At 35.4% G+C, this 72,089-nt stretch overlaps 4 protein-coding genes and 1 pseudogene across 4 annotated transcripts; all 5 read left to right on the forward strand.

Annotated features, from left to right (window-relative positions):
* Nucleotides 1–7,737: 7,737 nt before the first annotated feature.
* LOC134378970 (olfactory receptor 10C1-like) lies at nucleotides 7,738–8,703 on the forward strand. The gene has a single exon (XM_063098251.1). The coding sequence runs from the start codon at nucleotides 7,741–7,743 to the stop codon at nucleotides 8,701–8,703; it is 963 nt and encodes a 320-aa protein (XP_062954321.1). The 5' UTR covers nucleotides 7,738–7,740.
* A 27,412-nt stretch (nucleotides 8,704–36,115) lies between these two features.
* LOC134378769 (olfactory receptor 2G3-like) lies at nucleotides 36,116–37,051 on the forward strand. Its single transcript, XM_063098079.1, has one exon. The coding sequence runs from the start codon at nucleotides 36,116–36,118 to the stop codon at nucleotides 37,049–37,051; it is 936 nt and encodes a 311-aa protein (XP_062954149.1).
* A 13,392-nt stretch (nucleotides 37,052–50,443) lies between these two features.
* On the forward strand, nucleotides 50,444–51,379 carry LOC134378510 (olfactory receptor 2G3-like). The gene has a single exon (XM_063097694.1). It carries the CDS (start codon nucleotides 50,444–50,446, stop codon nucleotides 51,377–51,379), a length of 936 nt encoding a protein of 311 aa, XP_062953764.1.
* A 1,118-nt stretch (nucleotides 51,380–52,497) lies between these two features.
* Nucleotides 52,498–56,376, forward strand: LOC134378971 (centromere protein V-like; annotated as a pseudogene).
* A 12,563-nt stretch (nucleotides 56,377–68,939) lies between these two features.
* Nucleotides 68,940–70,007, forward strand: LOC134378972 (olfactory receptor 2B6-like). Its single transcript, XM_063098253.1, has one exon. The coding sequence runs from the start codon at nucleotides 68,940–68,942 to the stop codon at nucleotides 70,005–70,007; it is 1,068 nt and encodes a 355-aa protein (XP_062954323.1).
* Nucleotides 70,008–72,089: the final 2,082 nt, after the last annotated feature.

Consider the following 72,089-nt stretch of genomic DNA (forward strand, 5'->3'; position numbering starts at 1 on the left):
AAGCATTACACCATCTGACTTAAATTATACCAGAAAGTGATAGTAACCAAAACATCATACTACTGGTGTGAAAATGGATACATGGAGTAATCGAATTGAATAGAAAACCCAGATATCAATCCACGTACTTATAGACAACTAGTCTTTGACAAAGGCAGTAAGAACATATGTCAGAGAAAGGAGAGCCTCTTCAGTAAAAGGTGCTGAATAAGTTGGACATCCATGTATAGAAGAATGAAAGTAGATCCTTACCTTTCACATCATACCAAGATCAACTCAAAATGGATTAAAGACTTAAATTTAAGACCTGATATAAAACTACTAAAAGAAAACCTAGGGGAAACACTTAAGGAAACAGGTTTGGGCAAAAACTTTATGAATATGATCCCCAAAGCACAGGCAACAACAGGAAAAATAGACAAATGGGATTATGTCAAACTAAAAAAGCTTCTGCACAGCAACAGAATTAATTAACAGAGTGAAATGACAACCTAGAGAGTGAGAGAAAATATTCACAAACTATGAATCTGACAAGGGATTAATATCCAGTGTATGCAAAGAACTTAAACAACATAACAGTGAAAAGAAAAGTAAACCAATTAAAAAATGGGCAACAGTGCTGAATAGATATTTCTCAAAGGAAGATATACAAATGGCCAACATTCATATGAAAAAATCCCAACACCATTCAGCACAGGGAAATTCAAATCAAAACCACGTTGAGATATCATCTCACCCCCGTTTGACTATTCTTAATAAGACAGAGAATAACAAATGCTGGTGAGGATGCCGAGAAAATGGAACCCATCTACACAGTTGGTGGAAATGTAAGTTAGTGCAGCCATTAAGGAAAACAGTATGGAGATTCTTCAAAGAACCACAGATAGAACTGCCATACAATCCAGCAAACCTACTCCTGGGTATATACCCAAAGGAAAGGAAATCATCATGTTAAAGGGATACCAGCACTCCCCTGTTTATCACAGCCCTATTTACAATTGCCAAGAGTTGGAACCAACCATGTCCATTGACAGAAGATGTAGATATCCCTTCAACTTGTTGATTTCCTTTCCTCTGAGTATATACCCAGAGTGGGATTGCTGAATCATATGGTAGTTCTATCTGTAGTTTGAGAAACCTCCATACTTTTTCCATAATGGCTGTACTAATTTATAATCCCACCAACAATGCAAAAGAGTTACCTTTCTCTGAATCCTCACAAGCATTTCTTATTCTCTGTCTATCTGATGATAGTCTAACTGTGGTGACATAATATCTTAATGTGGTTTTGATTTGTCAAACTCACGTGTAACTACATAGTTATTACAATTTATTAATTTGAGTTTTATAATAATCAATAATTATTAACTTCATCAGTATAATATGACATGAAAGTTACTTTTGTAGTTTTCGTAACTGTTTTTGATGACTATTCTGCCTACTTTGGGCAATTAATAAAGTCCGAATATTTTAATTTAATAGTTTAGAGTGTTCAAAAATTGTTTGCAATAATGCATTTCACTTGCATTCTTATCCTACTATGTTCATAGCCCATGATATCAATTACTGGTAATGTAATATGTTTACTACGTTTAGCTATTGATTCATCTACCTGTTTTTTTTTTTTCTTTTGGCTTCCTAAATATTAGCATTTGCCTGCAAATACAGAGTTGTCCACGACAACATCTTGAGAGAGAGAATCAAACTGCTTCGTGACACTCGAGTGAGAAGAAAATATAAATCTCCCAGTGCAAGGTGGCAAGATAAGTATTCAGAACAGGGAGGAGAATTTAAGTATAACTTATTCATATCTCACTGTCTTTCAGGAAAGAGAAAGTCTCAAATGAATCATTATGTCATCTACCCAGCCTTGTACACTTCTCTGTCTGTGAGTGCGTATGTGTAGCAGACAGCATTGCAAGGAGAGACGTGATATTTTCTCACGAGACGCACAACTTTCCTGCAATCATACATGGTCCCTGACTGCAACAAAGGTGTCTCAGTGCACAGTATAAGAGGTGAGGTTGAGCAGGTTCACATGTTCTGATCTGTGGGAAGTTATAAGGAGAGGGTGCAGAGAAAATCAAAGAGTGGCTCATTAGAAGCAAAAACTATCATCTACTTTTCCCCCGCAGATGTTATGACTAAAGGTATGTCACTTAACTGATGTCTAAAGAAAAGAGGGCTGTGGAAGACATCGAATTAAAGTGTGAAAATGCACAACCAATACCTAAAGAATTTTTCAGTTTTGGTCATTATTTTAATTACTTTTCACCTTTTCTGAAGAATATAACCATTTACTCAGTTTCCCAGAACCCTGTTATGAAATTGCTGTAACTTGTTCTAAATTAATTATTTCATAGAACATTGATATTTCTCTTCTTGTTGAGGAGTGAAAACTAGATTATCCTGTACATGGAAATTTAGTCAATGGATAAAACAATTTCTACTGTGTTATGTTATGGCATCACCCAGCTAAATACTGGGTCCTTGATGAAATGACTTATGGGGAAATTGTGGGCAGAAATTGTGGAAGGCCAATCCATAATCTTTTAATGATCAATTTTCATAAGTGTATGTACTATTGAAGTATTTTAGAAGTAAAGATTATATAATAATGAAGGTTAACATTTATTGAATGTTTCTTGTGTACCAGGCACTGCAGTAAGTGTTTCAGATACAATAGTAATAGTATATCACATGTTCTCCTTTGGCTGATAGGAAACAAAGAAACATTTCATTGTGAAAGTGGTGAAATAAGTGACTAAGCCAGTCAAGAAACATTCCTAATTATGTGGAACCAACCCAAAATGAATTGCTTGTGTTGAATTACTTCTGAAGCAGAACTATTTACAGTGTGTCTTGGATCTTGGGTCTGTGTAAGGTGGTGTGTGAAGCCAAGCCACTGAGCTATTCAAATTACTCAGCTCCCTCCTGTGTTTCTTTCATACATTCATTATCACTGAAACTCCATCCTTTGATTTAAACCTTCAGAAACTAGCCAGTGTTTAGAGACCACTTAATCTTTTGCAACATTTAATAAAAATCTATAGAATATAATTTATCCTTGGGTGTGAAAATCCTGTATCTTATTCCCTGAAGTTGATACGACATGCAAACAGAAAGGACATTGTTGGGAGGGAGTGGGGAGAGGGAGGAAGGAGGGAGGTTTCGGTAATTGGCCACAATAATCAATCACATTGTATATTGACAAAATAAAAAAATTTAAATTTAAATTTAAAAAAAAAGAAAATCCTGTATCTTCAGATTGTATCATAGTGCCTGTTTGAATGAGTGGATTACTGACTCTCAAGTAAGTTATTGTATATATTGAAAATAACAGGGATATTGCATGCAATGTCCTATGAATTCATTAACATGAGGCTTTAAAATACAGAAGGTTTTGCATTTTAAAGGCTCTTCCTTATTCTTTATTCATGGTTTGCCTCTACAATGTTGGCATTTTTTAATCAAAACAACTCAATGAGAAAGATACAAACGGTTTCATCATCCTACCTTTTCAAGAAAATGATGAAACAGAAACTTTAAGTAAAAGAAACATATCAGGTGAGAGGCAGAAGTAATATCCAAGCCAAATTGTTCTCCTGCCTGCTGATGCTTCTTTCTACAGGCCCCTGACAACCACCTTGAGCGTATTACTCTCCTTCCAGGGTTAATGAGGAAAACAAAACATTTTGGGTATGTATACAAAGCTGACTTCAGCAACCTCTAGGATCTCAGGGTCCTTAGACTAAGGTTAACAGAAGAGGAAGTCCTAAAAACAATAGAGACTGTAACTTAAAAAATCAGATTTTACCTGGTTCAACATTATTTCAAGTGACAGGGAAGGAGAAGAGGATTTTACATTTCATTTGTTGGTATTCTCACTTCCAGACAGCCCTATACATGCATTTTTATATGGTTTGTTACTTATTTCTCGACAGAATACCATTTCTTGTCCATTTATATATTTAGAAGTACTCAGAGACCTTTTCTATCTCTGAAACTCTACAGTTTTCAGTTGTCTCTAAACTTTGTGAGGTTTTAAAATGTACTTATCTTGGGTTGCACGTCTTTACTCATCCTGAAAGTCCTAAAAGTATCAAATGATTAAAAGCATCAAATGATTAAAAGCATGCATTAGGCTTTGTGCAGTTAGTCCTCATGTGTGTCCCATGCACCAGCAAGATCCTCCCACTCCCCAGCATCCACTGACCCTCATCCCCAGCACAGACATTGGCATTTGCTATGTACAATCTAAATGGGACAAAGGTGTTTATGAAAGAAAATCTTCAAAATGTCACCAGTTAAGAAAAGTTAGACATTTTCTTTTCTGGCTGGGTTTTTTCCCTAGGTTTCTCCATAGGTGTCACTGAGGAAACTGCAATTTTGCCCCAAGGCATGAGGATACAATGGGTAGGATGCACATCTGTAAATTTACCGGTCAAATAGGTGACAAACTCTCCACATCCACACCTTTCTATGCCATTGCATAAACTATTATTGAACATCCAGGATATTAAAGAAAATCTTTGGGGTTTTAAAAAGGTAAATAAGCTGTAGTCCCAGGTTCCTTTGCCTGAGTCTTAAGTGAATTTTGTTGCTACGTGGGAAATATACATATTAAAAGGAATTGAATGCAAAGAAAATGTTTATAATTGCTTTAATGCAAATGTAAATGCATTCTAATATACACAATGTGTAAGCAATTATTCCAATAGCCATATGCATTAAGGGGCCATGTAATCATGCAGAGTTACTGCTTTATATGTAACAGAGTTTTGAGTCAGTCAACTTATTCTCCATCCTAAATTTTTGAAACTTCTGCATATAGCAGTGAATACCCAATTTAAGAAATTAAATGATGTACAATACACCACTATCTTCCCCCAGGATATAACATTCCAGTGGCACTTTTATGTGCGTATGTACATATGTATATATATATGTATGTATATTTATACTTTTTGCTTTTTCTACAAATAGGAAAAACATGAACATGAAATAGCATGGAGGATAATGAATAGGGGGAATAATTAGGGATTGTGATGGAAAATTCCTAAGAGGGAGTTAAGATGTAGATAAGTATATTGTGACATTTTATGTACGTATGTGTACATGCACTTGTATACCTAATACTTATTGAGTAATCACTTTTCAAAGTGGTTATGGGAATTAAATCACCTAATCTTTATAGCAACCTCATAACAAAGGTACAATTGTCGTATCCTTTTTTAAATGAGAATATTGAAGAACAGAAAGTTTAAGAAAATGTTAACATTGACCGAGCATTAGGTGGCTGGACTAGCATTTGAACCCAGATAGGATATTTTCAGAATACTCATAACCACTATGCTTCTCAATATGTATTTGAACGTGTTTTTCTCTGAGGGTGTACAGATGTATGCATATATGTGAGCAAATATATTCTGTACATATGTTTTTGTGAATATGCCTAGTATGTTTGGTTATTGATAATAATTTGGAACCTATAAAAGGACATATATATATATATATATGGCTTCAAACATTACATATATATATACATATACGTATACATATATATATATATATATATACTGGCTTCAAACATTAGTGTGATATAAAAACCATGTGGTATTAAAAAAATGCAGTATAAACATGATCTCAGGTTACACTGATGAACAGATAGACTCCAGAAGAACCAAAGAGAAATCTCCTCATTCTCTGCACTTTTCAGGAAAACCACTATTTAGATTTTTGATTCATGACTTTTTGAAAAAAACAATCCAAATTGTAGTATACCCAAAGAATGAACAAGAAATATTTTGTCAGAAGCTGAGAATTATTAGACTGAGAGAAACATAACTGTCACAATTGATATTTTAGGGAGATCAAATTTAACTTCAGAAAATACAAAACACTCCAATGGGCAGAATACATAGGCAGTCAAAGTAAAGCTTTTGTTACATGAGCACTTATTACTTGATAAAGATGGCAGATGCAATGGTGTGTAAGCAAAAATAATTAAAAACATAAAATTCTGCTATCTGTGTTTGTGTCTTAGGCTACTCTCAGGAAGAAATCAGCAAGTAATTGTCACTGGGGTAGTGTAAGTGCTGTCATAGAAGTTATGGGATAACAGGATTACAGTGAAGGGGGCGTGTAACTGACTAGTATGGGGACAAAGGAGGGCAGGAGTCAGGGAGAGTCTCCAAAGAGGACATAAAGCAGTGTTAGAACTTGAAGATAGATAGTTCATTAGGTGGACAATCCAGCCCCCATGGGAAAATGAGCAGAAAGAAAAGAAAATATATGCAAGGCACATACTAAAAGATGCAAGTAGTTTGCTATGACTGTAACATGAGGTCTATTTGGGTAAGGAGTGAGATAAAAGTTACCAATTGTCAGTTACCGGATCCATAGATTTTCATAAATCATATACTCCCATGTTCATTGCAGTGCTATTTACAACAGCCAAGAGTTGGAACCAGCCTAAATGCCCATCATTGGATGCGTGGATAAGGAAAATGTAGTATATCCACACAATGGAATACTACTCCGCTATAAAACAAAAAAATGAAATACTACCATTCATAGCAACATGGATGGACTTAGAGAAAATTATATTAAGTGAAATAAGCCAGGCACAGAAAGAGAAATACTGCCCATTCTCATTTATTTGTGGGAGCTAAAATAAATAAATAAATAAATAAATAAATAAATAAATAAATAAATAAATAAATAAATAAACAAACATACAAACAAACAAACGCGAGTAAGGGGAAGGAGACACAGTAACCACAACAATACCTTGAACTTGTTAAGACAAGTGAACAGATATGATGTTGATGGGGAGGAGCGAGAGGGGTACAATAGAGGAACTGTTAAAGGGACACGAAAATCAACTACACTGTATATTGATGAATTATTAATTTTTTAAAATAAAGAAATAAAAATGAAATTTAAAATTTAACTTGCAGATAATGAATATTTTCACTTAGCAAGGAACACTCTGATGGAGAAAGGATGGCAGATGAGAAATATCAGGTACAGAATGACAATATTATCTGAGCAGTACAACACAGACGTGATGTGAACGGCTGTGCTACTGACTTCCCATGGCTGCTCCTTCTTGTCTTTCACATCTCAGCTCATCCTCCTCACTTTCAAGAACCCCCTCTGACCACCTAATCTAAATTGGATAGTCACCAGGATATATCCTCGTTTTAATTCTCTGCATTGCAGCAAATATTTCATTATTGAATTATTACTTAATTTGTTTTCCTCCATTAAACTATAAGTTCCATGAGGGGAGAAATAATTTTTGTTCACTGCTAGATGCCAAAACATACAAAGAAATTGCAAAGTACTCTAGGTTCAATACTTGTTGAATGAATGGGTGAAGTAAGAAAGTCAGTGGTAACAGAAATTGACAAAAGTGAAGAGATATGACAGTTTCTTCGAATGGTAGGATTTAAAAAAGGGATCCAGTGAGAAATAGGGCGAAATTAACATTTTTCTATTTTATGAGTGGTGGATAAATATGTTTTCAACAAATCAACTGATATGGTGAACATACAGTAGAATTTGGTTTGAAAAGGTAGGAGAATGAATGTAATTTCTAAACTTTTTGAATTTTAGAATTACAGATAAGAAATTTATTTCTCTGCCTTACTGAAGTTCTTTAATATAACAACTTATTTCTCTCCTTTGAAGGAATCTGTCTGGTGGTGACTTTGCTGTTCTCTTTTCCAGATCATGAGCCTCAATTGCTCCTTGTGGCAGGACAACAGCATGGCCGTCAAACGCTTTGCATTTGCCAGATTCTCTGAGGTCTCTGAACAGTGTTTCCTTTTATTCACCCTCATCCTACTCATGTTCTTAGCATCACTGATGGGCAATGCTCTCATAGCTCTTGCTATCTGGACCAACCCAGTCCTCCACACCCCCATGTACTTCTTCCTGACCAATTTGTCCCTCCTGGAGATTGGCTACACTTGCTCTGTCATACCCAAGATGCTACAGAGTCTTGTGAGTGAGTCACGAGGAATCTCTCGGGAGGATTGTGCCACACAGATGTTTTTCTTTTCATTTTTTGGTATCAGTGAGTGCTGCCTTTTGGCAGCCATGGCGTTTGACCGCTATATGGCCATCTGTTCCCCACTCCACTACGCAACACGAATGAGTCGAGGCGTGTGCATCCATTTGGCAATGATCTCTTGGGGAGTGGGAAGCATGGTAGGCTTGGGTCAGACCAATTACATTTTCTCCTTGGACTTCTGTGGCCCCTGTGAAATAGACCACTTCTTCTGTGACCTCCCACCCATCCTGGCACTCGCCTGTGGGGATACATCCCATAACGAGGCTGCGGTTTTTGTCGTGGCAATTCTTTGCATTTCCAGCCCATTTTTACTGATCATGGCATCCTATGGCAGAATTCTAGCTGCAGTGCTGGCCATGCCCTCACCTGAAGGCCGCCATAAGGCTCTTTCCACCTGTTCTTCTCACCTGCTCGTTGTTACACTCTTCTATGGCTCAGCTTCTGTCACCTACTTGAGGCCCAAGACCAGCCATTCACCAGGAACAGATAAACTCCTAGCCCTCTTTTATACAGTAGTGACACCCATGCTGAACCCCATCATCTATAGTTTACGGAACAAGGAAGTCAAGGCAGCTCTCTGGAGAACCCTGGGCAAGAAAAATGTTTTGACCATTGGATAATTACCAGAGGACCATACAAATCTGCTCTTTAGAAGTGAAGCATACACAACCCAAGAGTAAACAAAACAAAAACTGCATATTTCCACTTGTAAGGAACTTTAATAATAGTGATGGTAATTTTGGAGTCACCTCTGTACTCAGAGCTTCAGCTCTGATTGCTAATTTGTGAAAGGAAGTAGGCTACTAAAGAATTTAAGTAGGTGAGTCCAAGATTAGATGTATTTTCCAAAATGTTTTAGTCTAGGGTGAGAGTACAAATTACCAGGATATGTCTCAATAGCTCTAGGCACCTATGGAGACATTGCCTTGGATTTGAACATCTAGTTCTCCGAGAGGTGCTGTGTTAACATTTGTTTTATGAGAAATTAATAGCTACTGATATAGTAATTGTAATATGACAAACAGTGGACAACTGTGACTGCTTCTATGACTTAATTTGAGGTTATTGGCCAAATAGAGACTTTTAATCTGCTCTCAGAATGTGATATTTATACTCAGTGAATAATAGTGATACTCACTAATTACCAAGGTGTGTGTTTTGCTAGAAATCCCTATTTTACCAAAAACTGTCCAATTCATCCACTTAAACATAATACTTGAGGATTTTATTCCCATGTGTATATAATAATAATGGAAACAATGTTAACATGCAGAAATACCTGAATGGTTAACAATTATGCTACAATTATAGGCAGAAATTGTATGTAGGCATTAGAGATGATAACTTGCAGATCTATTTATTAATTTGGAAAGAAATGAATGATTTATTAAGCATTAAAGCAAATTCAAAACTATTGTGTAATATGACCAGTTTTCTGTTTTTCCACCCTGATTTGAACATTATGCAATGTATTTATGTATGGAAACATCACGTCATACCCCATAAATATTTACGATTTTTATGTGTCAGTTAATAAAATAAAATTTAAAAATATAACTTTATATTCCACATATGAGTGAGAACATGTGGTTTATCTCTTTGTGCCTGACTTATTTCACTTAACGTAATTTTCTCTGAGCTCATCCATGTTGCTGCAAATCACAGAATTTCATTCTTTTTTAATGGCTGAGTAATGTTGCATTTTCTTTATCCAATCATTGTTGGAGGACATTGAAGTTGTTTGCAACTCTTGGCTATTGTGACTAGATCCACCATAAAATGGGAATTTATGTGCCCCCTCAACTTGTTGATTTCCTTTCCTTTGGCTAAATACCCAGTAGTGAGATTGCTGGATTGCATGGTACTTCTGTGTGTAGTTGTCTGAGAAATCTCCATACTGTTTTCTATAGTGGCTGTACTAATTTACATTCCCACCATCAAAGTCTAAGAGTTCCCCTTTTTTTACAGCATTTGTTGTCTTCTGTCTTTTTGATAACAGCCATTCTAATTGGGGTGAGATGATACCTCACTGTGGTGTGGAAGCTAAAAAAGTTTATCTCATAGAAGTAGAGACTAGAATAGTGGTTATTGGAGAGGTGGAGGGAAGGGGAAAGGAAGAATGAGGAGAGGGTGGTCAGTTAATGCAAAATATTAGCAAGATGGGAAGAATGGGATCTAAGGTTCTACTGTCATATAGGGAGACTACAGTTAACAACAAAGTACTGAGTAATTTTTGAATAGCTAATCAGGATGGTGTTGACTGTTCCTAACTCGAAGAAGTGGCAAATGTTTGAGGTGATGGATATACGAAGCACCATGATATGATCATTATGCTCAATATGAATGTACCCAAATATGTTGTACTCCATAAATATATACAATTATTATGGTCAGTTAAGAAAAGTAAATTAAAAAGAGAAAAAAGAGAGAAATAGAGAACAGAATAGTGGTTACCAGAGGATGGAAAGGGAGGACGAGGAGGATGGAGAAGGTTGGTAGACCAGTACAAAGTCACAAAGGATAAGTTCTGGTGACCTAGGGTGACAATAGCTAATACCATTGTATTGTATATTTCAAGATAGCCAGAAAAGAGTATCTTGAGTGTTGAAAACACAAAGAAATGAAAAATGTTTAGGTGATAGATAGAGTAACTATTCTAATTAGATCATTATACAATATACATATGTATTGAAACAGCAAGCTGAACAATGAAATATATAAAATGAAAAAAAAAATTTTAATATAATTTTATAAATAAATTTGAAAGGATGAAAATAAAATGCTAACAGTAGTTTCTCTTGGGAGTCATATTATTGGTAATTTTTTGTTATCTCCATTTAATTTTTCTTAATTAATTAATTTTTATTTAACTTTATCAATATACAATGTAACTGATTTTCATGTCCCCTTACCAAAGCCTCCTTTCTCCCCTCCCACTTAACCCTCTCCCCATCAACATTGTGCCAGTTCACTTGTCTTAACAAGTTCAAGGATTGTGATTGCTGTGTCTTCTCCTCTCTCCCCATTTCTTTGTTTGTACATTTAATTATTTATTTTTAGCTCCCACAAATAAGTGAGAACATGCAGTATTTCTCTTTCTGGGCCTGGCTTATTTCACTTAATATAATTTTCTCTAAGTCTATCCATGTTGCTGCAAATGGCTTATTTCATTATTTTTTCATAGGAGAGTAGTATTCCATTGTGTAGATGTACCACATTTTCCATATCCACTCATCCAATGATGGACATTTCGGCTTGTTCTAACTCTTTGCTATTGGAAATAGTGCTGCAATAAACATTGGAGAACAGATATACCTTCGACTTGATGATTTCCATTCCTCTGGGTATATTCCCAGCAGTGGGATAGCTGGGTCATATGGTGGATCTATCTGCAATTGTTGAGGAACCTCCATACCATTTTCCATGGAGGCTGCACCATTTTGCAATCCCCCCAACAAGGTATGAGAGTTCTTTTTTCTCTGCAACCTCACCATCATTTATCATTCACAGTCTTTTGGATATTAGCCATCGTAACTGGGTTGAGATGGTATCTCAGTATGGTTTTGATTTGCATTTCCGGAATGCGAGTGATGTTGAGCATTTTTTCATGTGTCTGTTGGCCATTCATATATCTTCCTTTGAGAAATGCCTATTTAGCTCTTTTGCCCATTTTTTAATTAGGTTGCTTCTTTTTTTGTTGTAAAGTTGTTTGAATTCCTTGTATATTCTGGATATTAATCCTTTCTCAGATGTATATTTTGGAAATATTTTCTCCCACTCTATTGGTGGTCTTTTAACTCTGTTAATTGTTCCTTTTGATGTGCAGAAACTTTTTAGTTTGATATAATCCCATTTGTTTATTTTTCCTTTGGTTGCCCATGCTTTTGGGGTCGTATTCATGAAGTCTGTGCCCAGCCCTACATCCTGAAGTGTTTCTCCTAGGTTTTCTTTAAGAAGTTTCAGTATTTCAGGGTGTATATTTAATTCTTTAATCCATTTTGAGTTGATTTTAGCATGTGGTGAGAGGTATGGGTCTAGTTTCATTCTCCTGCATATGGATATCCAGTTATCCCAGCAACATTTGCTGAAGAAGCAGTCTCTTCCCCAGTGTATAGGCTTGGTGACTTTGTCAAAGATCGTATGGCAGCAGGTGTGTGGGTTGATTTCTGGATTCTCTCTTCTATTCCACTGATCAGTGTGTCTGTTTTTATGCCAGTACCATGCTGTTTTGTTTATTATAGCTTTGTAGTATAGGTTAAAGTCAGTTAGTGTTATGCTTCCAGCTTTTCTTTTTTTTTTTGCTCAGAATTGCTTTGGCTATGTGTGGTCTTTTATTATTCCATATAAATATCTGGATTTTTTTTCCATTTCTGAGAAATATGTCATTGGAATTTTGATGGGGATTGCATTGAATTTGTATATCACCTTGAGTAGTATGGACATTTTCACAATGTTGATTCTTCCAATCCAATAGCATGAAATATCTTTCCATCTTCTTCTGCCTTCTTTAATTTCCCTCAGCAGTGGTTTATAGTTCTCATTATAGAGATTTTTCACATCCTTGGTTAACTCTACTCCTAAGTTTTTTATTTTTTTTGGTGGCTATTGTAAATGGGCAAGCTTTCTTGATTTCTCTTTCTGCATGTTCACTATTGAAGAATAAAAATGCTACTCATTTTTGTGTGTTGATTTTGTATCCTACAACTTTGCTGAAATGACTTATCAACTCCAAGAGTTTTTTTGTACAGGCTTTAGGCTGTTTGATATATAGGATCATGTCATCTGCAAACAGGGACAGTTTGACTTCATCTTTTCCAATCTGGATGCCCTTTTTTCCTTCTCTTCTCTGATTAGTCTGGCTAGCACTTCCAACACTATGTTGAGTAGGAGTGGTGAGAGTGGGCATCCTTGTCTAGTTCCTGTTCTTAAAGGAAAAGTTTTAGCTTTTCCCCATTCATGATGATATTGGCAGTGGGTTTATCATATATGGCTTTAATTATGTTGAGATACTTTCTATCTATTCCTAACTTGTAGAGAGTCTTTATCATGAGCAAGTGTTGAATTTTATCAAATGCTTTTTCAGCACCTATAGAGATGATCATATGGTCCTTGTGTTTGATTCTATTGACATGGTGTATCATATTTATTGATTTGCATATGTTGAACCAACCTAGCATACCTGGGATAAATTTCACTTGATTATGGTGTATAACTTTGCGTATGCATTGCTGTATTAGCTAGCATTTTATTGAGGATTTTTGTGTCTATATTCATCAAGGATATTGGCCTGTAGTTTTCTACTTTTTTTGTATCTTTACCTGGATTTGGTATCAGGGTGATGTTTGCTTCATAGAATGAGTTTGGGAGAATTGCCTGTGTTTCAATCTTTTGGAATAGTGTGTAGAGAATTGGTGTCAATTCCTCTTTGAATGTTTGGTAGAATTCTGCTGTGAATCCATCTGGTCCTGGGCATTTCTTTGTTTGGAGCCTTCTGACAACAGCTCCAATCTACTTTATTGTAATTGGTCTGTTCAGATTTTCTACAACTTCTTGGCTCAGTTTTGGTAGCTTGTGTGTGTCCAGAAATTTATCCATTTCCTCCAGATTTTCAAATTTGTTGCCTTATAGTTGTTTATAGTAATCTTGAATGATTCCTTGTATTTCAGAGATATGAGTTGTAACATCATCTTTTTCATTTCTAATTTTGTTATTTGGATCTTTTTTTTTTTTTTTTTCTGACTGGTAAGGGGACTGCAACCCTTAGCACAGTGTGGTCTGCACCTTGCTCAGCCAGTGAGTGCACCAGCCATCCCTATATAGGATCTGAACCTGCAGCCTCGGTGCTACCAGTGCCACACTCTCCCTAGTGAGCCGTGGAGCCGGCCCTTATATGGGTCTTTTCTCTTCTTTTTTTAGTTAGCTGTGCTAATGGTTCGTCAATTTTATGAATCTTTTCAAAAAGCCAACTTTTTGATTCATTGATCTTTTGTATCATTTTTTGTTTCAATTTCATTAAGTTCTACTCTGATCTTAATTATTTCTTTCTACCTCTTAACTTTGGGTATGGATTGTTTTTGTTGTTCTAGTGTTTTAAGGTGAAGTGTTTGGTTGTTTACTTGCCATCTTTCCATTCTTCTGTAAGCATTTAGCACCATAAATTTCCCAAATTAGTGCTTTTGCAGTATCCCACAGATTTTGGTATGAGGTGTCATTATTTTCAATAGTTTCAAGAAAAGTTTTTAATTTCCTCTTTCATTTCTTCTTGGACTCATATGTCATTAAGTAGAATGCTATTTAATTTCTATGTGTTTGTGTAGTTTGCAGAATTTCATTTGTTATTGATTTCCAATTTTAATCCATTGTGGTCTTAAAAAATACATGGAATAATTCCAATTGTTTTGAATTTGTTGAGACTTGATTTGTGACATAACATGTGGTCTATCCTGGAGAATGTCCCATATGCTGATGAGAAGAATGAATTTCTGAGGTTGTTTGAATGAAATGATCTGTAGATTTCTACCACATCCAATTGGTCCAACATGTTGTTTAGATCTTGTGATTCTCTGTTGATTTTTTGCCTAGATGATCTGTCTGATATTGAAAGTGGAGTTTTCAGGTCCTCTGGTATTATGGTATCAGTGTCTAGCTCCTTCTTTAGGTATAATAGTGTTTTCTTTATAAATCTAGCTGCTCCAATGTTGGGTGTATATATATTTCTGATTGTTATGTCTTCCTGTTGGGAAAGATCCTTTTATTATTATATAGTGGCCTTCTTTACCCCTTTTTATGGTTTTTGGTTTAAAGTCTATTTTATCTGATAATAAGAATAGCTACTCCAGCTCACTTTTTATTTCTATTTGCATGGTACAACTTTTCCCATCCTTTCACTCTGAGTCTACGTGTATCTTTACAAGTGAGGTGAATCTCTTGAAGGCAGCATAATGTTGGGTCCGTCTTTTTAATCCAGTCAGTCTGTGTCTCCTGAGTGGGGAATTTACTCCTTTTACATTAAGAGTTATAATTGAAAGGTGTTGATTTACTTACTACCTACCATCTTACTGATTTTTGTTTGGATGTTTTAAATATCTTTTTGTTCCTTTCTTTCTGATTTACTGTTTGTCTTCTGTGTTTGTTGGTTTCTTGGGATGGTAGATATACTTTTTTTTTTCTCTATATTGTTAGCATTTTAATTTAGTCAGGCTCCCTCAGCTCAGGTCTGGCTGGGGGGTCGAGTTGCACATTTCTTGTAAACAAGCTGTGTGTGGGTGGAATTAGTGTGCATGTGTGCCAATGTGTCTTTTTAGTTTTGTAGCTATTGCGTGTTTTGCAGTTCCTAAAGCAGGCTGGCAGCAGAGAGCAAATGTCTAAAAATAGAGCATGTTTACTCTACTGGCAGCTGCTCAGTATCAGTTTTTCTTTGGACTTTGCAAGTAGCAGTTGAGTTTCTGAGTTTCTCCTTTGCACTGCCTACCTCTTAGACATGTGTGCACTGAATAAAGACTATTCCTTCTTCAGCCAAGGCTCCAAGGACCTTTTTGCCAGTACCTAGCTCATAGACCTGTATGTGAAGGGTTCGAGAATGGGCTTGAGGGGTCTGTGAGCTCCAGACCCTAGCCGTAGCTCTACACTTGTTTGGATCTTGATATGAACAAATAAAAGATCAGAAACCATTTTTAAGACAGGAAAATCTAAACATGGGCTGATAGATAGGTTTTTTTTAAATAGTCCATTTTCAAAATTTAATCAAAATGTATTGATAGTACATATTTATGGGTTACAGAGTTATGTTTAAATACATGCCTACAAAATGTAGTGAGCAAATTCATCACTGCAAAATGTTATTGTTTCTTTGCGATGAGAACATTTATACACTTCTCTTTTAGCTATTTCACAACATGCAATAAATTATTGTTAATTATAGAGGCCTAGCACTACTGTACACCAACAGAACTTATTTTTCGTATCTAGCTGTAATTTTGTATCCACTAACCAAACTCACTATCCCCCTCCCTTTCCTACCTCTAGTAACCACACTTCTACTCTCCACTTCTAAAAATTCAACTTATTATTTTTATTTTTAGCTCCCATACATGAGTAAGTACATGTGGTATTTCACTTTCAATGCTTGGCTTCTTTCACTTAACGTAATTTTCTCTAAGCTCACCTGTGCTGCTGCAAATGGCAGAATTTTATTCTTTTTTATGGCTAAGTATTCCATTGTGTATATATACCACATTTTATTTTATTTTATTTTTTATTTTTTGAAAAATAATTGATTGTACATATCTGTGAGGTACAGCATTGAATATAAACACCTCTGTGCAATATGTGATGCCCAAATCAGGATAATTAATATATTCAGCCATACACATTGTAATCATTTTTTGTGACCCTTTACCAATTTCTCTCTAAGCTCTCTCTCCCTCCCCCTCCACCTTTCCCACCTCTGTTGGCCTCAGTTCTGTTCTCTTATTTTGAAAGTTCAGTGTATTATTGTGATTTTTCTACTTTTCTTTCTTTTTTTAGCTCCCACATATGACGTGGTATTTCTCTTTCTGTGCCATGTTTTATTTCACTGAACATAATTCTCACTACATTCACCCATGTTGCTGTGAAGAGCAGAATTTCATTCTTTTTTGTGGCAGAGTAGAAATCCGTATGTATATATAACACATTTTCCTTATCCAGTCATCTATTGATGGACATTTAGGTTGGTTCCAATTCTTGGCTATTGTGAATAGAGCTGGAGTAAACATGGCAATGCACGTATCCCATAAACGTGATGATTTCCATTCCTATTGGTATATACCCATCAATGGGATTGCTGGATCATATGTCAGTTCTATGTATAGTTGTTTGAGGAAACTCCATACTGTTTTCCATAATGGTTGCACTAATTTATGGTCCCATCAACAGTGTAGAAATGTTCCACTTTTTCTGCATCCTCACCAGCATTTGTTATTCTCCATCTTTTTAATAATGGCCAGTCTAACTGGGGTGAGATGATACTGCAATGTGGTTTGCATTTCCCTGTTGCTTAGTAATGTTGCACATTTTTTCATGTGTCTATTGGCGATTTGTATATCTTCTTTTGAGAAACACCTATTCAGCACCTTTGCCCATTTTTTAAACATGTTACTTGTTTTTTTCCTGTTGCTTGAGTTTCTTGTATATTTTTGCAAATATTTTCCCCCATTCTCTAGATTGTCTTTTCACTCTGTTAACTGTTTCTTTTGCTCTACAGACTTTTTAGTTTGATATAATTTCATTTGTTTATTTTGCCTTTTGTTGTCTGTGCTTTGAGGTCTTATTCATAAAGTCTTTGCCTAGTCCTGCTTGCTGAAGTGTTTCCCCTGTGTTTTCCTCCGGGAGTTTTATAGTTTCAAGTCTTATATTTAAGTCTTTAGTCCATTTCAAATTGATTTTGGTAAATATCAAGAGGTACGGGTCTAGCTTCATTCTTCTACATGGATATCCAATTTTCCCAGCACCATTTATTGAAGAGGCAGTCTTTCCCCCCATGTATGTTCTTGCTGTCTTTGTCAAAGATCAGTTGGCTATAAGTTTGTGAGTTGATTTCTGGGTTCTCTATTCTGTTCCACTTGTCCAAGTGTCTGTTTTATGCCAGTATCATGCTGTTTTGGTTACTATAGCTTTGTAGTATACTTTGAAATCAGGTAGTGTAACATTTCCATCTTTATTTTTTGGCTCAGGATTGGTTTGGCTATTCGGGGTCTTTCGTTATTCCATATGAATGTTAGAACTCTTTTTTCTATTGCTGTGAAGAATGTCATTGGTATTTAGATGGTGATTGCATTGAATTTGTAGACTGTTTTGGGTAGTATGGACATTTTCACAATGTTAATTCTTCCCATCCAAGAGCATGGAATATCTTTCCACTTTTTTGCATACTCTTTAGTTTCCCTCAGTAGGGATTTGTAGTTCTAGTTGTAGGGGTCTTTCATCTCCTTGATTAAATTTGATTGCTAGGTATTTTCTTTTCTTTCTTTTTTTTTTTTTTTTTTTTTTGGTGACTACTTTAAATGGGTTAGTTTTTAAAAATTATTTTTCTGCTAGTATGTTATTGGAGAATAAAAATGCTACTGATTTTGGGGTGTTGATTTTGTATCCTGAAACATTACTGAAATTGTTTATCAGCTTTAAGAGTTTTTGGCTAGAGTATTTAGGTTTTTCTATATATAGAATCATGTCACTTGCAAACAGGGATAGTTTGACTTCATCTTTTCCCATCTGGATATGCTATATTTCTTTCTCTTACCTTATTGCTCTAGCTAGCACTTCCAATACTATGTAAAATAGGAGTTGTAAGAATGGGCATCCTTGTCTTTTTTCTGTTTTGGTGGAAAATATGAAAGATTTTCCTTATTCCGGATAACACTGGCAGTGAGTTTGTCAAATATGGCTTTTATTGTGCTGCGATACTTTCTTTCTATATCTAATTTTCTGAGAGTCTTTATCATGAAGGGATGTTGCATTATGTCAAATGATTTTTCTGCACGTATTGAGATTATCATATGGTTTTTGTCCTTGATTTTCTTGATTTGGTGTATCACATTGATTGACTTGCAAATGTTGACCCATCCTTGCATCCTTGGGATGAATCCCACTTGGTCATGTTGCATAATTTTTTTGATGTTTTGCTCTGTTCTGTTTGCTAATGTTTTGTTGAGGATTTTTGTATTTATGTTCATTTACTTTCCTGTAGTTGTCTTTTTTGTTTTTGTATCTTTGCCTCATTTTGGTGTCAGAGTGATGCTGGTTTTCAAATTTGTTGGTGCATAGTTGCTTATAATAGTCTTCAATGATTCTTTGTGTTTCTGTGATATTGTTTTCTTTTTCATTTCTGATTTTTATTATTAGTATCAAATTATTAAATATAATATAAAATATAAAAATATTTATAATTATTATTTTATTATTATTATTTCTTTATTATTTATTGGGTCTTTTGTCTTCTTTTTAAAGTTATCCTAGTTAATTGTTTGTTTTGTTTATTTTCTCAAAAAAACAACTTTTTGTTTTCTTGGTCTTTCATATCACCTTTTCTGTCTCTATTTCATTTATTTCTTCTCTGATTTTAATTATTTCCTTCCTTCTACTCATTTTGGAATTGGATTACTCTTGTTTTTCTAGTTGTTTGAGGTGTAGCTTTAGGATGTTTTCTTCTCTGATGTGGTGAGTTTTTTTTTAACTACCCCATTCAACTTACTATATTCAGCTAAAGTTATCTACTTGTATTAAAGTGATTTCTCAGGATAAATCTCTGTTAAAAGCATTTACTTTTTACAAAACAACATTAATAAAATAATAACACATTGTAAGTGTGTCTAAGGAGGCTCTAGAATTAAATCAGTAAAGATCAGTTTAATATTGTGTAAATAAATATTATGAATTTATGGAAAACAGATGAATATTTTTAATTTTTAAAAAATTAACAAAATTGTTATGTATGTTATTAGAAAATAAAACTTTATGCTCAACATATAGAGAAAATTTTTTTAATTCTATAAAGTTGTAATATCCATAAGAATTAATACTGTATATTGACACAGAAACATTTCAATTATTTGTAGAGAAAATGTTTATTTGGGAGAAATTAAATATTCAGATTTAATGACCATACTTAAAATTGTGTTTGCTTATTTTGTTTTAGATTCCAGGCTTAGCGATAAAGGGTTTGCAATCAAAAGAGATTGAGAGTTACTCTATGCTGACAAGATATAAGAGAAATTCAGTCTCATGGCTCATCTCCCTTGGGGGCTTCCTCTGGGGGTGGGAGAGATCAGAAAAATCACTGAATGTACTTTATCCCAGATGCCCTCATTGAATGAACAAGAATCAACATCCCCCAAATAAAGCAAACTGTTGGATCATTGTGGTTTTCCAGTGAGCCTTTGTACTTTCATGTAAATAACAAACAGAATACCCACTGCCTGTACTACTATCTAATGAGATACTGGGAAAGCAATTGGAAGCATTCTCAGGTAAATTCAAACTTCTGCAGTTACAATCCAAGCTGTCCTCCATGAAGCAGAAGATTTACTTCAATGATGAGAAAATGAGTTTGTCATAACTGTGTCAGTCATGTCATTACTTAGTCACTTGAGCAATCACTCTAAGATTTGCCAAAGTATAATACATATGCATGTACCTACAAATATTCATTTATTTATAGAATCTTTATGAAGTAGCCAAAAAAAAGGAGACATACAACATTTCCAGAAAAGATCATAAAAAGGATTTAGAGTAGGTAACTTCAGGATGTCATTAAAATAATTTATTTTTTTAACTGCTTTTATTTAGATTAAGTTGTGCTCTTTATAAATGAAAGGAGAAGCCATAACTAGATGATAAATAAAAATCTCTGACATCTGGGGGATTGCATCAATATATTTCCCATTTCTGCTGGCATGTTTCTCTTGCCAGCAACTTTTTAAAAGCCCACTTAACTTCTTTGTTTCTCAAGGTGAAGATTTTTTAAAAAAAACCTCTCCAATGAAAATTTCTGATTTTCCCTCAATATTCTAACTAATCAGGTATTTTGAACAAAAAATAAAAAACCCTAAATGTTCTGATCTTCAAATAATTTTGGTTATTCCAAGCCCTTTATACTTTTTTTCAAGGTATAAATTAATTTGTTATTCAGGAGAAACCAACCCTACCAGCATGTAAATCTTGGACTTTCTGCCTTCAGAACTGTGACACAATAAATTTTTGTTGTTTAAGTCACTCGGTGGGTGGTATATTGTTATAGCAGTACTAGACTAATACAGATTTTGGTAACAAAAAGTGGGATGCTGTTGTAACAAATACCTAAAATTATGGAAATGCCTTTGGGACTGGGAAATAGGTAGAGGCTTAAAGAATTTTGAGTCACATGTTGGTAAAAGCCTAGATTGCCTTGAAGAGACTATTGGTGGAAACATAAAAGTTGATTCCGATGAGGTTTTAGACCTATCACTTGGGAATGCATTCTGTGTGATAAATTATAAAAATGTTGAGACACAAAAACTTCACCTTCAGGATAGCAGATGCTTTTGGGGACAATGTTAGAGAATGGGATTTGGTAGTGGTGCAATGAGGAATTTCACTGGATCTTTAATTCTTCACTTTCTAATAGGGATAATAAACCCCTTTGAGCCTTTTAGAACCAAAGCAATGATAATATTTATTGTATTTAGTGTTAGGCTCATGGGCTTTTGCTATTTTTGCATATGTAACATTTAATAACTTAGAGGAAAAAATAAATCATATTTTAAAATGTTTATTTTTCCATAAACTGTATGAAACTAAGTTTTATCATGATATATCACAAAGAAGGAATTAATCATATGTAGGATTAAGGAAAAGTCATTATTCTTTTGCCAGATTAGTAGATTTAAAAAGCATTTATTTCCACTTAAAAGTAGTAAATAGTCAGTATGTAGAATCTGGAAAATGAAGTAAAACGGGCAAAAATCCTTAGTTACATCTCACAGATATAAATAATTTGTATTTTTTTCTATCAGAGTAATGAATAGGTGATCTCTTTTCAGTGTCTCTCCCTCTCTCTCCTTCCTTCCCTCTCATGAGATAATGTTATATAATCCATTTTACATTTTGTATTCTGATTTTTGGAAACCACATGTCTAGTATTGTCTCAGGTTGAGTGTCCCCCTAAAAGTTAATCCCTACTGTAACTGTTAAGGGCAGGAAATCCTATTACAGTAATTGAAAAGTGGGGCCTTGAATAGGCGATTAGATTCTGAGGACAATGCCTAGTGAATGGATTAAAAGTGGTGGTCATGGGCATGGTTCTGAGGGCTTTAAAAGGAGAGTGCATGAGGAGCTCTCTGCTCTCTCTGCTTCATCCATCATGCAATGTGAGGGATCCTGTCACCTCCATCAAAACCCTTACCAGATGTGTTCCCCAGACTTCGAACATCCCAGTCTCAGAAACTGTAAGAAATAAATTTTGTTTTCTTTCAAATTTCCCAGTTCTAAGTATTTTGTTCTAAGCAATAGAAACGGCCTAACACAGGTATTTACTATTTTTCATTTGACTTTTATTAAACTTATTAAAATGGTGGCCCTTAATTACAACCTTAATGCAAAACCTCACCGCGTTTCAATTTCATATGCATTACTCCTACTTGGTATGGGTATGGTTTCAGGACTTAAAGCCAGGAACAGATAGGGCCAATCCTGGAACAGCTGTTTACTCCTTTTGAAATAAGAGACAACTCACCTACCATCAGTTTCCCCACCTGTAAAATGGTGATAATAATAATTTTCTCAGATGTTTGAAATTGAGTTAGATGAAATGATACAAGTAAATCATTTGGTATAGTTACTGACCTAACTCAAGGAAGATGAAGACGGTAGGGGTGATGGCTCTTTGACTCCTAGTATTGTTGTCACTAATTCATGGATTTATTTTTTTCTTTGAAACAATCCTTTATCATCATATTTTTTCTTTTTTCTAATTTTACCTTAAAAACGGATTTAAACTTTTAATTTATAATTTTCTATTGTCTTTACAATTACATTTAAAAAAATAATACTTAATGAAATATTTTCTAGAAATTATATATTTAAAGAATTGATTTGGGGGAAATGATAATCATTGAGACTTGCACACATTCGTGCATTTTGCCAACTTTTATGTTATGCATCAGATTTTCTTATAAAAGTTTAATGAAGGTACTTAAAAGGCATTTCTTGTTATTCAATAAAGAGAATCAATATTATAAAAATATGGTATTATTTAAAATACTGCAACTTTAAGACAGTTATAATTATATAGTGTGAATGTTCACTTCCACCTCATTTCCTGTGCCACTAAATACTTCACACTGTCTTTTTCCTGAAATATCCAGAATACTATGGCATTTTTATTCCAAATGATCTATAGAATTATGTCAGTTACACAAAAAATTATATTGGTATTTTGAAACTTCACATAAAAAGCAAACCCTCTTTTTATTTATGCCAGCTTTTAATTCTTACAGTTTCAAAATTATTATCACAATCAACCTAAACATTTGTTTTTATCTTTATTACAAGTTATTTATCTTTTAGTTACTACTATGAATGGAATTCTTTATTGCCATCACGAGGTTTTACGACCTTAGGAATAGAAATATTAGTTAGTCATATTCCTATGTATATGTGTGGCATATTAACACAATAATCATTGCAAAGATATTCTCTTATTTTATGTTGTGTTTCTATGCTTTGTTTTAATATTTATCCTTTATTCTTTATCAAAGTTTCATCCTCCTTCTCTCCGGAGCTTCCTAGTTCAAAGAGTTAAAATATGTATCCTTGGGTATGAATTCATACTCAAAAACATACATAGATATGTCTTTTTATTTTTATATGTACAAATTTAATTGTCATCTCAATCTCATTTTTTTTTATTTATAACTATATTTAAAAAAATAAATTATATGGGGAATAGTCAGTTACTTAATTTCTTCTGACTCTATTATAGTGTGTCAGTTTGTGTATTCACCAACTTCATTTTATCCATTATCATATCATGCGGTTCCATGTTACTGCAAAAAATCGGCACGGGGCATCATTCAAAGGAATCATGATAAATCTATTGTTGAGTTTCTCAAGGACATACAGGGGTATTTCAAAAAGTTCATAGAAGGATTTGTATTCAGTTTTAATTCTATTTTTACACAAACTTTTTGAAGTACCTTCAAACCACAGAGTCTATGCATTATTAAATCTTGGTTGATTTTCAGAAAGATTCAATCAGTTTACTTTCCAGCCAGAATTCTCATTTTCTTATATAATCACCGGCACTGGATATGTTACTTTCTAAAATATACCTTTAAGCAGTAGTTTTCTAAAAATTAATAAAAATGAGCACCTCTTCATTCACTTGCTAATTGGCTGATATTCATTCACTAATTTTTTTCCACAAGTTTCCTATATTTCACCTGTTAATTTTCAGGGCATCCTTATCTAAAAGACATTGATACCATGTAGGTTTAAATCTTTTACTTGCTTCTCCTGATCTGTTACCCATCTTCTCATTTTGTCAGTAGATTTTGTCATAGAAAAAAATCCTTGGATTTTATATAGTTAATCGCATTGAATTTTTTACATTTTATGTTTTGAAATTTTCATATCTTGTTTAAGAAAATTTTCCTCTTTCCAAGTACAAAGATAATCTGATACATTTCTTCCTGTTGCCTTTACATTTGTAATTTTCAGATGCAGTTTTTAACTTATGGAGACTATGAGGTGAGGATATAACTTAATTTTTTTCTCTATAATTAGCTAATATTCCTAAAAAACATATCTTAAAATATTTTGGTTTTGATTTGTGATGACCCTTTATCATATACCAATTCCCTAAATTTGTTTCGGATTTTCTAGTCTATCCTAGAAATACCCTAATGACTATTTTCTGGTCAGAAGGCTTTTCCTACACCAGCATCATTACTATGTGGCTTTGTGGTATGTATTAATATCTGGCAATCAAGTCCACCCTTTTATTTTGTTCAAAATTGATTTAGCTACATATGAATATTTATTATTCCATATCAATTTTGACATCAGCTTGATGAATTACTCAAAAATCCTACAAAGCAAATCTTATTGGAATTGAATTATATTTAGTGTAATAATTTATGTAACGAATTCACATCTTGAAAAAAGCTAGATTGTCCCATCCATAATTATATGATTACCAAAGCCATCTACTGAACTATTGTGGATTTTAAAATGTTCTTTTTAAGGTCTCTGCTTTATTTGTTATCCCAATTTGTATATGCTTGTGATTATTAATTACTATTGCAGATATATTTTGGGTTTTATTACATTTTCTAACTGCTACAGGATATTTGGCAAAATAAACCTCATTATTTCAAAACTATCATTATGATAATGATAAAGCTCACAAAATTGTTTAAAAATAAAAATACAGGCTAATTTTTCATATGTATCAACACAAATCATAATGAAAATATTTTATATGAAATCCAAGAAAAAATTAAAAGGACATGCATAGCAAAATGGAATTTATTTCAGAATCTATAGTGTTTTGATAGATCACTATTCCAATTGATAATAAGAGAAAAAATTTTCAGTAAGTAATTTTGATTAAAATTCAAAATATTTTACAGATTTTTAGAAACACTTGAGGACATAGTATGGAATTTGGGAAAAGTAATAAGGTAAAATGTTTATCTCAAAACATAACCTAATGTCATGTTTATTAGAGAAACACTAGAAAAAAAATCTCAGTGATGTCAGGAACAAATAAAGACTTCCCATTTTCACCAGTATTATTTGCTCCTGTTTTGAATTTACTACCAAGTACGATTTTATTTTTTTATATGCAAAACTATTTATCCATGACTTAAAGTATTACAGAGGCCAGACTAAATAAAATCAATGTTTACATTTTAATCTTTTAAATTCTTTTCTTATTTATTTATTAATTTTATTGTAACATAGTTTTATATATGTGAGGGGACAGAATTGAAATCATTACCTGTGTGCAATATGTGATGCTCAAATCAGGATAATTAGTATATTCAGCATTACACAATGTAATTATTTTTGTGGTCCTTAACTGATTCCTCCCTTACTCCTTCACTCCGCCTTTCCCACCTCTGGTAACCTAAGTTCTGTTCTCTCCTTCTGAAAGTTCAATGTATTATTGTGATTATTGTGTTTTTCGTTCTCTAATTTTCAATTTTTTTTTTTTTTTTTTTTTTTGGCTCCCATTTTGAGTGAGAACATGTGATATTTCTCTTTTGTGCCTGGCTTATTTCACTTAGCATGATTTTCTCTACGTTCACCCACATTGCTGCAAATAGGAATATTTCATTCTATTTTATGATAGAGTAGTATTCCAATGTGTAAATGTACCACATTTTCCTTATCCGGTCATCTGATGATGGACATTTCGGATGGTTCCAACACTTGGCTATTGTAAATAGAGTTGAGATAAACATGGGAATGCAGGTATCTGATGATTTACATTCCTTTGTGTAGATACCCAGCAGTGAGATAGCTGGATGATATGGCAATTCTACGTATAGTTGTTTGAGGAACCTCCACACCATTTTCCATAATGGCTACACAAATTTACAGTCACAGCGACAGTGTCGGAGGTTACCTTTCTTTGCATCTTCATCAGCATTTGTTATTCTCTTTCTTTTTGATAATATCCAGTCTAACTAGGGTGAAATGATATCTCAATGTGATTCGGCTTTACATTTCTCTGATGTATAGTGATGTTCAACATTTTTCCATGTGTCTGTTGGCCCTTTGTATGTATTCCTGTGAGAAATGCTTGTTCAGCTCCTTTGCCCATTTTTTAATCGGATTATTTGTTTTTTCACTGTTAAGTTGTTTGAGTTCCTTGTGTATTCTGGATATTAATCCCTGTCAGATGCATAGCTTGCAAATATTTTCTACCACTCTGTAGGTTGTCTTTTCATTCTGTTAGTTGTTTCTTTTGCTGTGCAGAAGCTTTTTAGTTTGATATAATCCCATTTGTTTATTTTTCCTTATGTGCTTTGGGGATCATAAAGTTTTTGCCCAAAACCTGTTTCCTGAAGTGTTTCCACTATGTTTTCTTTTAGGAGTTTTATTGTTTCTGGACTTATATTGGAGTCTTTAATGCATTTTGAGTTGATTTTGGTATATGGTGAGAGGTATAGGTCTAGTTTCATTTTTCTACCTGTGGATGTCCAGTTTTCCCAGCACCATTTATTGAAGAGGCAGTATTTTTCCCAATATTAGTTCTTGGTGCCTTTTTCAAAGATCAGTTGGTCATAAGTTTGTGGGTTGATTCCAGGGTTCTGTATTTGGTTCCATTTGTCCAAGTGTCTGTTTTTATGCCAGTACCATGCTGTTTTGGTTACTATAGGTTTGTAGTATAATTTGAAATCTGTCACCAACCAGTACCCTGAGGGGAGACAGTGGGAAATGAAGAGACATGCTTTATGGGATCAGGAGGACCTTTCAGGCTGCTAACCTGTAAGGCATCTTAGTTTATTTTAGGTTTCTTTTTATAAGCCAGTGAAAATAACAAATCATACTGATTAAGTCAATTATGTCTGGTACCAAGCTATTTATAGAACATTTTCAGCTACAATGGCACTTGAAGATTCATAGCTAACTACTTATCAACAAAATAAGAACACATGTTCTCATTTACAAAGCTTCCAGGTTCCTGGGTTCAATCAAATGTCAGACCTCAGAGGGAGAGAGAAGAGGGAACAGGGCAAAATGGGAAGCCAGCCTTGCTGGCTTATCCCCTAGCATAACAAGGACTTTGTCAGCTTGCTATTAAGTACCTCACAGAAATCAGGTAGTGTTATGCCTCTGGCTTTATTTTATTTTTTTGCTCAGGACTGCTTTGGCTATTCAAGGTCTTTTGTTGTTCCATATGAATGTTAGGATTCTTTTATTTTTCCTATTTCTGTGAAGAATGTCATTGGTAACTTGATGGGAATTGAATTGAATCTATAGATCACTTTGGTAGTATGGGCACTTTCACAATATTGATTCTTTCAATCCAAGAGCATAGAATGTCTTTCCATCTTTTTGTGTTCTCTTCAATTTCTTTCAACAGTGATTTGTAGTTCTCATTGTAGCAATCTTTCAACTCTTGGAAAAAAATTGATTCCTAGGTATATTTATCAACTGTAGCAGTTTGTTTGTTTGTCCTGTTTTGTTTTGCTTTGTTTTGTAGAATCTTCGGGCTTTTCTATATATAGGATCACATCACCTGCAATCAGGGACAATTTGATGTCTTTTCCAATTTGGATGCCCTTTATTTCTTCTCTTGCTTGAATGCTCAGGCTAGTGATTCCAATATTATGTTAATTAGTAGTGGTGAGAGTGGGCATCCTTGTCTTATTCCCATTCTTAAAAAAGCTGAAGGCTTTTCGCTATTCAGGATGATATTGGTGGTGGGTTTGTTTTATATGGCTTTTATTGTGTTGAGATACTTTCCTTCTATACAGAATTTGCTGAGAGTCTTTATTGCGAAGGGATGATGAATTTTGTCAAATGTTTTTTCTGCATTTACTGAGATAAAAATATGGTTTTTCTCCCTGATTTTTTGATATGGTGTATCACATTGTCTTACATATATTAAACCATCTTTGTACCCCTGTAATAATACTACTTGATCATGGTGTACAATTTTGGGGTGTGTTGCTGTATTCTATTTGCTAATACTTTATTGAGGATTTTTGAGTTTATGTTCATCAAAGATATTGGCCTATAGTTTTCTTTTTTTCTTGTATCTTTGTCTGGTTTTGATATCCTAGTGACATCGGCCTCATAGAATGAGTTTAGGAGAATGGCCTCTATTTCAATTTTTTGTAATAGTTTGAAGAGAATTGCTATTAATTCCTCTTTAAAGGTTTGGTAGAATTCAGCAGTAAAGCCACCTGGTCCTGGGCTTTTCTTTGTTGGAAGATTGATGATTACTGCTTCAATCTCATTACTTGTTATTGGTCTGTTCAGGTTTTCTATTTCTTCTTGATTCAGTCTTAATAATTTGTATGTGTCCAGAAATGTATCCATTTCCTCCAGGTTTTCGAATAAGTTGGCATATAGTTGTTTTTAATAGGCTGTAATGATTCTTTGAATTTCTGTTGTGTTGGTTGTAATGTCTCCTTTTCGTTCCTAATTTTTGTTATTTGGAACATCTATTTTCTTTTTTTCATTAGCTTAGCTAATGGTTTGTTTATTTTGTTAATCTTCTCTGAAAACCAACTTTTGTTTTATTGGTCTTTTGTATCATGTTTTGGGTTTCTATTTCATTAAATTCTGCTCTGATTTTATTTCTTTCTATCTACTAATTTTGGGATTGGATGGTTCTTTTTTTTTTTTCTAGTTCTTTGAGATTTAGCATTAGATTGCTTATTTGAAATCCTTCTATTCTTTTAATGTAATCATTTATTGCAAAAAACTTCCCTCTTAGTACTACTTTTGCAGTACCCCACAAGTTTTTGTACAATGTATCTTTATTTCCATTAGTTTTGACAAATTTATTGATTTCTTGCTCAATTTCTTCTTGACCCATATGTCATTCAGAAGCATGTTGTTTGATTTCCATGTGTTTGTATAGTTTTCAGAGTTTTGCTTGTTATTGATTTCTAGTTTTAATCACTGTGTTCTAAAAAAGATACTTGAAATAATTTCAATTTTTAGAAATTTGTTGTGGCTTGATTCGTGACCCAGCATGAGATCTATCTTGGAGAATGTTCCATGCACTGAAGAAAATAAATAAAGTATATTCTGTGGTTTTTGGATGAACTGTTCTGAGATAACTGCCAAATCCAATTGGTCTGAAGTGTGGTTTAAATTCTGTTTTTATTTGTTGATTTGTTGCCTAGATGATCTGAAAGAATGGTGTTCAGATCTCCAACTATTATCATATTGTGATCTATCTCTCCCTTTAGTTCTAATAGTGTTTGCTTTATATATCAGGATGCTCTGAATTTGGGTGCATATATATTTATGATTGTTATGTCTTCTTGCTGGATATATCCCTTTATCATTATACAATGGCCTTCTTTGTCTCTTTTTATAGTTTTTGGTTTAAAGTCTATTTCATCTGATATGAGTAGCTATTCCTGCTCATTTTTTATCTCCATTTGTGTGGTATATCTTTTTCCATCCCTTCACACTTAGTCTGTGTATGTCTTTATATGTACACTGAGTCTCTTGTAGACAACATATAGTTGGGTCTAGCTTTTTAATCCAATCAGCCAGTCTGTGTCTTTTGAGTAGGGGATTTAATCCATTTGTATTTAGGGCTGTTAGTTAAAGGTACTGTCTGACTTCTGGCATTTTATCAATATTCCTTCAGACATTTTAAATATCTTTGTTTCTTTCTTTCCCTTTTATTGTTTGCCTTCAGTGTTTGTTGGTTTTTTAGAGGTAGTAAGGTACAGCTTCCTTCTCTGTCTTGTTTGCATTTTTGTTCTACCAGTGGTTTTGTTCTTTCTTCTGTATTCATGGAAGCAATTATCACTTTTTGGATTCCCTTGAGGATTCCTGTAGGCCTGGTCATGTGGAGGTGAACTCTCTTAGCTTTTGTTTGTCTGGAAATACCCTATTTCTCCCTCATTTCTAGAGGATAGCCTTGCTGGGCATAATATTCTTGGCTGATAGTTTTGTTTTTTTTTTCTTTTAGTGCTTGCATATATTATACCATTCTCTTCTAGCCTGCAGAATTTCTCTTGAGAAGTCTGCTGTTAGTCTGATGGGGGCTCCCTTGTAGGTGACTTGAACTTTTCTCTTACTGTTTTTAGGATACTGTCTTTATCTTTGAGTTTTGCCAGTTTGACTATAATGTGCCTTAGAGAGGACATTTTTAGACTGAATTTGTTTGAGGATCTTTGAGCCTCCTGACTCTAAAAGCCCATATCTTTCCCTATACATGAGAAGTTTTCTGCTATTATTTCAATAAATATGTTCTCAATGCTTCTTTCTTTCTCTTCCATTTCAGGAGTACCCATGATGTTTGAATGCTTAAAGTTGTCTGATATCTCTCTTAGATTTTCTTCATTTTTAAAAATTATTTTTTCTTTCTTTTTTGTCCACCTGTTATTTTGAAGAGACTGTCTTCAAGATCAGAAATTCTTTCTTCAGCTTGCTCTTACCTGCTACTTAAGCTCTCGGTTGCATTTTATATTTCATTTAATAACTCCTTCAGTTCCATGAGTTCTGCTACATTCTTTTTTAAAGTATTAATATCTTTGTAAATTTCTTCATATCCTGGATAGTTTTGCTCAGTTCATTCATCTAACTACATCTTTTATCTCATTGAGTTTCCTTTAAAAATTTTTGCTTGGAATTCCTTTTCAGACATTTCAAAGGTTTCTTATTGTATGGGTTCTGGCTCTTGAGAGTTATTGTATTCCTTTGATGAACTCATATTGTCTTGTTTTTTCATACTTTTACTATCTTTATGTTGATGTCTGGTCAACTGGTAGAGCAGTTGCTTCTATTATTCTCCTTCCCTGGACTCCACTGGGACCCTCCTTGTGTCATGCAGTCAAGTGGTCAGTGGTCTGCCTGCATAGTGGCAATGGCTGATGCTATCGTAGCAGGCCACCCTTGCAGCAGCAGTGGTTGGGGAGGTGGTTTTGGCAGACTACCCACATGATAGCAGTGGCTACATTGTCAGAAGGCTGCTTGCTCAGTGATGGTGGCTGTCTGGTGGCTCATATGGTGGCAGTGATTGCAGCAATGGCAGTTGCAGCAGCTGCCTGCTTGACTGCAGGGTCCACAGTGGTGGCCTGCACAACTACAGTGCCTGCAGAAGCAGCGGGGTTACCTTGCAGTGGTGGCAGTGGTATAGGTGGCTATAACTGCCTTCCTGGTGTCTGTGGTGTACCTCGTGGGGGTAGCAGTGGTGCTGGTAGCTGCAACTGCCTCCCTCATGTCTGCATTGTTCACAGTGGCAGTGGGGTTACCTCATGGGGAGGGGAAGCAGAGGCACCAGCGGCTGTAACTGTCTCCCTCATGTCTGCAGTGTCTGTAGCAGCAATGGGGTTTCCTCATGGGGGCAGCAGCAGTGCCAGCAGCTGCAACTACCTGCCTTGTGTCTGTGGTGTCCTTGGTAACAGAGGGGTTACCTCATGGTGGTGGCGGCAATGCCAGTGGCTGCAATTGCCTCCCTCACCTCTGTGGTGTTCTTGGCAGTATTCTTGGCAGCAGTGGATTTATCTCATGGCAGTGATGGTAGTAGTGGCAGCTGCAGCCATCTCACTCATAAATGCAGTGTCCTTGGCAGCAGCGAGGTTACCTTGTGGCAGTGGTAATGGAGGCAGTGGTTGTAGACACCTCCCTCACATCTGCAGAATCCATGACTGCAGTGACAGGCAACCCACAGGACTACTGCTCTGCAGTGAGCATTGGTTCTGGGACCAGACAATGGCTCCAGTGACTGTGGTGGCAGTGGCAGTGGACCTGTATTGATCTTCTTCTCCAGGTACAATTTTAAAACAGTAATTGGATAAAAATTGTGAAATGTGGGCACATATATGTTTTAAAAATCATGGAAAATTAAAATATAGAAAAAGCAACAGTAATAAAAACAATATAAAATTTGGATGAATAGATGTGTTCAGTGGATATATCTCTGGGAGATATATCATTGGAAAATTCATAAACTTTGAAATAAAAATACGAATGTCTGAAATAGTATAATATGTCATACACTGGTATTTTAAATCAATGATGAAATAATACATTATTTAATAGAGCAAATGATGATCCACTAAAATAATGATAATATTAGATCTCTGACTCACCAGTTTAATGAAAATATACATAAAAAGTTTAAATATACAAAGATTTCACTGCAAACTATGAATCTTACTTGGAGAGTGGGAATAAAATATACGTAAATATTTGCATAAACTGGGGATTTGGAAGGTTTCCATAAGGCAAATTAAAGGACATGGTGATGTCTAATTATAACATGGCAGATTACACTACAAAAAAAAATCACTGAATTGTAATGAAAGTGGAGACTTGTGCACAAATGCTATGGGAAATAGATGGATTTTTTAAAACTTCATTAAATTCGCCAGTGAGGGGCCGGTTAGCTCAGCTGGTTAGAGCGTGGTGCTAATAAAACTTCATTAAATTTAACATGATGTCTGTGGCTTAAGACATATACAGTCCATATTAAATCTATCATAATATGTGCACATATTTAATTATAAAAAATATTTTATCAAACAGTTTTTAATTTATAGTCAAGTTATAAACAAATCTAGTGACCAATAACGTGTATTTTATTTAAATAATTTGATAACATTCTTATAAAGAAGTATTATTGAGGCACTGGTATTATGGTTAATAATTATTGACATTGAAAAAATGTTTAAATTTGTTAAAGAAAACTGGTTAAAAAAGAGAGAGAAGGCCCATTTACCCAATTATGTAGCTGATTTCTAATAGCAAAGACGTTGCTCTTTTTCTTTTCCTTCAGCTGCAGTATACAAAAACATACACTTGAAGGGCCTGGGTATGGGTGAGAAAATTTTTCTACGATGTTTTCTGCCTGGAGATACAGCAAATGTCCAATCGAGAAATGCCTTCCTTCCTGCTCTTCCCTAGAGAAAGTCCTGTATGGACACTGTCCAACTCCCTGCTAATTAGCAACTGGAGACACAGATCCCCAAGGTCTTGAGAGAATCTATATCCTATGTATTTCTCACCTATTCTCAGCTTATTTTCTCCAGGGACTATTGCTTAAGAAATATTTATTTTCACCTAACTCGTGGGTATTGGGCAGTGATATTCACTACAGGGGAGAAACTTTAATGTGCTAAAGTCATGTCTCCAGCAATCTTCTCTACATATGGACAAACATAAAAAGGAGAAGGAGGATGACCTAGAAGTTGTAAGTATTCTGTTTTAATGTCTCACATCACCATGTCTTCCTCCCTCTTGATTTGTCTCCAATCATGTTAGTCAGCATAGACTGAATCAGCTACTTCCCTCAGTGACTCACTTTGTCTCTCCTTTAGATTCGCTTTCAGGAGTCTTTCTGGAGGTCTGAAGTCTATGCATCTCTGTTAAATATAATCATTGTTCACACCACAAGAAGAATCAGAAAAATGTACAGGGGAAAAAGTTCTTCATCTTTTTGCCAAAAGAAAAGAGATCTTTCTATATATAATTCTTGCTTTTCTAAATAACATTTAATAGCCTTTGTTCCCATTTCAAATTTGGAAAAGTAGTTTGTGACAATTTTGTTTTGGGTTAAGATCATATACATACACACACACACACACACACAGATTTCTGATTACTCTCCTTCTTAGGTCCTGTTTAGGAACTGACCTTCAAGTCAGACTTGAACTGTGGAGAAGCAAATGCCTACACATCTCACCTCTAATTTATGAGCTGGTTCTCAGTAAATTGGAGAGAGTAGAGTTACTTTTCAACATGACCAGTATAGAAGGTAAAGTAAGAGGGACTAGAAGGCCCTCCTTGAAGGAGATCTTATAATCCAAATGTTTTATAAACATTTTAGAATATTGTAATGGAAAGATATGAGGAAAATAATTAAATGATTTTTATTTCATTTATGATTCTATTACACTGATAAGCAACTATACTAATGTTATTCTTCTATGTAAAATTAATTGGCTGGTTTGTGGTAACCATTTTACAATGTATACATCATGTTGTACATGGTAAATATATTCAATTTTTATTTGTAAATTATACCTCAATAAAGCTGGGAAAAAAAGAAAAATGGTACAATAAAATAAGGTAAAGCATAAAAGCACAGAGACAAGAAATAAACTCAACAACAATTAAATAGTCCAAAACGTTATTAGTTCAATGAATTTTATATCACTTTTGAGTCACTGTTATGATTTCAATAAACCTGCTACTTAATGAACTTTGCATTTAAACTCCTAAGAAAGTTAAAAATTTGTTTCTAAATTTGCTTCTGTATCCAATATCCTATCAAAGTATGTGATTTTGAGTTTTGGTACCAAATTAGAAAATTGGTAATTCTCAGATTTCTGCTTGTGGAGGTTAGAAAATAATAAATTCATACTTAGAAGGACATCACATTCTGAAAGAGTTCAAATTGCATCCTAAATTTTTTTTATGTGTGTACCTTGTGTTATTTTCTAGAGGTGATTGGAATAATTTATGTTTGCATTTGATGTGAGTATTTGTTAAAAAAAAAAAAAACCCTGAAATATGACTTCAGTGACTAAAACTATAACACATCAGTCTGGGATAAATTAGCATTTTACATTAAACAGCATTAGAAATATGCAGAATGTGAGGATCTATATAGCATGATATTCAGGTTTTCTGAGTAGAATTCTTTATTAACTCTACAAATTTAAACATTTAGCTCCAGAATTTAAAATTTTAAACTTTACCCCATTTAAGACACAATTACTTTTTGAAATAAAAGCATGCCTGAATAAAATGCCAACTTGAGCCTTCATTGTTCCTAAAAGCGGAAGATTCAATAAGATACTGTCTTAAGAGCAGAAAATTTGAGGGCAGGGATGAAAACATCATAAAAAATAATAAGAGGCATATAATACATCCATATTTTATAATCCAGACTGTTTTTAATTGAGTAGAAAAATGCAAAGTGAGCTGACAAAGATATACTTTGCCTTTTCATAATTTTATCAAATGCCAATAGCTTGCCTTTAAATGAGTGTGTGTAGGTGAGTTTTTAACTTATTTTTATCAAAAGCATTCTCTGGTTATCTGTATGGACAAATCTGTGCACATCTGAGTTGTGTGCCTGTTTGATTTTATATCCAAGTACCACAAATGTTATTTTTTCCCATCAGCTTTAAGAGATGAAATATTTGGGGGTGAATAATCATGAGTCAGTTGTGAAAGAAATTATGAAATTATTTAGCTTCCTTCTGTATTGAAACTCACCTGTGTCTGACCCTATATCACTATAATTTGATAATTAGTATTAAGAAACATTATCATAACCTGTCTTGTCTGTAAAACAGAAAAGACACAAAACATATTCCATTTGTTTTCCTGACACACTACCACACTGTTACTGATTATTTTTGCATTAAAATTTCTTGTAAAAGGAACAAAGTTCACTCAAAATCTGTTTTTGTGCTGTGTGTTTAAATTAGTTTCAACATTCTTATATTCTTTCCCTCCCACTTCTACTAAGAATTGTATAACCACTGAAATTGGAAGCCTTTCTTTTCTGCTTCAAGTAAACTATCTTTAATAATAATGATCAATAACTTGTGAAAAGAGATGGCAGCATGAAAAAAGGGAAAATAGGCCAAATGTTTATTGAGACAAAAAGTGATGACACAAAAGAATGCTTTTGTTTTTGTCTGCCTTTTTAATAATTACCTTTTTCCTTCTCAGAGAAACTTTACTAGTTAAAAAACCTTATCTGATAGTTTACTCTAAATATTGTAAGTAAATAACATTATTTCTCTAGATTGAATTCCCTATGTCCATTTTTCTGTTTTACTTAGAAGACTGATGGAACAAAACAATGAAACGTCTGGAGATGATTTTATTTTGCTTGGTTTCTCAGACCAGCCCCAGTTGGAGGTCATTCTTTTTGTGGTAGTTTTGATATCCTATCTTCTGACCCTGGTGGGCAACACAGCCATCATCATGGTCTCCTGCCTGGACTCCAAACTTCACACACCTATGTATTTCTTTCTCACGAATCTCTCCTTCCTTGACCTTTGCTTCAGTACCAGCATTGTCCCCCAGCTATTGTGGAACATGAAGGGACCAGCCAAGACCATCCCACACACTGGCTGTGCCATACAACTCTATGTGTCTCTCTCTGTGGGTTCCACAGAATGTGTTCTCCTTACAATCATGGCATTTGACCGCTATGTAGCTGTCTGCAGACCTCTCAATTACACTACTGTTATGCACACATCATTTTGCAAGGCCTTAGCAGGAATAGCCTGGCTAAGTGGAGTAGGAAACAGTCTCATCCAAGGCACCATCACCCTTCAGCTTCCTCGATGTGGGCATCGCCATCTCCACCACTTCCTGTGTGAGATGCCTGCCATGATCAATTTGGCATGTGTTGACATTCATGCGAATGAAGTTCAGCTTTTTATGGCCACGTTAGTTCTCCTCCTTCTTCCTATGGCATTAATATCGGTCTCCTATGGATTCATTGTGCAAGCCATGATAAAAATTAAATCAGTCCAAGCTTGGCACAAGGCCCTAAGTACCTGTGGTTCCCATCTATTGGTGGTGTCCCTCTTCTTTGGGACCAGCTCAGTCATATATATTCAACCAAAGAGATCCTATGGCCACAGCCAGGGAAAGTTCCTCACACTCTTTTATACTGTTGTGACTCCAACCCTCAACCCCCTCATATATACTCTAAGGAACAAGGATGTGAAAGGAGCCCTGAAGAGACTGCTGAGAAAAGAACAAAATTCCTAAGGAGAAATCAGAGAACAGTGGCTTCCCATGCTGGAAATTTATTTAAGGGACATATCATTAAATAACTGCTTCCAAGTGTGTATGTGTTGCTTACTTAGCTGTCTGGCTGTATTTACATATCGTATGGCTAACATTGTCTAGAAAAAGAACACATTTAGATCCAACTTCCATAGTTCCTGGAACCTCGTGTGCATGTGAGTTTTTTGTAGTAAAGGAATAGATCTGTGAATCTACTTAAAGTGCTACTGTGAAAAAAATTAAATATTTGGGTTTTTATTTAAATTTTTTATTTACTACTAGCATATTCATTCTTGCAAATTGTGATATTTCTTTAGGCCCTTTACCTGACCTATCACTTCCCAAACCCCTTACCTGCCTTCCCCCATCTCGAGTATCTTTAGGTTTGTTCTCTCCTTCTGAAAGTTCAATGTAATGTTGTGGTCTTTTCTTTCTTTCCTTCATTCCTTCCTTTTTCCCTCCCTCCTTTCCTCCCTGCCTCCCTCCCTTCCTTCCTAGTGAGAACATTCAGTATGTCTGTTTCTTTGTCTGGCTTATATCACCTAATATAATTTTCTCCATACTCATCCATGTTGCTGCAAATAGCAGGATTTCATTTTTTTATGGCTGAGTAGTATTCTACTATATATATATACACACACACACACACACACACACACACACACACACACACACACACACACACCACATTTTCCTTATCCAGTCTTCTATCAATGGACATTTAGGTTGGTTCCATATTTTGGTACTGTAAATAGAGCTGCGATGAACATGGGAGTGCAGGTATCCCTTCAACGTGATGATTTCCATTCTTTTGGATATATACCCAGTGGTGGGATTGCTAGGTCATATGGTAGTTCCATCTGCAGTTGTTTGAGAAAACTCTGTACTGTTTTCCATAATGGCTGTGCTAATTTACAGTCCCACCAACAGTGTAGAAGAGTTCCTCTTTTGCCGCATCCTTACCAGCATTTGCTATTACTGGTCTTTTTAATAATGTCCATTCTAACTGGGGTGAGATGATATCTCAATGTTGTTTTTATTTACATTTCTCTGATGACTAATGATTCTGAGCATTTTTTCCTGTACCTGTTGGCCATTTGTATGTTTTCCTTTGAAAAATGTCTATTCATCTCCTTTACCCATTTTTAAATTGGATTATGTGGGGTTTTTTAATGTATAGTTGAGTTCTTTGTATATTCTGGATTTTAACCCCTTGTTGGATGTATAGTTTGCAAATATTTTCTCTCATTCCATAGGTTGTCTTTCTGCTCTGCTCATTGTTTCCTTCGCTGTGCAGAAGCTTTTCAGTTTGATGTAATCCCATTTACTTTTGGTGGGGGCTTATTCATAAGATCTTTGCCCAGTCCTACTACAGGGAGTGTTTCCCCTATGTTTTCCTTTAGTAATTTTATGGTTTCAGGACTTATATTTAAGTCTTTAATCCATTTTTAGTTGATTTTGGTATATGGTGAGAGGTACAGGTCCAGTTTCATTTTTCTGCATATGAATGTCCATTTTTCACAGGACCACTTATTGAAGAGGCAGTATTTCCCCAATGCATGTTCTTGGTTCCTTTGTCAAAGATCAGTTGGCTGTAAGTTTGTGGGTTGATTCCTGGGTTTTCTATTCTGTTCCATTGATTTGAGTGTCTGTTTTTATGCCAGTACCACACTGTTTTGGTTACAATAACTTTGTAATATAATTTGAAGTCAGGTAGTGTTATGCCTCTGGCTTTATTTTTTTTTTTACTCAGGATTGCTTTGGCTATTCGGGGTCTTTTGTTGTTCCATATGAATGTTAGGATTGCTTTTTCTATTTCTGTGAAGAATGTCATTGGTATTTTTATGGGGATTGTGTTGAATCTGTAGATTGCTTTGAGTAGAATGGACATTTTCAAGATGTTGTTTCTTCCCATCCAAGAGCATGGTATGTCTTTCCACATTTTTGTGTCTTCTTTAATTTCTTTCATTATTGTTTTGCAGTTTCATTGTAGAGATCTTTCACCTCCTTGATTAAATTGATACCTAAGTGGTTGTGTTTTTTTTTTTTTTTGTGACTACTGTAAATGGGCTTGCTTTCTTGATTTCATTTTCTGCTACTTTGTTACTGGAGCATAAAAATGCTACAGATTTGTGGGTGCTGATCTTGTACCTTGCAACATTACTGAAATTGTTAATCAGCTCTAAGAGTTTTTTAGTTGGGTCTTTAGGTTTTTCTAAATGTAAGATCATGTCGTCTGCAAACACGAACAGTTTGGCTTCATCCTTTCCAGTCTGGATACCCTTTATTTCTTTCTTTTTACCTGATTGCTCTGGATAGTACTTCCAACACTATGTTAAATACAAGTGGTGAAGGTGGGCATCCTTTTGTTCCTGTTCTTAATATCATCCCATTCAGGATGACATTGGCAATTGGTTTGTCATAAATGGCTTTTATTATACTGAAATAATTTCCTTCTCTACCTAATTTGCTGAGAGTTAATCATGAAGGGATGTTGAATTTTGTCAAATGCCTTTTCAGCATCAATTGAGATAATCATATGGCTTTTGTCCTTGGTTTTGTTGATGTGGTGTATCACATTTATTGGCTTGTACATGTTAAACCAACTTTCCATACCTGGGATGAATCCCACTTGATCATGGTGTATAAATTTTTTGATGTGTTGCTATAATCTGACTGCTAGTATTTTTTGAGGACTTTTGCATCTATGTCCATCAAGGATATTGTCCTGTAGTTTTCTTTTATGGTTTTGGTATCAGGGTGATGCTGCCCTCATAGAGTGAGTTTAGGAGAAGGTTTCTGTTTCTATTTTTTGGAACAGTTTGAAGAGAAGTGGTATTAATTTTCTTTAAAGGTTTGATAGAATTCAGCTGTAAAACCATCTGGTCCTAGGCTTTTATTTGTTGGAAGACTGCTGATTACTACTTCAAACTCATTGCTTGTCTTTGGTCTGTTCAGGTTCTCTATTTCTTTTTGGTTCAGACTTGGTAGTTTGTATTTGTCCCCTGTAGTTTGAAACTTACCCATTTCCTCCAGGTTTTCATATTTGTTGGTGTACAGTTGTTTATAATAATCTCTGATGATTCTTCATATTTCTGTGGTATCAGTTGTAATGTCTCCCTTTTCATTTCTGATTTTTGTTATTTGGTTCTTTCCTCCTCCTCCTCTTCCTCCTCCTCTTCCTCCTCCTCCTCCTCTTCCTCCTCTTTCTCCTCTTCCTTCTCCTCTTCCTCCTCTTTCTCCTCCTCCTCCTCCTTCTTCTCCTCCTTCTCCTTCTTCCTAGCTAATCGTTTGTCTATTTTATTTATCTTCTCTGTAGTAGATTGAATTATGTACTCCCAAAACCCATGGAAGCTTGAATTGTGTCCCCCAAGGTTTATCTAATAGAAACTTAGACCCCACTGTGCCTGTTAAGAGGGTGGGAATTTTTATTAAGGTAATTGGAAGGTGGAGCCTTGAAGAGGTGATTGGATTGTAGGACTGTGCAGTAGTGAATGGATTAAAAATGGTGGTCAGGGGCATGGTTCTGAGGGCTTTAGAAGAAGAGGAGAGTTTGCCTGTCTCTCTCTCTCTGCTCTCTGCTTCCTGCATCTTGCAGTATGGGACCTCTCACCGTCTGGTGGGTCACTATCACCACCACCAGATGGACTTTGGACTTCCCAGCCTCAGAAACTGTAAGCAAATAAATTTCATTTTCTTTATAAATTATCCAGTTCCAAGTGTTTTGTTATAAGCAACACAAACGGACTAACACATTCTCAGAAAACCAACTTTTTGTTTCATTGATCTTTTGTATTGTTTTTGGGGTCTCTATTTCATTTAGTTCTGCTCAGTTCTTGATAATTTTTTCCATCTACTACATTTGGGATTGGATTGTTGTTTTTCTAGTTCTCTGAGGTGTAGTGTTCGGTCATTTATTTGAAGTCTTTCCATTCTTTTGATGTAAGTGTTTATCCCTCTTCTTACTGCCTTTCAGTATCCCATAGGTTTTGGAATGATGTATCTTTATTTTTGTTAGTTTCAAGAAATTTTTGATTTCCTGTTTAATTTCTTCTTGGACCCATAGGTCATTCAGGAGTCTGTTGTTCAGTTTTCCATGCACTTGAGTAGTTCCCAGAATTTTGCTTGTTATTGATTTCCAGTTTTTATCCATTGTGGTCTGAAAAGATAGTTGGAATGATTTCACTTTTTCTAATTTGGTAAGACTTGATTTGTGACCTAGTGTGTGGTCAATCCTAGATGAGAAGAGTATGTATTCTCTAGTTTTGGGGTGAAATGTTCTGTAGATATCTGCCAGGTCCAACTGGTCTAAGGTGTAGTTTAAATCATGTTTTTCTTTGTTGTTTTGTTACCTGCATCCCTCCCTATACCTGGGAAGTTTTCTGATACTACTCCCTTGAATAAGTTTTCAACGCCTTTTTCTTTTTCATCCCCTTCTGGAATACCTATGATTTGGATGTTTGTGCATTTAATATTGTCTGCTAGTTCTCTTAAATTTTCTTCATTTTTTAAAATTCTTTTTTCCTTTTCCTTGTCTATCTGGGTAATTTCAAAAAGACCATCTTCGAGTTCTGAAATTCTTTCTTCTGCTTGCTGCTCAAGCTTTCTGTTCTGTTTTTTATTTCATTGAAAGAATCCTTCATTCCTAGGAGTTCTGTTGCATTTTTTTAAGTTTTTAGTCTCTTTGTCAATTTCCTCCTTCATATTCTAGGTACTTTTTCTTGTTTCATTGTGTTCTCTAGCTGATTCTTCTCTTATTTCTTGGAGTTTTCTTAAGTCAGTGCTCAAAATTCCTTTTCAGATATCTCAAACATTTCTTGCTATATGGGGTTTGGTACTTGAAAATTACCATATTCCTTTGATGGTGTTATATCTTCTTGTTTATTTGTGTTCTAGTATTTTTATGCTGATGTTTGATCGTCTGGTAGAACACTTGTTTCTTCTATCACTCTGGAGTGGACTATCAGGGGGAAGACTTCCTCCTCTCTATATAGGTTCTGCTGGTGACTCTTCTTGCATCAGTGCAGATGAGTGTGCAGTGGGCTGCCTTAGCTCCTGTTCAGTCAGTGAGCAGGCCCCTCCAGTGCTTGGTCTAGGCAGATCCTGTGGCTGCATTGGTTCCACAACATGGCACAGGTCAGATGTGCTCACCTTGGCAACTACAGGGTCAGTAGGCAAGTCTGTATGCCCCTCTGGTGCTCGGGTGTGGGTGGGGCCTTCTGCTGCTGCATTGGTCCCAGGGCACAGTGCCTAAATATTTGTTTTTTAATAAAATAATTAAAATAATTGCTTGGTAATTATAAATAATTGTCAAATAATTTAATGAAATATTAAACATTCATGTAATTTAGTTTCAGATGGATACAGGACCTGCTTGACAAAACCTTGTATTTTATCCTATTTGACACTCTATTGCTTTCCTTAGTGTCTTTGTGTTTGTTAAACACATGGGATGTGGAGCCAGACTGCCTTGGTTTGAAATTTGGTTCTTCTACTCATTGGTTGTACAAAACCCTCTGCTCTTCAGCTAACTGTTGTGTTTCTCAGTTTAATCACTTCATAGGATTACAGTGAGGATTAAATAAATTAATTCATGCAATATGCTGAAAAATCAATCATAGCACTGGTAGATACTGAATAAATCTGAACAATTAATAAAAAAGTTTTAAAAAATAGCATGGTGTTCAGAAATCTCCAAAGTCTTTCCTCTTTCTCCTGTCATTCTCAACATGTGCTTGGTTTTTTTGTTTGTATTTGTTATGTACTGTTTTGTACTTGATATTCCTTTTTACACTTTCCTGGAAACACTAAGACCAATCAAATCTTTCTTCACACTTCTTTGTATCAGCTCCAATTTGCACTTCTTAAGTGCCCATTTTGACTTTGGAATCTGTGCTTTAAAGAACATGGTTGGGACTTTGAGTCAGAGTGCTTCAGTTTTAGAAGACCAATTCCACCAAGCAAATTAACTAGGGTGGTACTTATAAGTACTTGAGTGTACTGTGTCATTGAGTCACAGTTTCCTCACTTGTACATGAGTGGTAGCAATAGTTCCTAATATACTTGACTGTTGTGATAAGTAAATCTGATCATTCAGACAGAGTTTACCCAGACCTGTTAAATATTAATAGAAACCACCCAATAATTGCTAGCAAGTTACACCACTTATGTGATTCCAAACCTATAACTTGATATACCTTACTCATTTAATGATCTCCCTCAGATCTTTAATTACTTTCTGGAATTATTCCAATAACCTTTAAATACACCTAAGTATAATCTTTCTTTTTGGTAACTCCTCTGATACAGCATAAACTCTAAATGTGCGTCCTGCATTGCATTTAGGTCTACCTTACCTTCACACGCATATTCTCAATTCTAACTCCTAGTGTCCTCATAACCCATTCCCTTCATCTTATTCAGACTGACATTGTTCTAATTTAAATCCTCTGTCTTGCTCCTAACAAAGATTGCAAACATGCAGCCCTTAGCTGCAATGGATTTCTGAGAATGTTTGGTTTGGAGAGCAGTTACTTTAATGACTGTGAATGCCCTCAGCTGTGTAGTATGCTTTCTGCCTTACCACAGACTCTCATGCCTGGCCCAAAGATCTCCTGTAGGTCACCTCTAACCTCTGAGAAACTTAAAGTGTTGGTACCTATGACTGAATTTTTAAAAATTCCAAGTTGTTCGCTTAATCTCATTTTTTTCTTCATGATAATTTTGATTATTTTATAAGAATTATCTTCCATATATGACTATTCAATTGTATTATTAAATGGTTCCCAAATCATTACAGAATAAATTCTAAAACAGCATAAAATCTCAGGTTCTCCACCATCTTGATCAAATTTATCTCGTCTATCTTTCTCAGCATACCTTCATTCAACCTATGTTCAATTTCTATTTAAACACCCAGCAGTTTCTGAATTTTTTTTATTAATCTTATGCACTTTATACCTTATCTGTTTCTCAAAGTCAAACTTAAATCTAATCCGTTCCACAAATATGTCCTTATCACCCAGTTGTAACTTCTTCCTCCTCAGCATTGCCATGTCATTTTTTATGTACTGATTAATATATATTAAAAAATAATGGTTCTTCCAAGGAATTCAAGTATTCTATTATAGTTAGGGGAGAGAAAGTATAATAGGAAATGATAGGAGATACATTTGCAGAATAAAATGAACAAATCACAGAAGGACCTGTATATTATGCTAAGAAGGGTGTACAATCCTCTGAGCTCTAGGGAATGTCTTGTAATGTATGAGGTTTTGGACACTAGAGTCACGCCAAACTAGGTTATAATTCTCAAAACAAGTTTCCTAACCTCTAGAAGATAAAGTTTCCAAATCTATGCTGAATGAAATAGTACCAACTTCATAGAGAATGCATGTAACCTGCTTGGCAGAGTGCGTGGCTCCTAGCAAAGCTCAGCAGGGCTTGCCTACCAATATGTTAACAATGAGACTACTCAACCAGCATTACTAAAACAGGAGAAGAAAATTGCTTTATTCTTTTATTTCTGTTGTCCATACCATGGTAGTGGTTCTTTTCATCTTAGAATTTCCCATGATTTTTCTGGTCATTTTCAAATGGTAAAAGAAGTCCACTTTTGCTAAAAAAAATTCTCATTTCAGTAATTAAAATGTCTGCTCTCAGGTCACAATTAATCTGTGATTAAACATTCTGTGTCTCCCCTCCGCCCCCTGCAATTTAAGCCTGTTCCAGTCTGAGACCCTGCAATGGGAATATGAATGTCGCAAAAGCCTCTAGTTCCCCACCTTGTGCATCTTATTTTATGCCTCTAGCTTGATAAAAGCGGTTTCTGAACCTTGGAAAAGGAGAAGTTAAGCAGCAAGGTTTTCTCTACTATGTAGCTAAAGACTGCTTTACTCAGTCTCTCATATTTACATATTTTTACACAGTTACTATAAAACCACTTGCTCTATTCACCAAATAGCCAGCAACACCTACCAAAATTTCCAAGTCATCCCACCAAATACCTTACACATGGCTAGAGGTGAGAAGGAAGAATGTGCAACATGTTTCTCACCAAATGAATACACCTTTTGTTCTTCAAGTCCCATCTCTCATTTCTCCAATCTGAATAGGGATGATCAGCTAAGGGCCACCATAGTGAGTATTCATAATGTTTTTCATGACTTTCAGCTCCCTTAGCATGTAACAAGGCTGTCCCCCTCCATCCCAACATGCAGATAGATAAACATTTAAAGTTGGGTAAGCCCCAGTTCTGGCCAGTGAGTTGCGAACAAAAGTAACCTGTGTTAATTCCAGGCCAGAACATATAATTGCCAGTGTAAGATCCTCCAGAGCTCTCTCTTTCCTTCTCCTATAGCTACTAGCAATGTTAAGGATGTTGGCAACTCTGTCAGTCTGTGATCCTAAGAGGGAGACACACATGTCAGAGTTTGTAGTGAACTTAAGAGACATACTGTATGAGAAAGAAATATTTCTTGTAGTAAGCCATGGAGATTTTTCACATGTTTTGTTACTATAGCATTTTCTAGCCTCCCTATTATAGTCACAAAACCAGCTGTGAGTACACCTCCTTTGAAAGTCCTGCATAAGCGGATGAGCGTCTTCATTTGGAATGTGGAGATTGTTGCAGCTACTGTTTCTTCTTGACTTTTGAGACCTCAGCTGAAACAAAGAACGAGCCCCATTTAACAAACTTTCTCATTATTATGATTATATAAATAGAATATTGCAAGGTAAAGAGAAGACATCTAGCAGAGAGTTAGAGCACAGTAATAACAATGCGGATAAGAGATGGTGATATTCCTAACCAGCATTTCTCCAGCTTGAGCAGGTAGGAGCTCCTGAGAATGTGTACTGCGACCGTCTGTAAAGTGCTCATTTATAGTATGGTGATTGAGATATGTGGAGAAAGGAGAAGTGAGTCAAGGATATTAAGAAGGCAGAATCCATGGGATTTGCTGATAGGGAGGAAGAAATCTAGAATGAAATCCAATTCTATCATGGGAAACAGGTGTAAGGCTAATTTTATTTTTCGCTGAAACAGAAAATACAGCCCTAGAGCTAGGAAGGTTTCACTTCAGTCTTCTTCTTGCTCTCCAGTCTCAGTGGAAGTATTGCCCTTTCACTTTTTGCATGTAATCCCTCCAGCTGTGTTCTGCTTTCCATCTTTTCTGATTTCCACAAGGACCGAAACTCTTTGATTTTATTCTTTCCTCCTCTCCTTTATCTTTTATCTCAGCGTTTGTTATCTGTGACTCTTTACTCTGATAATAAATAAGTACTCACATATCTTAAATGTTTAAACACATACATATTTTTATTCATTAATTCCATTTAGCTACTCCTCTCTGTTTTCCTTTTGGCCACTGATAAACTTGATCAAAGAATAGGCTTCATTCCTTTTACGTACAACTTCAAAAGACAGTCAGTACCAAAACCTAGACCCTTATTAATCAACCTACAACTGCCAAAGAGTAAAAAACTTCTCTGCTACTATTTTATTTACATATATACACACACATACATACATATACCTACATATACATATACATATACCCACACCCATATGTGTGTGTGGGTGTGTGTATATATATATTTATATTCTTTTTAGACAGTAGAATTGAATTTGCATAGAATTGAGTCATATCCCATTATCCCAGGTTTCATAATGCAAAACTCTTATTGATCAATAAAATAGGATACTCTATTTTATTGTTTTATAATTTTATTGTTTCTCCTCTTTTCTTCATCCCATTAATCATTACATTATACGTACTGTTTGTACTGAGGTGGATTTAAAATACATCCCTGAATATGAATTGTTCCTTGAGAGAATATATAGTGTTATATGAAATACTTTTTATTAACAATAAAATTTAATTTACATGTTACATAGATTGTATCATATAAATAATGCTGCATTTTATATATATATAGTTCAAAAAATATCATAATAATGGTTACGTGGGGACAGATAAAACAAGTATATATAGAAATGGATTTGGGAGTTGATCTGGAGTGTTTTTTATGTTTTATTTCTTGATCAAGATATGTTCACTATGTAATAAAGCTGTGCCTTTCATTGAGCTTCACCTTTACGAGCTGCTTATTTTTTGTATATAAAATAATTACTTTCAAAAAAGCAATAGACTTGTATAAAAATCCAGATTCTGTTGAAGATTCTGAATATTTTGCAGTCCTGGGACTCAATGCATAGAAAATCAGTCAACTGGAGCTGAGCACTTGTTGTTTCCCTCAGGTGGGGCATGTGCTATGAAGTTTGTCAAAGTCTCTACCACTCTTTTATAACAGTATAAACCTTAGCTAAATGTTTCCATTCATCACTGCATTACTGCAATAGTTTTTCTTATACCTGATTCACTCAGTCATTAATATCACCAGACTAGAACCTGAATGTGCACGAGTTTTTCCTTGGACTCTAAAATACTGGAAGAATTAGCCTTAGACAAAAAAATGTTCACCTCTTGTATTGGGACATGAAGAAAAGCACGAAGGACCTGATATGAATGTGGATACCTTTATATGTGGTAGGCAGGTTAATGGAATTTCTGCCTGGGGCCTCTGTTTTATCTTGGAAGTCAGAACAAGACCTGCGTGAGGGATATGGGACGCTGAGTGGGAGGATTTAAGAATTCGCTGAACTTTTCCAATGGAGATGGAAGAGACAAACAGCAGAACACATACAGATTTCTGGAAAAGGCCCATTTGAAGTTAAGAGAGACCAGAAATTTTTAAGAGCACCAGTCAACATATTTGTATGTCGATCCCAGCAACACTCAAGGGAATAAGAAGTGAGGAAAAAGGCCCTGTTGAAATGCTCCAGACCTGTAGTTTTACAGCGTAGATGTGAGGAAAGGAAAAGGTGACAGAAAATTTTAAATTATGATGAAAAGAATTTGAAGGTATGAGCCAACGGGACATATTTAGTGTATGTACTTAGATATGTAATACATAATAGATTATTGATAGAAATTTAACATGATATAGCAGAAATGAGAAAACATTGGGAGGTTATGAGGGGAGAAGTTAAACATCTTTGCAGTTTAGCTAAGTTTTGAACAATGTTGAAAGATCAGAGAGGCACAAGTATCCTTTCAGAGTGATCTCCTTGGACACTTCATCTTTGGATACTACAGAGCCTGTTATTAATTGCTTTATTGGGAGAACTGTGTCTCTGGGACATTTTCAGATTCAGTGTCCTCTGTCTTCTTCTAGTCTCTACTGATTTGTAGATCTTCAGGGATCTCCAGTCTCAAATAACAGTTCCTGCAGCTAGTACATGGGCCTTAGGCACTGATTTGTAACTTCAAGGTAATAACAGCTTAAGTTCTATGGCTTAAATTTATTTTTTTGTACTAAAACATGATTATCAGTGTGAAACAAAATGTTGAAAACTCGCTCTTTCAACTTATTCACTTCTATTTATACCTTGATTTTATATCTACACCATGCTCATGACTTTTAACTTTTAATGATAAATTGAGATTCTGATTTAAAGTGATGTTCATCTAGGTGACAGGAGATAATGTGGTGCACCTGTGATGCTAAATTTGCATCATAGTGAAATATAATTCTTCTACAGCCTAAAATGAATGTATTCTTATAAATAAGGAACTGATTCATGACTGTGAATTGATCTCTCATAGCATTTCTTTTGAGGTACTGTGTGTGTGTGTTAAAAACACAGGAGAAAGTCTTATTTGACTGGGATGGGTAAGGTGGCAATGAGCCCCTTAAAGAGGTTAGAGCAAGAGTGAAACATGTCTGGCTTTATTTTATTCCTTTGATAGAAGAAAAATGAACACTATTTAATGTAGATAAATGGATGGAAAATGAGAGAATGGGAAGAGTTATGCGTGTGTATGTGTTTGTGTTTGTGTATAACTGTGAGTGCATTTATTAGAATTAGAAATATATATATTTAATATACGTTATATGAAATATATTATTTATGTAAATTATACACATGATGTATGTATTATCTAGTTTGCTCCTTAGGCGTCTCTTCACATTCTCTTTTGGAGTATAAGTATTGTGCTCTCATGAGTACTGTGCTCTCCTCTCCCTATTTTGAGGGACCACTCAGTGACTTCAGGCTGTTATTAGGTGCCCAGATTCCTCATGTGACCCTTCCCTTGACTTCATTTCATTTCCACTGAGTTCTGTTAAGTATTATTTTTACATGATAAGTGAAATTAATATAAATTATTAATCATTGAGAGTTACTTAATATATTTTACTTCCAAGATTCATTTTTGCAACAAGTAATAAAACAATTTCAGGACATGCAATTATATTAGGGGAAAAATTTAAGCCCTGAGTGATTTTTGCCGATGCCATGTAGAAAATGCCTATTTGTCCTAAACATGAGGTATGGTTATGATCTTTGGATATAAGCTTTGTGTCGGTGAATATATTTTAAACTTTGGCATTTATAATTTGGGCTTTCTAAATGCCCATTAAACAGCTTGGCCTCTTCTACAAGGTAAAAATTCTACTTGAGTTTAACTGAGGCAGCCTCTTTCATCCTGATAAAGAGCCCTCCTTACCCTCATCCCCACCCGCTCCATTCAGGTTCAACCTCATAATTCAACACATAAGACCAGAAAGCCTACTCCCTTCTTCAATACCACACACCAAAGAAGGGAAGGACAGTTGTTCTGAATTCACTGTATGAATTTACAGCATGAATAAGCTAGTGGACTAAATGAGTTAACTAATCACTAAATGAAATATGTTTTTGAAATTATGTGTCCGTATAATTTAAAATTTAGATATAAATGTTAATGTTATTACTTTCAATACCCAAATGTTTGCCATTTTATAGGAAAAATAACCCCTATAATCTCTGGAAGCTGGCTGTCATTCATATAAAGAAAATCCTTGAAAAATAATTCCAACTCAGAATTTACAGTTGATGAATGAAAATGCTGTTTACATATATTATTTGAATATATTAAGCATCTGTATTACCAAATTTTGCCCATTTAACTTGATTTGTCATAAGCTGTAAATTATTTGAGTATATTTTATTCTTTTGACATTCTTTCTCCTTTTTTTTTTTTTCTGTGATAAATTTTACCTCAGCTTCTAATACTTATCTCTCAGGAAAACACTTCGTTTCCACAACAGCCTTCACATGACTCTCTGTAGAGTGTTTTCTCTTTCATGCCATCTGCTGAGGCTTCTGAAGGACACTGCCCCAAAATTTATTCCATGGGTCATTGTCATTTCTCTCAGACTCAGTGTTTCAAAGAGTTATTTTTTAAAGATTGATATTGTGAAAAGTAGCCAACACATTATCCTTTCTCTGAATTCTTGTAATTTTTTCCTCCTTTTGTGAGCAGGGTAATGGGCATGACCAATAGCAGTGTGAGAGGAGACTTCATCCTGGAGGGCTTCTCTGACCAGCCCCAGCTGGAAAAGATACTCTTCTGGGTTGTTTTGATATCCTATCTCCTTACCCTTGTAGGAAATACAGTAATCATTTTGATCTCCTCCATAGACCCTAAACTCAAAACACCCATGTACTTTTTCCTTACTCACCTCTCCCTAGTTGATATCTGTTTTACCACCAGTATTGTCCCCCAGCTGCTGTGGAACCTAAAAGGACCAGCCAAGACCATCACATCCCTGGGTTGTGCTGTCCAGCTCTATGTCTCCCTGGCATTGGGCTCTACTGAGTGTGTTCTCCTGGCGGTAATGGCTTTTGATCGTTATGCTGCAGTTTGCAGACCACTCCACTATGCAGCCGTGATGAACCCACAGCTGTGCCAGGCCCTGGCGCGAGTCTCATGGCTCAGTGGAGCTGGAAACACTCTTATCCAGGGCACCGTCACTCTCTGGCTACCTCGCTGTGGACACCAGTGGCTCCGTCATTTCTTCTGTGAGGTACCCTCCATGATTAAGCTTGCATGTGTGGACACTCATGCCAATGAGGTCCAGCTCTTCGTTGCTTCATTGGTCTTGCTCCTCTTGCCCCTAGCACTGATATTCACATCCTATGGACATATAGCCCAGGTAGTCATAAAGATCAAGTCAGCCCAGGCCTGGCGCAAAGCCCTAGGGACATGTGGATCCCATCTGATGGTAGTGTCCCTCTTCTATGGGACCATCACAGCTGTCTACATCCATCCCAACAGTTCTTATGCCCACACTCATGGGAAATTCATCTCTCTCTTCTATACAGTTGTAACCCCGACCCTTAATCCCCTCATCTACACACTGAAAAATAAAGATGTGAAAGGAGCACTGGGAAGACTATTTCACAGAGACCTAGACATATAAAAAATGCAGCAGAGTACATAGCAGTCAATTTTTCATTTTTATGGTAAAAGAACTCTAAAGATCACCTTGTATAATCAATCCATCACTCAAGAGCTTGACCAGCCTGTGAGGAACAGATGTAATCTTCAAAACCTGTATTATTGTATTTCACTTGGCCTCAGAAATATCTGTCCTCTCCAGTCTCTTTCCAGGCTTCTTTTGGGGCCTACATATGGAAAGCAATATTTTCCCAACCCTTTTAAATGTCTATTATTCATATTATTTCTGCTTCTCACCCTCCCTGACTTTCTGTGTTTTTCTTCAGCCTTTCTTCCTTTTTTCCTTCCTCCCTTCCTTTCTTCCTTTTCCACCACTTTTTCATTCTTTTCTTCCCACTTGTACAATGTGTTTTACAACATTATATCCCTTCTACATTATATCCCTTCCCATCAATATTCCAACAATTCCTGGAAACATCTCTAAAATACTTTTCCCATTTATCACAATAAAAAGCTTTCATTTACCATGTGGGGAACATTGGAGAAATTAGACTAGAAAATTTGGATTTTTTTTTTATACCTTAAATATATATAATTTTTCTTTGCAAAAAAGAATATATATATATATTTACTGGACTTTCCTCTAGGTACTTTTAAAATTATTGATTATGAATATTCATGTGGTACAAAGCTGACCGTCACCACTTGTACCCCAGATGTGATGGCCAGATCAATACTATCAGCATGCCCATTACCACAAACTGTGATTATTCCCCATGTTCCCAACCCAATTAACCTCCAATCTCTCCCTCCCTTCCCCCTCCTCTACCCCACCCCACAAACTTAGGTATGCTCCCTCCCTCTGCAAGTCCAATGCATCACTGTGGTCTTTCTTTCCTTCCTTCTTTCTCTCCTAGCTCCCACTTATGAGTGAGGACATGCGTTATTTTTCCGTTTGTGCCTGGCTTATTTCACTCAACATACTTTTCTCCAAAGTCATCCACGTTGCTGCAAATGGCAGAATTTCATTCTTTTTTATTCCATGGTGTATATATACCACACTTTCCTTATCCAGTCATTGTCGATGGACATTTAGGTTGGTTCCATATCTTCTCTATTGTGAATAGAGCTGCAGCGAACATGGGAAGACAGGTATCCCTTCAACATGATGATTTCCATTCCATATACAGGAAACACTTCAGGAACTACAGCTGGGCACAGACTTTGTTAGCAAGAGCCAAAAGCACAAGCAACAAAAGAAAAAATAAGTAAATGGGATTATATCAAACTAAAAAGCTTCTGCACAGCAAAGGAAACAATCAACGCAGAGTGAAACAACAACCTACAGAATGGGAGAAAATATTTGCAAGCTATACATCTGACAAGGGATTAATATCCAGAATATACAAGGAACGCAAGCAGCTACACAGTAAAAAAACAAATAACCCAATTTAAAAATGGGCAAAGGAGCTGAATAGACATTTTTCAAAGGAAGACATACAAATGGCCAACAGGCACTTAAAAATATGCTCGACATCACTGTTCATTAGGGAAATGCAAATTAAAATCACTTTGAGATAACACCCCACCCCAGTTAGACTGGCTATAATAAAAAAGACAGAGAATAACAAATTCTGCTGAGGATGTGGACAGAAGGAAATGCTCCTACACTGTTGGTAGGGCTGTAAATTAGTACAACCACTATGGAAAACAGTATGGAGGTTTCTCAAACAACTACAGGTAGATCTACCACACGATCCAGCAATCCCATTTCTAGATATATACCCAAAGAGAGTTTGGACTTTAAATCCACAACTTCTTTTTTGAGTTTGTGCAAACTTTATTGAACTTTTTTCTTATTCAAGTTGACTTATGAGCAAAAAAAGAATGAGCTTTACTATTATGTTGATTAAAAGATTGAAAATGTAATGTAAATAAAGCACCTAGTAATAAATGATCAATAAGTATCTGTTTACATCTTTTTAATCTTCACTGTTCTGGTCATAGTATTCCCCCTATTTTGATCTAATATATGCTTTTTATATTCAATTGTATCGAACAAAAAATCTTGCCTAGTTTACAATTATTTATCCACTTGTGTTTGTATCTGAATGGAAAAATAATTACCTAAAAAATAAGAAAACAAATTAATCCTTGTTTTATCTTTATAAATGGAAAAAAAAAACATGATTTATTTTCTCTGCTCAGTTTTAGAAAGTGTAATATACTTGCTTTTAGTGGTGATAACAGAGTTGAAGTTGTCATTTCCAAAAGGACAGAAACTGTAGTATAGTAGGAAAGAATGACATTTGAATTTGGAGAGACCAGAGTCTATATCCTGTCTCCACCATTAATTTAATAGCTGCCTAACTCTGGGTAAATTATTTAACATCCCTGAGCCTCAGCTATTCCATTTCTAAAATGAGAACAACCTCAAACATTTGTTATATTTTAGTAGATAGAAGACAGATAGTAAGAACTCAGTAAATGTCAGTTATCATTAATAAGCTGTGTTGATTTTCTTAGTTAAATAATCATGATGTCAGATTGAGTATCTTTAATGGCAAATATACATATGTTTTCCAGGCATAAATTTTGAGGGTAGTCACCAGTCACTACTAATACTCTATTAAATTCGCTTGTGATAATCAAGTGGGTTCAGCATAGATATCCTTATCCAAACATAAATATGTCATATTTATTCACCTATTTACCTACCAACCTACAAGATGGATCCACTTACTGTAGCAAGATCAGATGAAGTCCTGATTGGTAAGGTTCTCCTGAAAAGCTCTACTAGCGTGATTCATTACTTACCCATGTAATTACCTATTTTTATTTTTTCCTTATATTTAGTTTTTATAACACTATCTCTTTCCCTCTATTATTCTCAGTTACCCATTTTCATTTTCACAATATACTTGCTTAATTTTTTTCACTTTAAAACTCAATCAGTAAGTTTATATGAAAGAAAATGAACCTGTGATCTGCATTTTAAGAACTTCCCTTTAGATGAAAACGTGTGCACAAAGAACTGACAGGTCAAATCAGAGATCGACATGTCAGTAATTTAGTCATTATTCATTCGATCAATAATAGTTTATGCACTCCTGAATGTTTGTCACTGTTCACTAATAATATTCCTGTAAAAGATATTTCATGACTTATTAAACAAAAAGCAACATGAGGTCATACCAAATGCAAAATAAAACAAGAAGGCAAGTATATTGAATGCCTACATGTCTGAGAAATTCTTGGTAAAGGGTGAATCTACTAATGACCACTGAGTGTTATTTTGAAGGAAAAGATAAAACTATAAATATATATGGAGTAAACAAAATTGCATTCTAAGTGGGAATGTCCTGAACGTGCTAAGGATCAGAGGGCATCATCTTTGAAAGATAGAAATCAGATCATTGGCTTTCAATGATATATATCAGGAATAAAAATAATGTGGTACCTTATATTTTTATAACTATATAGATCTTTATCGAATAAGAAGGTGCACTTTTTAAATCTTAGCAAGCATCTTTTGATTGTTTAATCCTCATAAACATCAGCCTAAATAGTTTTTTAAAAAATAATTTAAAAAATTCTGATTAATCATGGTAAACTGAACGGAAGTGTTTATTCCCATTCCTTCACAAAAACCATAAAAATTACACTAAGAAGCTATAAGGACAAATAGAACTGAAGAGATGCTGAGAGCAGAGAAGAGATCAACAAACTTTTGGAAGATGGAAAATAGATGGAAGGTAGTAAATAGCTTACAGTAGAAATGATGAAAGCTAACTGCTTTTAGAAGATTGGGGGTGGCGGGTGGGACGTGGGAGCAGCCAGCAAGAATAAACGAAGTGTGCACTGCAGAACCCTGGAGCGGCAACGGAGGGTTAGGAAAGGTAAGATTTGCATGTCTTAAAAGGATTTTTAAATCTGCCTTTTTGATCTAAATACTTAACAATTGCTGCAATTTGTTTAGTTTTAATAATATAAGGTTTGACTTGGATTTTTACTACTTATCTTTAATAAACATTGCATTCTCGCTGGAAATGAATCTAGAGAACTGACAGAAAACAGCTTCCGACATTAATGAACTCAATAGTAACTTTTATTCTTGCAATTTTTCTAAGTGTCTTCGGGCACCGTTTGGAACTCCAATCCTTGCAGTACTACATATTTCCGCACTTGAACAGTACATTAGAGATAAACGGCACGTGCGGCGCCCCCTAGGCGGGCAAGTTGGGGAGAGTCGGAGCGCCGATGCAGAGCCCCACAGTGGGCGAGGGGAGCTGCGGCCGCCAAGCCGCTGGGCAGAAGCGTCCCGGGGCCGTACAGCGCCAGGCGCCCACGAGCCAGGCGGGGTCGGCCGCCGGGCGGCGGTGAGGCAGCCGGAGGAGAAGCGCGTAGGGGAAGCGCAGGCCCAGGAGGCTGACCCGGGAAGGCACCGCCGCCTCTGCCCGAGCTGGCGCTGTTCCCGCCGCTCCACAGCCGCCCCCGTGCGACGTCCTGCGACCCCGACTTCCACGCTGGGCCTGGGCGAACAGCTGGAGAGCTGGGAGACGCAGACGCTGCGGAAGCTGCAGAGGCTCACCTTTCCGGACGCCACCAAGCTCATGATGGACACCTTTGAATACCAGGGCCTGGTGAAACCCCACGGGAGGCTGCCACTGTGGAGCAGTTCGTTTTGAAGTTTGAGCCTCAGCCTACTTTCACGTCTTAGGCTACAACTGCAACATATGCAAGATGCAGAATAGACAATTCAGTGTTCCTGCCTCTCTCTTAAAGCTCCTGAAGGGAGCCAAGAACAAAACCACGTACACAGTCAACACTCACAAAACCCAACACACCTTCTGTAAGAGGTCAGGCCTCGGAATCGCCCCACACTACCTGGATGAGGACACATTGCAGAGTGTGGTCACTGAGGAATTCAGTGGCAGTGATTGGGAGAAGGCCGCGAAGGATCACAAGGGCATATCAAGAACATGTCTAACGAGTGAGCTTCTGCTTCTCCCTTCCTGAAAAGGAGTAATGATTGGGGCCAGCAACTTTGCTGTCCCTGCTACACCTCAGTGGTGCTCCTAAATGTGGCTGACCCAGGCTACTGGTGCCATTGGCCACTGGCCATCTTGGTCTCTGCAGGTTGCTCCAGCTTCCAGTGTCTTCAGGCAGCTCTTTTCTTTACTTAGCTCGGATTTTGAGGTAGGATAGTTGACATCCTTCCTTCTCTTCCCAACTTCTGTGTGATTTTATAGAAAAAAAAAAATCAGCATTAAAAAGAAACAAACAATGATACCATAGCAATTGCAAAAACGTAAGTTCAATTCTGTCTTCTGATGTGACCACTTAGAGCTTTTATTTGTGTTTAAAATTTAAAACAGTGAAACAAGGGGTGAATTGAAGGTTTGATATCTCAGTTTCATAACTGCAGATTTTAGTTTCCACCTGAATTATTTAAATAAACTTGACTACTATGCCTAAAATTTAGATTTGTTCTTTTAATTGTTGGTTTTAAAACTAAAGAACAAATCAAGAAAGTAAAATGTTACAAGGGTGACTCAATGTACTTTTTGTAGATGTTTTAGTTTTATTTTATTCTTTTAAAATTTTTATTTATTTATTTTTTATTGAATTGTAATTGATTATATATATTTTGGGGATTCAATGTTGACATATGTTCATCAAATCAATATTACTAGTATGCATATTGTTACAAATTGTACTTATTCTTTATGCCCTTTGTCCAATCTCTCCCTATCCCCCCTCCCTTTCCCCTCCCACCTCTGATAACCCTAGATTTCTTCTCTCCCTCTGAAAGAGTAATGATTAGTCTGTTGATTTGTTGCCTAGATGATCTGTCCAATGATGAAGGGTGTGATCAGGTCCCCCAATATTATCATAGAGCAGATGCTTCTTCTGTCACTCTGGCATGGGCTTTACGGAGAGAGACATCCTGTTCTTTTCTTTGGTCTCTGCTGGTGACTCTCCTTTTGTCAGTGCACTCCACTGGCTGGTGGACCATCTGCCTGGTGGTTGTGATGTCAAGCCACTTTCATGGCAATCGAGGTTACTGTGGTGGCTGTGGTGGGCCACCCACATGGAGGTGATGTTTTTGGCATACTCTTTGGCCCTGGTGGTGTGCCTGGTTGGAGGTGGGTCCAGTCCCCGCTCAATGCCCTGGGTCCCTGGGCAGGTTCTGAGGCACTGGCAGTGTGCCTGGTTGTGGGCAGGGTGTCTGGTCCTCAGCTCTGTGCCCTGGGCCCCTGAATGGGGCTCCAAGGCCCTGGCAGTAGAAGTTTTAGTTTTTATATTGCAGTACAGACGATCCCTGATTTATGATAGTTTGTCCTACAATTTTTCTACTTTACAATGGTGTAAAAGTCGTATGCATCAGTAGAAACTGTACTTCAAATTTAGAGTTTTGATCTTTCCTCAGGCTAGTGATATGCTGTGTTTCTTGCTATGCTGGGCATCTGCAAGTTGCAGCTCCCAATCAACAAGTGAAGGTGAACAACCAATACTCTACAGTGTGCTCTGTTGCCAGATGATTTTGCCCAACTGTAGGCTAATATAAGTGTTTTGAACTTAAGCTAGGTTAAGCTATGATGTTTGGTAGGCTAGGTGTACCTGTATTAAATGCATTTTTGACTTATGATATTTTCAACTTACAATGAGTTTATTGGGAAATAGGGAAATAACCCCATTATAAGTTGAGGAACATCTGTATTTATTTTGTATTTTGTATTTTTCTACTGGCACAATTATGTATATATTCAAAGACAAAATAAAGGAACATTTTCTCTAATTACACCTCTTTTCTGGCCATTATTATTATTAAATTTTATCATTATTACCAAAAATAATCTTGTCATATAGAGGAGGGGATTAAAATTATTAACTCAAGGTGTCAATGAGTACATAGCAAAATGAAAGAAAAGAGACCTATGTAAATATAGGGGATAGTGAAATTGTAATCACCAGCAATCAAGCAAAAAACTAAAAACTGCCAGGTGTGGGGGGTGGAAGCTGAAAATTCATATATAAAGGCTGATAAATAAAATGGCATTTGAGTTCTCAACAAAACTACTGCAGGCTAGGCTGTAATGAAGTAACAATTTCAACATGTTAAAGGGAAATTATTTCCTACTTAGAATTCTATGCTCAGACAAAATATCAATCAAGTAAATATGAGAGTACTTCAAAAAGTTCGTGGAAAGATTTGTATTGTCTTTTAATTATATTTTCCATGAACTCTTTGAAGTATCTTTGTATTATGAGAAAATAAAGAAATTTTCTAACACAGAGGCTCTGGTTTTTCTTCTTCTTGTTCCAGTATTCTCAGGAAGGTACTAAGGGCTGTGCTTCACCAAAAGTGAAAAGTAAGAAAGTCAAAAGCCTGGGGTGCAGCAAATGAGGGAATTAATGCAGGAAAGAAAAGGAGAAAACACATCTGATGGCTGTAAAAGTAAATTCCAGGAAGGAGTGTATGTAGAGAATCCAGTTTGGAGCATGAAAGCTCTAGCAAAGCTTGTCAAGAAAAATGAGCTGATAGACCACCTGATGTGTTTGATTATCCTGAAATGAGCCTTACAGTTTTCTGGGTCATATTAATGAAAAGCACAAAGAAAAATCAGACACACACCATTTTTTAACTCAATGAACAACACAAAGCTTTATTAGAAAATAAACTTAATCACAGTGAACCATACGGCTTATCTGTAAAAACTCTATTTATCATTATAACATAAAGACTGAATTATTTAAAATCAGGATATAATTATAAATTATACGGGGACTTGGAGAACAGGTGTGTGTGTGTGTGTGTGTGTGTGTGGTGTGTGTGTGGTGGGAAGGACTGAAATATTATGCAAGAGAAAGCTAAATACTTACCTTCCATAGCTAGAGGCTAATAGATATATACAAAATGGAAAATAAAATGAAAAAAAAAAAGCAGCCTACATCTAATCCCTCAGGAAATCCTATCTCCACCTTCAAAATATATTCAGAATTTTACCACTTCTCTTGCTAAAATCCTGCACTGAACCCTTATCATTTCTCACTGCTATCAAATGAATGTCTTTGTCTCCCCAAAATTCATGTGTTGAAAACCTAATCACCAATGTGATGGTGTTAGGAGGTGGGGCCTTTGGGAGGTGATTAGATTAGAGTGGGATTAATGCCTTTAAAGAAGAGGCCCCAGAGAGCTGCTTCCCTCATTCCACTACATAAGGGCATAGTGAGAAGGCTGTGAACCAGAAAGTGGGCTCTTGCCAGACACCGAATCTGCTGGCACCTTTATCTTGGGCTTATCAGCCTCCAGAACTGTGAGGAATATATTTCTGTTGTTCACAAGCTAGCCAGCTTATGGTACTTTGTCATAGCAGCCTAAATAGACTAAACACTCACCTAGATTACTGTTTTAGCCTTCTATTTGATCTAATCACTTCCAGACTTCCAGGGAATTCTAAGCACAACAGACAGTGTAATTCTTCTGATACTCAAGGTAGATCATGTCTCTCCTTGCTCCTCTGCTTAAAGCCCTGAATGTCTAAATTCTTACAATGGCCCTACAAAGGCCCACATGACTCCCTCTTCCCCAACCTCATCTCCTATACCTCCCCTCTAGGCTCTGCTCAGGCCCACTGGCCTCCCTGTTGTTGTTAAAATGCACCAAGTATCTTTCTGCTGTAGAACCTTTGCTCTTCTCTGTCTGAAATGCTATATCCAAGATAACTGCTTGGTTAACTTCTTTCCCTCCTTCAAGCTTTTAAATCTCACCCTCACAAGGAAATCTCTCAGCACCACTCTATTTAATCTGTCCACATCACCCGCCTGATACTACTTACCCTGCTCAATAGTTTCTTTCATCCATAGCACTGATCATCTTCTAACATACTATATAGCATAATTTAGTAGGCTCATTATTTATTATCTCCCATCTTCGCCTAGAATTTTAACTTCTGGGAGGCAGGGATCTTTCTTTTGTTCACTAATGTATCCCAAGTGCACTGAATGAGTATTTTTGGAAATGTTGAATTAACTTAGGCATATTGAAGAAATCGACAGATAAAAATCTAAAAGAGCTGAAAGTGCTTACCTTGTGAGAATAGGAAACAGAGGTGAAAGGTATTAAATAAACTTAGTTGTTTATTTAAACCCATTTGAAATTATTTGACCTTAAATTATGTATATATATTACTTTGAGAAATAAATTTGAGTTTAAAACCATCAAGTTTAAAAATAGAGAGATGCATAATAAAATTTGATTAAGGTAAAATATTGCTTTATTTTACACTTTAAGCACATTTTTCCATACTTGTAATCAGACTCTACATACACTCCTCAGGAAACCTCTCACAAAAGACAGCATAATGTTGTTTTGTCCTCATTATTGTTACAAATACAAAAAATATAAAAAGTATAAGACAAAAAATGCACACAATAAGGATATTTATGGGGCAAACAAATCCCTCTTTCACTCTTAATCACCCCATCCTCCACTATTCCCAATGTATTCGGTATACATATTAGCATATGTGAGGTATGTGTGTATATGAACAAGTGTGTTTTTATAGATATATTTATTTATATTTGTGTGTCGATAGGTTAATAGATAGACAACATCTTATGTTATCTTATAATACCATCCTGTAACTTTTTTTCTCCTTAGATATGGAACTTGGAGACCATGGAGACCATTCTAATTCTGTAGCTACAGACTTGCCTCATTATTTTTAATGAATGCATAATGTTACATTATAAAGATGTATTTCACAACTTCAGAACTGGTTATTTTATATGTCTAGCTCTTTGCTAATGCAAACAATACTGCAGCAAGGTCTTTATACATCAACCTCTGCATTAACATGTGGGAATCTGTTAAATGTCTAGAAATAGAACTGCTGTGCCAACAGACATGATCATTTTTAACATAACATATAATTCTAAATTGCTTTACAAGAAGCCTAAAACAAAGTGGCTTTCCAACATGATATAAAACAAAATATTTTGCTCTTTGCTAATTTGATAAGTAAAAATTGTATTCCATTGTGATTTTAATTTGCATTTCTTATATATGCAAAGATAAACCTTTTTATCACGTATTTGAAAGTCATATAAAAACAATTGTCTTGGTTCTTTGCTGTTTCTTTAATTAGATTGTTGGTCTTTTATAACAAAAATGTTTATATTAAGGAGTTTAGCCTTTTGTATTTCACATGCTTCACAGACATCTTTTTGGAGTTTGTCACTTGTTTTTTGTTTCACTTTCCTTATAATTGTCATTGCAAAAATTTTACTTCTGTGTATCAAATACACCAGTCATTTTAAAGCTGCAAAGTTTTTAGTGATCTTAGATCTTTTGAGTGATTGTAGATCTTTTGCCTAATACAAGGGTACTTCAAAAAGTTGTAGAAAAATGGAATTAAGATAATATGAATCTCTTCATGAACTTTTTAAAGACTCCCAGTATTATCTCATTTCTACATTTAAATTTTTTATTGTTTTGGAATTAATTTAAAGGGTAGGAATTTGTAAGGAAAGTAGAAAAAGTTTAGTCAAGGTGACTCACCTCACATCTTTTATAAATGGGCAAGATTCAGCACATTCATTAGAAACAAGTTAAAGAGTAGTGTAACTGTGCATGTGTGCCCATGTAGTGTTTCAGCATGATTCTTGTAATTGCATAATGCTTGTCTTGTGGCCGCTATTGTGTACTAAAAGTATAAAGGTAACTGCTCTGAACTGCTGGTCAGCAGAGCGCAGAGGAACAACACTGCATGGAGGGTCAGCAGAGTGGGCGGCAGAGTTTATGTCTGAGAATAAAACTTGTTTGAAGCTCACATCTGAAGAATAAAGTATGTCTACCTTGGGTAAAGCTGCCAGGGACTTGTTTCAACTATCTGACTCACGACTTGCACAGGAAGGGGCAGAAGGATCTGAGATTCCTGCCTGACAGAATTTAATTTAATTTTTTTTAAAATTTCAAAAACGTATTTTTTAAAATATATGTATTTTTTCACAGGTTTTAAGGCAGTTGGCACAACATTTCGTTGAAAAATTACCTAATGATATGAAGTCCACCTTTATGATAAAGTAAATCTCCATGCATATTTGGGTTTATTTCTGAAGGCTGATTTAAAAAATCCTGTCAAAAACCTTGCTTTATAATGAGATAATTTGTGATCAAGTTAATTCAGGAATTTTAATAAGCAGACTATTTATGATAAAGAAATACAATGTCTGATATTCAAGGTTATTTATACATGAAAACAGATTTGGTATTTATAAACAATCTTTGCATTTTCATGTTTAGTATTTTTTTTTTTTTTTACTACTCTAGAGATTTTGTGAAAGGAAAAAGAAAGGCTAATACAATGGAGATAGTGGGCCAAAACATATATTGAATTTTAATTTTGATTTTCAAACTGAGGAGTCTGGATTAGGTAGACTCAATAACTTGGAGGAGAAAAAACTAGGTCAAATTGGAAAGCATTGTTTTGTGTGCCTGGTCTACCTGACTGTGATCTTCAGCAAGGTATTTGATTTTTCTAAGTTTTGGAATTGTCATCAGCTAAATATGAATAATTAAAATGTGTTTCCCTAATTTATACAGTTACAATGCCTATAAAATGAATTTACATGTTCATAAAATATCTTGTATAAGAAATATAAGTAGAGAGTGAGAATGAGGAGCCATATGGGAGGAAATGTGAAAAAATTGTAGTTTAGAAAGATTATTGTCACAGCTACATAAAGTTGTCCTATTTTTCTCAGAATAGTAAGCATATGTGAAGAAAATTTTTACTTATTTTATAATCTATGTTATAAAAAATCATCTTGACAACCTTTGAGATCAAGTCTTAACTGGAATTGATTTACTTTCTTCTTAGGTGACTCTCCAAACTTGCATGCCCTAAGGTTGTATATTGTTAGAAACATTTTCTTGATTGCTTCTGAGTCTTTCTTAAGACCTTCTAATCCCTCTGGTTCTTTTCTCTGGGACAAGTTGGCAGCAGCTGTTGTTAATTATACTAAATCTCAGAGGCTTAACAAAAGGATGAGACTTAGGACAGTAATGGCATGAAAACTCATGGGAAAGCTCCTGTGGATCTATGGATTCTATAGACAGCCATAAATTGGAATTAGTTTCTTAAAGTAGACCCTTCAGTAGGTCCGAGACAGCCTGGCCAATACTATAGAGAACTGAGAAAAAATTCAAACAGCAAAGAGGTCTGAGTATCATATTTTAGCCACAGGTCAGTCCTCCATCACTTTCCCCACCTCCATGTCACATACTAGACAAACTGATGAATTGCAGCCCAGCATCAGGTAAATGCAGACGGGATATGGGGAGTGAAGTTTAGTCAGAATCAAAGGTCACCTTGCTTCATGGGGTGCGGCAAAGAAAGTACTTAATAGTAGAACTGTAAAGTAAAGTTGTTTAGAAAAAATTTAAAAGGTTGATTCTACAAGCCACATACATTTTTGTTTGAGAGAAGAACAATGGGATTATGAAAAGTGCACTGATGTAGGATTCAAAATGTTAAATTATTCAAATCTTTGCTTCTTAATTAACTAGATCTATGAACTTGGCAAGTCCTATTAACCTGTTGGTGCCTGAGTTTCCTCTCTTTTATTATTAAAAAAAAAATCATTCTTACTTTAGAGGCTTATAATGGGAACAAAACAAGCATACATGTGAGAATGATTGCTTATATGTATGAAAGCAATTATATATATTAAATTTAGATTTATGGAAAACTTGAGATAAACATTCTGGTATTTGCAAATCCTTGTTATACACTATTTTATTAGGAGGAGAGCTATGGGAAAATAGAAGTGTTACTATTCATGTCATTTACCTTTGGAAACTTGCATTTTCATTTAAATATTTTAGGTGTGCCTTTTTTTTACCACTTCTATTAGATTGAAACTTATATTTGTGAATATTAAGATATTGATTTTGTGTTGAAGACAATTTACCTCTGAAAAGTACCATTCAGTAAATCAAAGTTTGTTTAAATCTATGACAATTTAGAATATGGGGACTTTGATAGGCAGAAAGCAAAGGTCCTTAGACAATAACATTAAGAAGAAATATCTAAAGTGAGTTAGAGGTGGAATGAAGAGCTAAATATTGTTTCTTTTTTGTCTTATTAACATTATATCAGAATCATGCTTAGAAAGTTAATGAAGAGTATATGAGAATAATGGGCTCTATGTTTTCTGAAGCCATGTGGTCAGATACTTCCTCCCTGCCCCCCTTCACTCCTCTGCACACCCCATTTGCTTGAAATCTAAAGATCATTCTGCTCCCCAGCTGCAGTTTTTCAACCTCAGGGGGATCAATAGCATATTTTTTTACTTCCTATTTAAGTAAATTAAGCTCCACTAATCCCCACAATTTTCTTATACAGCCAGAAGGACAAGTACTCCCCACAGTCCTTTCCAGGCAAGTAAACTGAATTACTAGATTTAGTCTATACCATTAATCTTTACTTCTCATTTTACTTCTATTTCTTTCTATATTCATATATTCAACAGATATTTATCTATCAACTATGTATTAGATGTGACATTACTATCTTTATATGTTTATCTTTTTCTCTCTTTTTTATTTTTTTCTGTATTTTTTCCTCTTTTAATTCTACTTTTTGTGTTTATCTATTTTATCATCTCTTCATTATTCATTTTATCTCTATGTTCCTAAAGATCTTCAAAATTTGGTAATATATCAAGTATCCAGAAAACCAAAGGAACATGCTACATTTTCTTCTTTAATAACAGCACTATTGCCCTGGAGTAAAGTATGTAACTTGTTTTTGTTCATAGCAGTGCAAGCTTATCTCAAAAACTCATTAGCAATTAATAACAGAAACAAATACCCATGCCCATTTGGAGAGGGGGGTAGAAAAGTACAAAAATTGTGGAAATGATATAACAGTAATTTTTGAAGGGTAGGAGGAGAAACTTAGCATTTTTCAGATTTAGAAAAACAATATCTGAGTGCAGGTAATTAATGAGATTCTGAAAGGAACCTTAGCAAGGAAACAATCCAGATAGGATGAAGGTGGCATTCTATAATCGTCCTTTTAAGTATTCTAATTGGGCATGGAATTACTTGAATGCTGATTAAGGAGTATTCTTCTGTAAGTAATCCTACAACACAGTAGAGGTTGAAAAGTTCTGTCGGAAATATATACATGCAAAGATATAATAATTTCTCAATGTTGAAGCAAAATATATTTCTATAATAATTCTCTAATCAACTGGCAATGATATCTGTCCCATTTCTTTGGGAATATAATACAGAACATACTCATATTTCTAAGCCTTTATTCCTAAAGACTTGCTGCCCCAGGATGAGAAATGGGAGAAGAAACAAATTGTATAAGACTAGTTTGAAATGAAGAGTGGCATTACAGAGATAAGAAATGATAGGATTTACAAAAAGAGAAGTCTCAAGAAAATAATCAACCTAATTTTCCATGGAAGGTCACAGGCACCTGGAAATTTCTAGAATCATTTCTATCTAATTTTATCATGTGAGTAGTCCTAATACTGCAGCTACTGCTTATATTCCTCTTTGTATTATATATCATATTGTACAGTGTTTTTCTTTAATGTGCAAAGCAAATTTACATTCAATCGTCATAAAAGTACTATGGAGTTTATATGCAAGTATTTTGATTCTCATTATCTAGTTGAAAAAAAAATGATCACAAGCATGTGAAATGACATATTCAAAGCACATTGATTTTTAGTAAGTAAAATAAATGTATTTATTGGTTGATTAATTACATTAATTTGAGAATTAGCAATAAAACCCTTAAATTGTTTAAGAGTAAAATAGGGCATATTTTAACTCAGTGTTGGCCTCTTGGGCTTGGAATGGAAAATAAATGTATTTGGGTTCAGTTGTGATAAAATACCAGTGAAACTGGTTGAGGTCATAGGTGAAAAGACATGATGATATCAAGCTGCTATTGTAATATAACTTATCAGAGCACCAAAGGAAAGAGTTTTATTGCTGCTAGTTTCAACTAGATTCAAACTAATTAAAATGTAGTGAATACATATCGTATTTAATATATACTCTTACTTCTGCAATTCACATGCTAACTCTTGGAGAGGTTACAACCAATCTAGTCAGGAAAACAGGCCAAGCACAGAAAAGAAAATCTCTCTCTCTCTCTCTCTCTCTATATATATATATATATATATTTATGTATAAAATATATATATTTATGTACATATATATGCTTGCGTGTGTATATATATTTAATAAAATGTGGAGTATATCATAAGGAAATTATAAAGGGTTCTGGGGGATCAGTAAAGTAGAAGAGCAAGAGATACTTAAGAACATTTTTGTACTTGAGATAATCCTTGCAGGATGGACAGCAACAGTGCAGTTTCATATCAGCATAAACACAAGGGAGAAAGTAGGAATTTTGCTAAATTAGTGTACATGTGTGCATGGCACAAGCAGTTATTATATGAGGCCTTGAGTCTAAGGCTGCATTTTAATATAATGTGTTATAATAGAGAGAGCCACTGAAGAATGCTGAGCTGAGATGTAAATGATTAAATTTGAACCAAGGAAAGACTGTTCTCCAAACAAGCTCAGATGCTTTGAAGATGAGAGTAATTGTAAGCAAGGACACAATTTGAAAACTAGAGGTCATGAAATATGTGTGCCTGCTTTAATGTTTTTAGATAGATATAGATTTAATGGATATATAGGAAAGACAGTGTTAAAGAAGAATTGGTCCATTTGACAACTTGGATGACACATAGGCAATTACAATTCAATCTGGCCGGTTACTCACTCGGTAGAGCATGGTGCGGATAACATTAAGGTCAAGGATTTGGAACCCTATAGTGGCCAGCCACCAAAAAAAAAAAAAAAAGAAAAAAAACCCACAAAACAAAAAACCAAAGAGAATAATTATCTTTTGCTTGCCCCCAAAATTGTGATTCTATAAAACCAAGATATTAGAGTGCAAATGGGTGGAAAATGAGCTCAGTTTGGGATTTAGTAATTCAGAAGTTTAGCTGTGAAACTAAACTTTCTCCCTATTGTTTCTCCCTGTCACTCATTCCACCCAAATTGTCTAATTCCATAATTAAACAACACCAGCTTAAAAAAGTAGATCTGGCCAACTAAGTCCACTAATTATACTAAGCTAGAATCACAAGAAGAATATGATGGATCAATTAAGAAGATCAGAAAAGTAATCAGAGGATTCTGAGCTGATTTCCTAGCAATCAGATCATATTCGTTTATTGTTTACTACAAATATCACTACACACTGTGTAGAGATGCACAAAAAGAAGACAAGTACAATCGATATGTTTGGGAATTAGTAATTAGGTAAATAAATAATAATTGTTAATAGTTATTGAATTATTAGCATAAGACAAGAACTAAGCTATGTTTTCAATTTACATAATATCACTTAATCTGTATATTAAGATGGGTATAATTATGCTCATTTTAAAGATGAGAAAATTGATTGATGCACGAAAAGGTTAAAAAACATCTCCGAAGTCACACAGCTACCAAATGAAATGACTGGAGAAAGCAACTAGAGAAAATACAACGCAAATTTACTAAAATATGAGTTAAATCAAAAAGAAACTTAGAATTGTAGAGAATGGAAAAAATGGCCATTGGAGTTATTCTTTAGAAATTATATCATAAAGGAATTGTGTGATTTGGATGGGGAAAGAGCAGGGTAAAGGCAACTTAGGTGGTAGAGATAGTGTAAGTAATGAGAAGACATGAGAATAAAGAAGGAAGAGAGGGGAAATGATTAAGTTTGTATGTGCGGATGACAATCCTGAGGGATTAGAAATTCATATACAGGGATCCAAACATTTGAACTCTTTCTGATGATTTCTTGCAGAGGTTAAAATTTTATCAAATTTATCCAGATTTTTTTTGAGTAGCATTTTCACAGCAAGCAAATTTCTAAGGTCTAATTGTTTTTTGTGTGTATTATCTTGTTTGAACTTTTTGTTTTTTCCCTCTATTTTTAAATTTTCTGAGTAGGACCAGTATGAAAGCTTGAAAGGGGTACAAAGAGGCCTAACACTCCACCCTTTCATCACGCAGATTTTGTGAAGAGCTCCAGTTCCCATGACGTTTCTGACGAGGATCAGTGTGAAGAAGAAGAACATGACAAGACCCCTTGGCTCTGCCTCAGTGGCAGAGCCACCTGCCTTCCTCACTGTGTTCTTTGTTCAACCTATTTGGGGAAAGCTCTGCCTTTTCCCAATCTGTTTGAATCTACATTCTGTTGTCACCATTAAATATCTATGACATGTAGCATTAATGGAAGTACTTTTAAACATTTTAGAAGAAAGGATCTCAAAATCCAAAGAGAGTGAGTAGCTAACCAGAAGACACCCATTAAAGAAGCAAAATTTCCCAACTATGTTGCTGATGCTCTATTGTTTTTCCTTTCTCAGCAGTCTTTCAATATTACTCTGACCTTGTTAACTCAATATTTTACCATAAATGACACAAACTACATCATTTTAGTGCAATCAGGATATAGATGCAGATTAGAGCAAAAATGAGAATTTCATCTCAGCATCTCTGGTATCTAATTGTCAGTGGTTTCCTCCTACCATGGATACCCATTCCTAATAGTGGGTATTTAGAGGTCTCGGCTAGTATTTCACCTATCAGTGCTAATACATGGATCAACAATCAGAGCTCGCTCAATGATTTTATCTTATTGGGATTTTCTGACCGTCCCTGGCTAGAGACACCGCTCTTTGTAATCTTTCTGGTGGCCTACCTCTTTGCCCTATTTGGAAATATCTCCATTATATTAGTTTCCCGACTGGATCCTCAGTTTGACAGTCCCATGTACTTTTTTGTCTCAAATCTATCCCTTCTGGACCTCTGCTATACTACCAGCACTGTCCCACAGATGCTAGTCAACCTTAGGGGACCAGAAAAGACCATTAGCTACGGAGGCTGTGTTGCCCAGCTCTATATTTTTTTGGCCTTGGGTTCTACTGAATGTATACTTCTGGCCATCATGGCCTTCGACCGTTATGCTGCCATTTGCAAGCCTCTTCACTACCCAGTCATCATGAACCAAAGACGCTGTATTCACATGGCCGTTGGAACCTGGCTTAGTGGTTTTGCTAACTCCCTTGTCCAGTCCACTCTCACAGTGGTGGCCCCAAGATGTGGACAAAGGGTGATGGACCATTTCTTCTGTGAAGTTCCTGCCCTTTTGAAACTAGCCTGTATTGATACTCATGTGAATGAAGCTGAGCTCAGCGTACTAGGGGCTTTGCTACTCCTGGTGCCACTCACTCTCATCCTGGGCACTTACATGTTCATTGCTCAGGCAGTAATGAGAATCCACTCTGCTGAAAGTCGCTGGAAGGCCTTCAATACCTGTGCTTCACATTTGCTGGTCGTCTCCCTCTTCTACTTTACAGCCATCAGTATGTATGTCCAGCCTCCCTCCAGCTATTCTCATGACAGAGGGAAGATCATGGCTCTTTTTTATGGCATTGTCACACCTACCCTCAACCCATTTATCTATACATTGAGGAACAAGGATGTGAAAGCTGCTCTGAGAAGGGCATTGACTAAGGAGTTTGGGGTCAAGACAAGATGATCTCTGAAAAGAAGATCTAGGAAGGAAGGATGGATAGTGTGTCAAATGGCACAAAGTTCTCAAATGGAACAGGACCAAGAAAGAAACAATCAACTCCTGGTGAAATCTACATAACGCCTACCACTTACAAAAATATCAGTTTCACAATATTGAATTCCACCAAGTCAATGTCTCTTTTTTCTCTTATCCTAACTACTAGTTAATCAAGTTTCAGGGAGAAAAATGGTGTAATAGCTACAGAAAAAGATATTTAGAAAGTTTAGAAAACATATTTAGCATAACCTGTTTATAAATGAATCCCAAGAAATTAGAAATGATACCATATTTTAGAATACCATGCCAGTACTATCCTCAGTTAATTTTAATCAACATGTATTGACACCATTTAGTTAACTTCCAACATTCAACGTCCATTTATATCACCCTCAAAGGCCTTTTTAAGGCCCCAGAGGCAACTGAAATCAAGAGACTATTAGGTCAAAAGCATATAAATGGAAAGATAAATTCATAAAAAAGTTAGAGGTGGTGATTTTAAATATAAATCTTATGCCATTGTGGTACACCACAATAAGGCCTTGGTTAATACAGATAGAATTTACTCTGGAGAAAGACAGAAAACAGCGGGGTGTTTTGGACAGTGAACAGTCGTAGAAAATCCTAAGGTGGAAAAAATTCTAACTTAAGAAAACTAAGTCACTCACGTTTTACCCATTTAACAAGGCAGCTTCCTTCACCACTTGACTGGGTTAGTTCTATTTCATCATGTGGTTATGAGACAACCATGTCAAATTCCAAACCTTGGTTGATCCATTGGCTTTATTAAAAAAAAAGGTTTATAAGTGGGAACTAAAAATAATAAATAAATAAATAGAAAGAAAGACACAACAATCATGAGAATTGTTGAACCTTCAAAAGGAGAGAATGGAACTGAGGCCACCAGAGGAGGGAATGGGGGTGGCGGGGCAAGGGTAGTGAGAAATTGGTAAAGGGCCACAAAAAATTATTACATTTTGTGCTGTTGCATAAAGTAATTATCCTGAAAAAATGTTTTATAACCCATTGCTGTAAACTGCCTCACAAATACATGTTAGCCAAAGATGCCTAGACAAAATAGAGTTAATTCAGCAAAAACTCAACGTCATTGCCTAAAATGCAACTCAGATATTATGTTCAATAATGGGTAAATGTAGCCCTTTCCATACAGAATGAAGTACCAGCTGTGTGCCTTTTGAGGATAATCATTTATTATCTTTGATTATACTTTTTTTGCTACCAAGGGTGTATACTACCACCCTTGCCTTAATTCAAAGATTCAAGGGTGTGTGTGTGTATGTGTGTGTCACAGAGAGTGAAAGTGAGAAGGAGAAGAGAAACTAGAAAAAAATTGAAAGTGTTTTAAATTATTTCTTTCAGAGGACATTGAATTTTATACGTAATATTATAGCTCTGTGTATCATAAAGCAAACCTAAATACTAAAAAGTTAATTCTACATTCATATAGTTCTACATCATTTTTTATGAAATCATGAATAAGCATTCATTGTGAATAAAAAATACAATTTTTATATTATTTTCTGCCTTTTGATACACATCCCCAAGCTTTCTTAATCCCATTATTCTTTCCAAAGTGGAATCTGTCCACAAATAGCATTTATTTATTTATTTATTTATTTTTTAAAAGGCATTGTATAATTTATTTCTCCAGATGTAACATTAACATTTTATTATGATTTATTTTTTGTTTGTTTGTTTTATTTATTTTTTTTTGTTTCTTTGTTTGTTTTTTTTTTAATTTTATTTTGTCGATATACATTGTAGCTGATTAATGCTCCCCATCACCAAAACCTCCCTCCCTTCTCCCTCCCCCCCTCCCCCCCAACAATGTCCTTTCTGTTTGTTTGTTGTACCAACTTCAAATAATTGTGGTTGTTATATCTTCTTCCCCCCCCCCCCGGTTTGTGTGTGTGTGTGTGTATGTGTGTGTGTGAATTTATACATTAATTTTTAGCTCCCTCCAATAAGTGAGAACATGTGGTATTTCTCTTTCTGTGCCTGACTTGTTTCACTTAATATAATTCTCTC

The sequence above is a fragment of the Cynocephalus volans genome, chromosome 5, assembly GCF_027409185.1.
Source record: "Cynocephalus volans isolate mCynVol1 chromosome 5, mCynVol1.pri, whole genome shotgun sequence".
NCBI lineage: Eukaryota > Metazoa > Chordata > Mammalia > Dermoptera > Cynocephalidae > Cynocephalus > Cynocephalus volans.

Coding starts and splice junctions, on each gene's coding strand:
- LOC134378510 (XM_063097694.1), top strand. CDS start 50,444: ATGGGCATGACCAATAGCAGTGTGAGAGGAGACTTCATCCTGGAGGGC.
- LOC134378972 (XM_063098253.1), top strand. CDS start 68,940: ATGAGAATTTCATCTCAGCATCTCTGGTATCTAATTGTCAGTGGTTTC.
- LOC134378769 (XM_063098079.1), top strand. CDS start 36,116: ATGGAACAAAACAATGAAACGTCTGGAGATGATTTTATTTTGCTTGGT.
- LOC134378970 (XM_063098251.1), top strand. CDS start 7,741: ATGAGCCTCAATTGCTCCTTGTGGCAGGACAACAGCATGGCCGTCAAA.